Genomic DNA, 72089 nt, shown 5'->3' on the forward strand with positions numbered 1-72089 from the left:
ATTAAACCGGGTGTGGTAGTACACGCTTGTAATCCTCACGCTTGGGAGGCTGAGACAGGAGGATGCAGGTTTGAAGCCAGCCTCAGCTACTTAGTGAGGCTCTCAGCAACTTGGTGAGACCTTATTTCCAAATAAAATATAATATAGGTCTGGGAGTATAGCCCTGAGGTAGAAAGCCCTGGGTTCCAACCCCAGTACCATCAATTTAAAAAAAAAAAAAAAATATATATATATATATATATATATATATATATATATAATAAAGTACATATTTTGAAGAGGGTATTGGGTATTATTTGTTAGCTTGAAAATTACCATTATCCTACTGACTATAGAAGCATTATGTTATTTGGGGATACTTTTGTCTTATCACTATTTTATTAATAAAACCACATGCTTCACATAATGCCATATTTATTAAAAATAAATGTCATTATTATATACATCTACTAATTGATGAGTCCAACTTTTAATTTAATATAAATATTATTACAGAACAGCACTTAGAAAATTAGTGCATGAAGTTTTATCTGACAGTGATATAGTTGGTAGTAAACATATATTGAAAAACTACATTTTTGGCACTGGGAATTGTTAAATGTCTTATGTGATTACAAGTAATTCATATATCAGAGTCACATTGTGGATTGATACAAAATTCTGCTTTTTATGGCAGAGGAATATAAATGAAGTATCCTTCCTTCAAACATATGACTATAAACACTCAAAAAGATGCATTACGTTCATTGGCAAATAAAATAGGTGTCCTTGAAATCCTACATCCTTCACTGAAGTTGGACTCGCTTGTCGCATTGCTAACATATTAGATAATTAAATGGACACATAAATGCTAGCTATTTAAAGAATAACATTGCATAATAGATTCATCACATATATACAAATCTCCAGGTTCATGAAGTAAAAAACAAACACGTAGTTCAAGGAGAGGAAGGAGAATATGTGAAACATAAGTTGTTATCTGCCAAGTAGTCTTCATTTTGTAGTCAGTTGTCAAATTTGATTAATTGTGAGTTCAGGGGACAGTCAGTACACAGCGGCCTTCATTAGATCCAGAAATTTTCTATGCCCTTCACCAGTTGCCAGGATGGACCTCCTTGCATATTTGACTTCTGCACTGCATGTAGATTAGAATCCTCATGCACAGAGGTACAGTGAAGTAGTTCTTGTTCTCATGAGAAAGAAAAATTGTGATCCTAGGAACAGGAACTTGGAAACAACCATTCACATCTCCAGTGATTTCAAAATTCTTTCATTAGGAGAGGCAGTTCCAAATTGATTTAATAGTTCAAAAAATACACGTTATAAAGCATTTTTTTTGGAAAAAAAAACTGGTGAAGTGAGCTACAATAATATGGAACACAAGTGATAAAATAATTTAAAAACTTGCATTGGAGGGAATTTTCATTGTCACCAAAGTATAAAGCATAGGACATGCCTATTGCAAGAATATTTCTCGCTTTTATACTAGGACAGTGTGTGTTCCTGGCATTCTTTCATATTTATCCTCATTTTGCGTGAGCATTTGCTTTTACATTCACTTCTATATTTGAAATTTTACTAAAATATATTTACTAGTAAGCATATTTTGAAAAACTATATTTTAGCATTGAAAATTGCTAAATATTTTACTTGATATAACAATTAGTTAATATTAAGAGTGAGATGCATTTTGAAATGGTATAAAGCATTCCTTCCTAAATAACTACTTAAATAAAGATTCTGAAGTTGGTGGGTGAAAATTATGGTTAAAACAGTATTTTATTGTTTCATATTTTTCATATAAGACTAAATATTATGTTCTCCAGTATTCCTATATTAAAACTCTCTAGCCAGGCTTGGTGGTGTACGCTTTTAATCCCCGCACTTGGGAGGGAGAGACAGGAGGATCCCGCAGGTTCGAAGCCAGCCGCACTGGCTTAAGAGACCCTGTTTCCAAATAAAAAGTATAAAATAGGTCTGGGAGTGTATCCCGGAGGTAAAAGGGCTTCCAGGAACCCCAGTACTACCAATAATAATAATAATAATAATAATAATAATAATAATAATAATAATAAAGTAAAGCTCTCTAATCTTGAATGTGATGGTCTTTGGAACTGGGGAGCTTGGACGTTAACTGGATAGGGAGGGTTCCATCCTCAAAATTGGTCTAATATCTTTATATAGAAAGATATTGGACACAACCTATAATCCCAGTACTTGGGAGGCTGAGACAGGAGGATCACAGGTTCGAAGCTAGCTTCAGCAACTTAGGCTCTCAGAAATTCTATTTCAAAATTTAAAAAATCAATAAAATTGGGCTGGAGTATGTAGCTTGCAGATAGAATGACCCTGAGCTCAATCACACACACACACACACACACACACACACATACACACAGAGTAGAAAGTTTGCTTTCTCTATCCCCTTCCATCTCTTTCTCTGCTTTTGAAGATGGTGCAAGAAAGCATTTTTTATTTCCAGACGAGGAAGAGCACTTTCATCAGGAACCTAGTCTCCCAGCAACTTATTCTTGAACTTTTCAGCCTTCAAAATTTTGAGCAATAGCATTCTGCTGTAAAATACACCCAGTTTGTAATTTTTGTTTTATTTTCCTTTTGAAGCCCAAACTCACTAAGGTATACAATGATTTTCCAATACAAACATTAAACTGAGTTTTTTTTTGTGTGTGTTTTCTAAAACATCCTCTAAAGTTCATCAGAAAAGTCTTCAAGGTGGTGACTCTTAATCTTAAACATAGTTTAACATAACAAAAATACAGTGTTTTGGGAAGGATGTAGTGTTGAATCAGCCAGGTTCAAGTGTTTATTCTCACATTTTCACTTGAGCCAAAGCTCTATGGTTTAACACCTATACACATCAATGCATTCTTTATTATTTATATACATAGTTTTAAAAATTTTAGTATGCACAAATATGTTCAGGAAACATTGTGTATAAAATATCTATTTCAAAAATTACTAAAATTGTCTTTAAAATTATTATTAAAGCCAACTGGGTATGGTGGTGCAAGTCTGTAATCCCAGTACTTGGGGAGCTGAGACAGAAGGATAAGGCCCTAACAACTTCGTGATACCCTGTTTCAGAATTAAAAATGATATAGGGCAGTAATGTAGCTCAGAGGAAAAAAGTCCCTTAATTAAATCCTACTATCACAAACAAGCAAACAAAATAAGCAAAAGACATAGCCAGGCATGATGGTTCATGTTTGTAATCCCAGTACTTGGAAGGCTGAGACCAGAGATTATTGCAGGTTTGAGGATAGTATAAGCAATGTAATATGACTCTCAGGAACCTAGGGGAATCCTGTTTCAAAATATCAAAAAGCTAACAAGGGCTGGGAGTATAGCTTGGAGATAGAATGCCCCTAGGTTCAATCTTCCTTAACACACACACACACACATACACACACACACACACACTTAAAACATGGAATGATTATGTCAAAATGTGACTCTCAGGAGTATTTACATACCCTTGTAACTCCTCCCAGGAAACTAGCATTAAGAAACACCCTGAAGATGTACTTATGAGACATGATATGTTGCTGATGGTGATGTCGATGATGTTGTTTTGTGTCTAAACAAAGAGCTGAAGTAAGTTTTGCCTGCTAGGAATTAACAAGCAAAATCACATGGTCATATTAAGGAACGTTTTTCTCAGAGGAACCCATTATTACATATTTTAAGGACTGAATTACCATGTACTTCATTCACCATCCATAGCTCCTAAATTAGTCTCAGGACCATTACCTGCCCCATCCCTCTCCTCATGAGTCTCTGAGATTATTTTTAATGTAGTTGTGCTGAGATAGTGGGGAATTTTCCAGCAATAATAATTTACTTATGCTCAAATCTTGCCATTCTGAGGACATGCTCAATATATCTACTGTGTATTTCCCACAGGTATCACTGCAGGTAAGATGAGATAAATCTTGATAAAATAAGGTATCATCTGAAGTAAAAGAGAATAAATAAAATTTTAATTATTTTTAAAGAATAACTGGTTTTTCATAGTAAATAACATCAGTAGTGAGCAAAATAATTCTACTTTCTCATTGTATACAACTTCTTATGGTAAATATGTTTTCTAAAATTTCTTATTAGAAAAATATCTTTGTTTTGTCTTGAATTTTTGTGGTACTGGAGATAGAACCAAAGGGCATTATACCTACAAGCTATACCCCCCAGCCTTCCAACTCAGTTTATTATTATTTTATTTCTTTATTCCTTATTAATTTTTTTTCTTTTATTTCTTTTATTTTTTATTGGTGCATTGTAGTCATACATCTTAATGGAGTACAAGATGGTAGAGGCATACATGCACACATCACCCAATTAGCCTCTACCTAATTTCCACCCCATTCCCTTCCCCCTCTCTCCTTCTCATGTTTGGCCTGGTGATTAACTTTGATATGTTTGCTAATGTACATCATGAGCCTTAGAGATTTCCCTATTTTCCCCTCCCATCTCTTCAATTAGGTTGCCTTATTTGCTCATCTGTTGTATCTCTAACTTTATCTAGAGTTCCTCCTATGACCCATTTTCTCCCCTAGCTTCCACATATTAGGGAAGGCATCCAATTTCTTATTTTTTGTTACTGACTAGTCTCGCTTAGCATAATGTCCTCCAGTTCCATCCATTTCTCTTTAAATGATATAATTGTGTTTTTCTTTACAGCTGAGTAAAATTCCATATCCCATAGTTTTGTAATTCATTCATCAGTTGATAGACATCTTGGCTCATTTCATAGTTTGGCAATTCTGAACTATGCACCTATGAACATAAATATACATGCATTAGTTTGGTAGTTTTGTTTCCATTCTTTTGGGTTGATAGCTAGAAGTGGTATTGCTGGATCATATGGTAAGTTCATTCCTATTCTTTTGAGGATCCTCCATACTGTTTTCCAAAGTGGTTGTCTTGCTAAGTTTTTGAGAGCCTCATTAAGTTTCTGAAGCTGTTATCAACCTGCATTCCCCCTGTCTCAGCCTCCCAAATACTGGGATTAGAGGCATACACCATATTTCTTTTATATACATTTTTGTAGCAATCAAGTTCTCTTTTGTTTATTCAGAATCATTGTTATCTCATGTAGAGTTTGCCAATGGATATATTAAAATTTGCATAATATAAAATACAATGAATTATCATGGCTTCTGTTACAATGAAATGTAACAGAAAGTTCATTATAACTTGTAAATATTCATTCCAACTTGACTTCTTCCTGAAGTAGTCAGCGCATTGACAAAATCATGTGTGTGAAAGGAAGCTTAGCCTTTAGACCTGAGCCAAAATAAAAAGAAACAAGTATTTAACAAGAAAAAGAATTAAAGTTTTAACAGCAGTGTTTTGTCTGAGGGGAATTCTAGTTCTGCGGGTAAAGGAAATTCCAAGAGACAGCTATAAAAACACAACAAGTTTAATGAAGTTTGTGAGTTAATTTAGCAATTGCTATGACAAAGCTATAGGCATAGAGGTAGCTAATAAAAAATGTCAATCATGTTGCCTTTAAATAAGGTTCAAGAGAGCAGTTGCTATTAACTTTAATGATGCTGCAATATTTAATCTTTTCTTCCAGACATGACCCTGTATAATAAAATCCTAGATTGTTTTCTGGGAAAGGAGAACTTATTATAACTACACAACTGTCTTATTTTTAGTACTTTGTTTTCTCTTGTACCCATATGTTTGATGTTTTCTAAATGTTTAAATTCAGTTAACATGTTAATAAAACCAATAAGGTTTATATAAAAGTGGAAACACATCTCTTGGCAAAAGATGAAAATAAGTCTTAAATTTTCTACAAACTGTATCAATTATGGTTTCATTTGAATAATCATAAATTAAAATATATCAAATTCCCCAGTATATTGATGTATATTAATGAACCAAATATAAATATTTTTCACAACAATAAAAGTCTAGAGACATGAGAATTAAATTATAGCCTAATTTTTTATCTAAATAATGATTGTATATTTTCATAATAAGTATTAAAATTACATTACAGAACATAAATGTGCCTATGACCTGCAAGTCATTATATTTTAAAATAGAATCCTATGGAACAAAAATAAAAAATTAGAAGAGTTTTAAATATGCTAAATGTGCTGTAATATATAAAGAGTGATATATTTATATAATAATACACACATATATATGTAAGAAATACCTACTTTATCAGTAAATTAACAACCTTATAGAGATTTAATTTTGTTTAACAAAAGTTAATTCATTAAAATATGTATTCAAGTATGAATATCAAATTTTTAGTGTACTTAATACTAAAAACTTTTAAAATATGTATATATTACAAAACAGTTAAATGGAACTAATTAGTATATAAATTATTTCAGAGACTTAAGAATTCTTTAAGGGTAAATAACCCTTCAATTCTTCTAGTTCCCACAATGTACAATAGGTTTCTTTTTATTTCTTTTTCTTGTACACTATATTTCTTTTCTTTCTTTTTTGTTTTTTAAACAGCCTCACTAGGTTGCTGATAGTCTCATTCTGTTGTTTATTTAGGCTGGTCTTGAATCTGAGATCTTCCTTTCTCAGCCTCTCAAGTGCTGGAATTAATAGACATGTACCACCATGCCTAGCTGCTTATACTATATTTCTTGAATTTATTCTTCCAAACAAAATTTTTTATCCTTGACCAACATCTCTCCAACCCTCCCAGCCCTTTTAACCATTCCACAATTTACATATATTTCAAAACAACTTAGTGCACATAACAAATGTTCACAATTGTCATTTGTCAATTTAAAATGATCTGTACTTTATAGAAGCTTCAGTGGATTAAGTTGAAGTTTGTAATAAGAGCTCTCAATTTTACCTAGTGTTATCTTGTATTCATGGAAAGAATCATATATTGCATGTTTTAACTTTGCAAAAGACAAACAAAAATCCATCTGCATATTTAGGCTTCAACTTTGAGTTTTCTCTGTCATATTTATCAGAGATAAACCACCTGCTTTTCCCAGTTCAGTGTATTCCAAGGCCACATGCTCATTTTTTTTATAACTGAAGGTTGAATAATTTTCCCTTGAAGTATAACACCCTGTCCATGTCCATCACATTGACTAGGCCCTCATCTAGTTGGAGTTGAATATCTGTTCTCATTGTGGACATTCATCTGAAATTATTTAATTTATATCCTGAGTTAGAAAGCTGGTGAGCAAGAATACTTTTTACTTTGTCCTGATTCACCACAAATTTGCTGCTTTAGTAGCTGATTGAGAAGTGTTGTGGGCTTATAACACTCTGCTTACTTAGATTGTAGTGTGTGTGTGTGTGTGTGTGTGTGTGTGTGTGTGTGTGTGTCTTTTCCTTGAAGTATAGAATATGTAGATGATAATTATCAAAGGAAGAAGCTTTCATTGCCAAATAGCTGCGTTTCTGAAAATTCACATGAACACTTCTAGTTTTCGCTGTATGTTTCTAATTGATACTATTATAAGTTCTGACAGGCAAACATTGCCTCTGCTAATTTCCCCAGTGAAGAGCAGTGTAGTGCTGAGGTTAAAGTCTTGCCCTGCAAAATCAGACTACCTGGGAGCAAGTAAACTTATTCTTAAACTCACTATGCCCCAGCATCCTCGACTGTGTAAGAAAGAGATGATACTGGACTGCAGATATAGCCCAGTGTTACATTGCTTGCCTAGCATGGTAGAGACTCTTGGGTTCCTTCCCAATGCAAAGAGAAACAGAGAGAGAGAGAGAGAGAGAGAGAGAGAGAGAGAGAGAGAGAGAGAGAGAGAGAGAGAGAGAAGAAAGAGAGAAAGAAAGAAGGAAGAGAGGGAGGGAGGGACGGAGGGAGGGAGGAAGGAAGGAAGGAAGGAAGGAAAAAGGAAGGGAAACTACCCTCCAAAAGAGTTCATGAGGAGAGCACCACATGCTACTATATGAAAAACAGCATCCAGAGTAATACCTGGCATATGATAATCTCTCCATAAATGTTAAGTTTTATCCTTCTGCAGTTCATCTTATATTGATACTGTAATTTGTGGTTTTCAACACATTTCCTTAATAAACACAATCACTTGTGATAAAGGCAAACTGGAGTCATCACCCCCCACTTAAAACATGGTGAAACATTATTCTATTAAAAAGGAAGTGTGCTTTCTCTTTCCCCTTCATAAACAAGAACCTAAATCTCTGGAGATAAAGGTGGAGAGCCATAGACGTTTGCATCACGGAAAGCATTTACATTTCATAGCCAAAGAAAAACAATGATGTGCCAGATCAGAAGAGAGAAAAAGGGTCAGATTCCAAGAAGAATTAACACATCAAAAAAAGTCTCCTAAAACCCTATTTCTAGTAAAGTCTGTATATTCAATATGTAAAATTTAATACAATAAAATAGAATAATAATAATTGAGACTCTGAATTCACCTTGCAAGAATTACATACAGCTTATAATGGTTCCTCTTTAGGCAGATCACTTTTTTTTCTACTTTAATTTTTTCATCTATGTAGTGAAGAAATAAGGGTTCTACACGAATTAGAACGTATAAAGTGCCATGAAGAGTCACTGGCACATGGCGATTGCTACTTAATTTGTTGTTAATAAAATAACATAAAGAAGAAACTAGGAGAACAAAAAGTATTGAAATATGTTCCCAATTTACGGTTTGGGTCAAAAATTTGGAGTTGTAGGTCAGTGAGAGATTTCAAGCCAAAATATTCATTGATTTGTGTAAAAAACGGTGAGTTGTAGAATGCATGAAATGAATTCCAAAGAGAAATAGACTAATTAATGAATCTGTAAATTAGTAAGACCTAGATATTCCTGATCTGGGAAAGAGATGGAAGGCATTAGAAGAAAATCTACTATGACACTGGGAACCAAGTCATGCAGCTCAAGTCACTGTTTTTATTTCTATCATCTCCTCTTCTTCACAACAACTGGGGTTTATTTTTCCAACAGAGAAGAAGAAAATTGAAACATTCTGACAGTCACAGAAAACATCTCCCTCTTGTTTCCCTTACTCTGATCAAGTAGCTTTCAGCTCTGTGGATTTTTGCCAACTGTGTTTAACAGAGGGGAAATCTGACCGTGAATAAAAAGAGAAATACTTAGGGATGGCAGAATTCCTTTTCCACTCAAAGTGAAAAATATAATTGTGATCTTTTCCAAATTCCAGTTAAAGTGTAAAGTGGATTTATGGTTTCACAACTGATAAAGAAAAGAAGGAATTACAACTAAATATGATGCCACAGAGATCAGAAACCCCCAGGCATAAGATTCACAGGTATCTTCATGCTAGGTGGAGCCACACACAGCAGGTATTTCTCTGAAAAATAACTGTTGACTCTGAGGACAAGAATTCTGCTTCTCTGTTCCTAGCACCTTAAGCCAAACTTCTTTTTTTTTTTTGGAAATCTCATGAGAAATGTAGTTGCTTCTTAAGCAACACTTTTAGAATTTTTTGAAACATAGGAAAAGCTGTTGTCACATTAAGTTATTTTAAGAGATTTGTTAATCACTAATATGATAAAAATACACTCAATATTATATTTTAACACACAGTCACAGCCATTGAAAACTTATGTTCTCAAAATACAATCACCTCCTTCTTACGCTGACACTGGAATTAAGTATTTTGAAAGGCTTGGTTCTCATATATTTGTTGTTACAAGATCTCTGTTAAATGAAATGCATTCATTTTTCTCTGCTCCAGGAAGCTATCATTCCCTGTAATAGCCAGTTTGATAACAATTCTCAGTTTATAGCCAACAATGTTTGTCATATGCAAATTTTGTAAAGTCTCTGCGTGTTTAGATACATCCAGTGCTCGACCTCAACAGTTCTTTGCATTTTAAAGACAAAATTAACCCATTTTTTTGTTCTAGATCCCTCTTCTTACTCCAACTTTATTCCTTTTCTTCAGAAGCACTTATTAATTGTAATGGACAGGAGGACATGATTGCCACATGCCAAGCACTGATTTAAAGAGCAGAGTTGTAATAAGTTTACCTTCCAGAGTCATTATCTTCCCATGTTAATTAAATCAGTAGTTGATGATTTTGCTTCTCAGGACTCTAGACCTTTCCCGTGTCACTTCCCTGTCTCCATGGGGATAGTGGAGCATCACATCCAAACCTAGCTCCTGCTCATTTCTTCCTTTCAAAATTCTATCAATCCTTATGTGCTATCTCATATTATTACCCTTTAACACTTGGATTTCAAGCCAGTTGTGTTCTTTCTCACTTGAGTATAACAAAGCAACTTTACCGTTTCTCATCCTGTGCAGAAAGTAATTATTTCCCCTTTTTACAATTCTATATTAAAATATTTCTTTTACTTAGATTTATTACTACAGCTTTGTATTCCTAGATTTGTCTATGTACACACATAAGCAGCAAATACTTGTTTTGGTCTAAAATGAAAAGACATACTTGAAAATCAATTACAAATACATATAGAAATATAAAATAACTGCGTGAAAAATTATATAAGAATAAATATATCTTATTATTAATAGACATCCAATCATGCTGTACCTTTATCTTAAAAATGTTACTTTTGTGGCTAATTAGAAAAGGTCACTCATCTTAGGTTAGAATCAGTTCTTCATGAAACAATGACATGCTTTGCCCTTTTAGTGGTGATGTGTGAATTGTGAAATAAAACTATTTCCAATGAATGCAGTTTCCAATGTTATAGCTAGTAATGGTACTTACACTGAAATTCCCATTTGCAACAAAATAATGTATAACTTTGGTCAAGTTGTTTAACTTCTTTGTGCCTAACTGTCCTCCTTAGCAAAAGGAGGATAAAATAGCATCTAGGTCATTAAGGCAATTTGTGCATTAAGCATTAAAACTCTTAAAATGAAGTATGGTATACTCAGAAGCTGAGAGATGTTAGCTATCAGCTTTCAGTGAGAGCTTATTATATACCCATCATTTTTCTGAATAAAAACATGAATGTGTCAGGAGTCCTTAAAAAGAATTATTAGTTATTCAAGAAATGCCTAAATGTGCAACCCTTTTCTCAATTACTTATTCAACATAGATGTCTTGAGAAGCTACAATTCCCCTGGTGGTATCATGGTGTGATGTTGACAAGTGAATTCCCATTGTACAATCTACATTACAGAAGTGGGGAGAGATATATAACTATATTAACAGGCAAATGTCCTAACATTAGAAAGGGATAAAAATGTGGGCACAGATGTCCTCTATACTAGAGTGGGGTATCAAAAAATCCACAGCCAGTTCCTAGTACCAGAACAAAAACAAGATACATGACAATTTTTATACAAAGTATGAAAAAGTAAATTATGAGTAATTATAATCATTATAATTATTATATCATAATTACATATTAAGTTATAATTATCAATTACATGTCCAAGTGTAATGTCATTTTTACATATTGATTTAAATAAAAATATCCTATTACATTAAAAAGGAAGTTATATAAAAAATAGAAACAACAGGAGAAAATTTAAGATTGAGTTTTTTCATCAGGAGGAAACCCTAACCAATGCAAAGTCAACAAAGAGAGAATAAGAATTGGGTGCTTGCAGATCAGCACCAAACCACTAAAGCTGGTTGTGATTTAGTGTGTGAAGTGAAGACATAGGAGGGGAAGAGAAAGAATATGGCAGGGGCTCTTCTAGTACTTCCTAGTAGAAGTACTTCTAGTAGAAAAGGCCTAAAATTTATTTCAAGGCAATAGAATGCCATGGGAAGGTTTTTAAGAAATAAAATAACATAATCTGATTTGCGTGGTAGAATTTCACACCAAGTAGGGTGTGGAGAATGGATTGGAAGGGTGGAAATGAGATGGCAAAGGCAAGCATGAAGAAGTGGTTCCAGCCATCCGCGTGCAAGGGTGCTGCAGCTCTTCAGAGTCTGCAAATACATCTGGAAACATTGATTTCCTGAGGATGGAGAATAGACAGTCACTCCAGAAGCAAATTCTATCCTCAGTAATTCAATTAGTGCATTATGCTAATTAATGAATTATAACACTGTCTCACTGCATGGAGCTAGAGGTTAGAAAGATGAACAGGCCTGAAGATAGCATTTGACAAGTGGTATTAGTTTGTCAGATTACAGCTGCATGACACCATGTCTAATAGCTGATACTGAAGGGCATAATGTATAGTATTTTTGTAGGGCACAAACTGCACTGGAGATGACCATACAGCAAGGAGATTTATTCAGGCAGCAGCGTCAAAAGAAGCAGCAGGCAAAGAGAGAGTGGGCCGGGTGAGTGGGATTATATACAATCTTGGGCTGAGTTGGTGGGTTGTCATAGGTCAGCCTGACCAGAGGTAGTGTCCCACTGGGGCTAAGTAGACCTTTAAAATTATTGGCTAGCAGAAATGGTGTGCGTGGGAACAGGGGTGGTGCACAGTGGCCCACACGGTTTCTGGGAAACTGAAACTAAGTGTGGGGTCAGGGCCAGGGCTATGTCCTATGACAGGAGTCCTTCCTAGAAACCAGCCTGACCTGTCCATCATTTCCCCCTTTTTAAATTGTCATTTCTGGCTACTTTCTGTTGTCATAGGGGGCGACGATGTAAGAGGAAGAGGAAAGATGGGCACCTCCAGTTTTAGAGAGAGAATTCCCAGGAATCCTGAACCGAATGTGTAGATTTCAGCTGTCATGAAGTCCATCAAGGTGCCTTGTAACCACAGGACCACCAGCATGGCTGTCTAATCTGTAGCCACAGTGACAAGTAGAATAAGCCAGCTGTCCCAACTCAGCACATCTAGAAATAAGAACCATCGTCTATGCAGCATTTTGCTGATGGGAATCATTACTATCGACAAATCAAAAGAGCAGTTATTACATCCAGCAAGAGACAACAAGAAAAAGGGAGGAAATAGGGAAGTAGCAAACTGCCAATAGAAAGCTATTTTTGTCCAATCTTATGGGCTGGTGGCGCTTAAGCCAACAGAGAAAAGAATGATCAGAATGACATAGAGGCCCATAATCCAGAGTCTACAGCACAGCACCTAAGCAGAGTTCATGGATGTTGTTTTTTAGGAGAAGGAAGAGAGCAATGGGATGGGAGGCAACCTAGATGTTTTACCGACAGGTGAGTAGTAATGTCCTTAACCGATTGTCAGGTGGACATGTTCTGGGCCGAACAGGTGACGATTTTTGGTAGCAGCTTGTGCTCCCTGAGAAGAAGCTGGTTGAACAGCTGATTAGACATATGTTGGGGTGTGTGCATACAATGCCTAAAGAGATGCAGCCTCCCTCGGCCTGAGCGGCCTGCAGGCTAAGGCAAAGCTTTAGGTAAAGTTTAAGAACTTCTGCAGTAAAATGATTCAGCAGAAAAGGGGCTAAGATGGCACCTGAAGGAAGCTATGAAGGCGTGGTTTCCCCATTCTTTATGGGTGGGGAGACTGAGCAGTTTTTCCCTTTTTACCTTTAAAGGAGCTTCCGCACACATGAATGGCTCATGTACTGGCCTGGGATTGGCTGTGAAATACGTGCTAGTGATTTTTATGACGATAGGCTAGGCTATTTCCCATTGGAAATTCCCCTCGTGGTTTTGTGCTATATATATGTTCCTTGAAGAGGAATAAATGAGATCTTGCTTAACTTGAATCCAGACTCGTGTGTGTGTGTGTGTGTGTGTGTGTGTGTGTGTGTGTTTGAGCTGTCGTCACTCGACCTTCCTGATCAGCCCCGCCACTGATGGGCAGGACCCCCCATCAGACATACTATTTATTTTAGTTTGTATCAGCTTTAGGAGGCAGGAGAGAAAACAAGAAGCATTCTGACTAGAGGACCCATGGTTAAGAGTTTCCCATATGCCAAAACCATACACCAAGGTGGCCTCAAGGGAGTCTCTTTTTTATTTTCTTATTGTCTGAAGATTTTTAATATTAGTTTCTACTGTTTGTGATTCATTGATATAATAACAACACTGCTCCTGGAAAAAGATTCAGGTTCCTCCCTTTTCAGCTGTCAGTAGCACAAGGGCCCTCTGGTTTTGGAGGGTGACCCCAGCTAGGGATATTATTTGCCGCTAAAAATCCAGGGAGTGAGCAGTTTTTTCAATAGCACTTTGCATCTCAGCCTGAAAGATGTGAACCTGTAAGATACAGTTTACATAGCTAACCCCTCCAATCCTTTCTGGGACCAGTTGCCTACTGGAGGCATTTACTGGACTCATAGTGGTGCTTCAAAGGAAAGTGAGCAATACCCCAGTTCAACCATCACCATCTCTGGACAGATAAGATCCAGGGCCCAGGAGAGATGTTGCTAGTGACACTTCGGCTATTACAGGGAGGAAAACAGCCCTCTTTTGTTGGAAGAAGGTGTTGAGAAAAGGGGTTTGTTGAACCGAGTATGTTTGCCTATCCTTGGAGGATAGCAGAGTTAGCTGTGAGCCAAGGTTATAGGGACACAAGGTGTATGGGGAGGGTTGTTATTTGTGTTTATAGAGGGTACCATTGCACCAGTAGAAGGTGCCGTTTGGTAGATGTGGGTATGGTGGTAGACATGTCTGACCGCAGATATGAGAGTGGGTAAGTGAATGCACATATCAGAGAGAAAACTTCAGAAGAGAGCAATGGAAACTTGGGAATTGAAAATGTGCTATGTGACCCTGACACTGATGATCTTTTTCCCAACTCTGCCAGCAGGGAAGGAAGGGGAACCATGACTAGGGGGAGTTGTTCTATATTGGCTCAGAGAAAGCAATTGGTAGAAGAGATTTGAGAGGTGTTAAGCAGATAAATGGCCTGGTTAAGGAAGGAAAACCAAGCGAGGAGGGTAGGAGCTAGGTTTAGTTGTGAATGGAGGCCCTGCTATTCTTGTGTAATTTGGGTAACAATTTGATTAAAGGATTATTGGGAGCTTATCTGTCTAGAGATGGTGATGGTTGAACTGGAGTATTGCTCACTTTCTTTTAAAGTGCCACTACGAGTTTAGTAAGTGCTTCCGGTAGGCAACTGGCCCCAGACAGGATGGGGGGGGGGGGTTAGTTATGTAAAACACAGAATATGCTCCGAATTCTCTATCAGAATAGGTAAACATAAAAGGGAGTTTGGGGGGGGGGATTTTGCCCACTTACAAGCATCATTTTGAAATTCATAACACAGTAAGCCCAGTGTGGTGGCTCACTACTATAATCCCCGTGCTTGGGAGGGGGAGACAGGAGGATCGCGCAGGTTCGGAGCCAGTCTCACTGGCTTAAGAGACCCCGTTTCCAAATAAAAATATAAAATAGGTCTGGGAGTGTAGCCCGGAGGTAGAAGGGCTTCCAGGAACCCCAGTACCACCAAAAATAAATAAATAAATAAATAAATAAATAAATAAATAAATAAATAACACAGAATCTCCATGGACAGCCATAATTTGGGGGCCACTCATTTTTGCATTTTGGATTGGTTTGTTGGTGTTTAAAGCATATGAGAAACAGAAGAAAAGAGGAGGAAGTAAGGACAAAGGAACTTGGACCGATGTGGCATTTAAAAAGCAAGTTGCTCTTCCTATAACCTTAGTGTCGCCCTTATATGTATGTCGAACAGTAAATGAGTAATACAGGGACATAGGTGAAGGGTGGATAGGGTATGGGAAGGTATAGAAAAAAAGGTTAGAGAAAGGGAATCATATCTCTTTTGTAGGAGGGGAGACTTGGCGGCAACAAAACCAGAGTTTAAGAGGGTTAGTTGACAAGATGGAAGTGAAGTAGGGTTTTGGGGAGGACTTTGTCATCAAGTGAGTGGCTGGTTTAAATCTGGAGATATGGATCCAAGGAGTTAATTTTCCAGAGGGCTTTCAGAGTTTGGCTGTGGAGGGTGTGCACAGAACAACCTGGAGGGGGCCTATCCCCTGGGGTGTGAGGGGGCATGTTCCTAAATCCTGAGAGGGAGAGAAATAAACCCAAGAACCGGGTGTTAATAGAAATGAAAGAGGAGATCGATCTGTGTCTGGAAGGAGATAGTCCTGACTAATGAAAGAAAGGACTGGAGGCAGTAAGAGCTTTGACAAGGGCCCTGTATCAGGAGAGAGACCAGGTGGAAGTGCTGGGTGTCCAAACATGACCTCAAAAGGGGAGAGAAGAGGTGGTTTCTTTGGAAGAATTCTGAGCCTAAACAGGGCTAAAGAAATAAGGCCTTTCTTGGCAAAGTGACAGTGTGAACCAAAGAAGGATGACCTGAAAAATATGATGTGTAAAAGGAAATGCCAAGTCTTTGCATAATTATAACAGTACCATGAGAAGCTGGGGCATGATGCCATAGATATATAAGAAAAAAACATAGGCATTGACTTATTTCTGGTCATGAGAGGAGTCATATCTATGATTTTAGCAGCAAAATTCACAATATTCTCTGAGAAAGGAAGATCCAGGTTCACAGACAGATTCGGCTACTTAGTGAGGCCCACTGCAAATCAGTGAGACCCTGTCTTAAAATAAAGAATAAAAAATAAGACTGGGGGTGTAGCTCAGAGGTAGGATGCCCCTGGGTTCCATCCCCATTATCAAACACACACACACACACACACACACACACACACACACACACAATCACAATATTCACATTGTGGAACCAATATAATTCAACTGTCAACAAATAAATGAATAAAGAAAATGTTGTATATACACATGATGGAATTTTATTCAGCCATAAAGAACAAAATTATGTTTCGCAGAAACATGGATGGAACTAGAATGAGATCATCCAGTCTCAAAAAGTCAAAGATGGTATGTGTTCTCTCATTTGTAGAAGCTAAAAAGAATATAGAAAACACAAGGAATTTAAAGTAATGCAGAGAGACACAAGTAAAGTAATTAAATGTGGTTAGGAGTGAGATTTAGGGAGGGAAAGAGGAAAGACTAGAGAAAGAAAACAGCTCAAATAATACCATGGCAATTTTGTGAATGTTTAATAACCAATCTCACTAACTAGAGTGGGGAGGGAGGGGGAAAGCGTTGGGTGGGATGTGGAGGAGATATGCACAGAACCGTGTACATGTATGTTTCTATCATATTGAACTTCACTATTATGTAGTTCCCAATAAAGTAAACACCACAAAGAAAAGTCCTGGAAGCCATTAGGTCAGTTGAGTTGATTAGGTCCTTGGTGCTGAATAGTTTTGGTGTTATGTTTGACAGTTTGGGTACATTTAATCTTTAGGTTTCTATGGTTCAGGAGTTGGGGGAGTGAGAAAATCTATGTTTACATTTCAAAGGGAGGCTTCTTGGGTCTTTGCAAAAGAAATCCTGAGCCCTAAACCTGGTAAGAGGAAAAGATTTACATCTCAAAAGCCCAGAGGAAGTTACAAGTTTCCTAAAGTAAATGCTGCAATAAAAGGGAGTTCAGGAGTCTAAAGTCAAGAAAAAAGCTTTCTGAAGTTTGTTCAAGCTGAGAGGAACATTAGGCATCTCTTAGCTGAAAACACAGAAGTCTACTGTCTCACATATCTACTGTCTCAAAGTGTAAGATCAAAGTGTCAGTAGACTGGGCTCCTGAGAGCTGTGAGGAAGGATCTGTCCCAGGCCTCTTTCTTAGATCCTGGTCTTTGCTGCCAATCTTTGGCATTTCCTGGCTTCTCCTAGATCCTTTCGTCTTTCATTTTCACATGGATTTCTTCCTATGTGTTTGTCTATGTCCACATTTCCCCTTTTTATAAGGATGCCAGGTCTATGGGATGAAATCTTATATCCTACATTAATCTGATCTCATCTTAATGCTATAAATTTTATCTGTAATGACGCTATCATCAAATAAGGTCACATTTTAAGATACTAGGCATAAAGATGTCAATGGATTTTTCTTTTCTTTTTATAGACTTTATACTTTAGAAAAATTTTAAGTTCATAACAAAACAGAGCAAAAGGTATATAATTCCCAAGTACTCTCTAAAATCTTGCATGCCTAATATACAACATCAATGCAGCATTACCAATAAAAGTACATAATTTACACTAAGTTTTACACTTGATGTTCAACATCCTACGGTTCTGGACAAATGTACAATGAAATGTATTCACTATTATAATGTCACACATGGTATTTTTAACTGCCCTTAATTTCCTCTGTGCTTTCCCTCTTCATCCTTTCTTGCCCCTGTAACCCTGGAAACCACTGATCTTTATACTGTACCCAGAGTTTCACCTACTTTTTAGTGTCATTTAGTTTAAATTCCATAGCATGTAGCCTTTTTACCATGCATTCTTTCATTCAGTAATACGATTACACATGTCTCCAAGGTGCCGGTATTGGAAAATTGTTCTGGTATTAATTTCCAAAATGTAAAAGGCAGTCAGAGTCTGGATGCTGTGCAGACACTCAGGCAGGGAAGGGCAGTGGGTGTCATGCTGCAGAGTTTCCCTCTCTCTCTTACTTATTAATAAGATGAAAAGAAAATTAAGGTCTTTAGCCTTAAAAGCCCTACAGACAATTGAAGACTTTATCCCTGAAAATATGTAGAGATAATCAGTGCCTCTGTTTACCTCCTCTCCTTTGTGACCCAGCCTGGGTATAGGAAAGGTATATATCACTCCATGTGATGCTTCAAAGCATCCATAGTGGATGGGCAACGGAAACAGCCCAATAAAATAGAAGGGGAAATCGGATTATTTACACCTGCACTTTGTTAAAATGCCCCTGGGTTCAATCTCCAGTACCACACATACTAAAAATTAAAATAAAAAGGTAATTTTAACATTGCAGATGGCTCACCATGTTGATTCTAAAGTTTAAAGAGATCCTTATTTCAATGTAAAACTAGGAGTAGCATAGTAAAATATAATATTTATGAAAACTAATATTTTAATTAAAAATGCAAATAAAAATTGCTACAGTTTGGGGAAAATGTTCCAGAAAACTTGTTGGACTCCTGGAAACTATTCCAGTTATGATGAGAGAAAGATGTAACCACAGGTTCTTGTTCTGAACTAGTTATAGATAAAACACTAGTCTGAACACTTGCTGAAAGCTTAAATGAGTTTATTATTACAAACATGGAAATATAGAATATAGTTTACAGCTTGTATACTCTCCCTACCAAGGATGTATGGGGGGGGGGTCGCTTGAAAAGAAGTCATCAGAGTTCAAAATACAAAACATCTTTTATAAATACATAGTCCCTCTTCATGTTCTACTACTGAATCCTTTGACCTAGGTATAAATCCACCCCTTAACTCTGTGCAGGCCCCTTTTGTTATAATTATGGGGATTTCTGGCCTGGCAAAAGACCTTCCTGCCTTACTGCAGGTATAAGCCTAGCTTTCTTTGTTAAGACCAGAATGTTCCAGAAGGTCAGGGGCCACATGGTGTCTGCTCCCATTTTACAAAGGTCAGTACCCTCCTCCCATACTCTTGGGGAATTCTTAGCTTCTTGCTAGATGTCATTTATTATGCGAACCAGTTTTTAGAATGTGAAGGTCCAGCAGGGCATGGTGGCGCAAGCTTATAATCCCCGCACTTGGAAGGCTGAGACAGGAGGATCACATAAGGTTCGAAGCCAGCCTCAACTACTTAGTGAGGCAACTTAGTGAGACCCTGTTTCCAAATAAAATAAAAAATAGGTCTGGGAGTATAGCCCGGTGGTAGAAAGTCTCTGGTTTCCACCCTGAACCCTGAGTACTCCCTCTCCGACCCCCCCAAAAAAAAGAATGTGAAGGTCCTAGATCCCAACTCCTCTATCCACTTGCTAATTACTTTGAGGGAGGGCACTTTGCATTATAACAGCTACCTGAGTGCCTGTCAATAATCAGGCCTGAACTGCTTTTCTTTTTAGATTTTTGAACTCCACTTTTGATAAACCAACTTTTTATATATATTATTACCAAAACTTCTTTGTCGAATATGTAGGCTATTGCTTAATAATGGTACAAAAATGAAAGTTTACTTTTGAGAAACTGTTTATTTTTTTATTTTTATTTATTTTTATTTATTTTTAATTGTTTTTTTCTATTATTTTTTATTGGTGCACTGTATTCATACATCATAGTGGGATACAAATTTTGTAGACATACATGCACACATCGCCCAGTTAGCCACTACCAGATCCCTACCCCATTCCCTCCCCATCCCTCCTTCCCATGCTTGGCTTAGTGGTTGACATCTAGTATTTAGCAATTTATCTAAAATTAAAAATGATAATCTCACATAACAGTTTCATTTGTCTGATACCAAGCTTTTGATGACTTAAAGATAACATTTCAATATTTCTTTTTGCTTTCTTTCTTACCAGAGAATATTTTTTTCTATTTTTTTTTAGGTGAAACTATCATATATTTATATATTTATTTTTCAGAAAAAACTCTATCCTAATATGGAATATGGATTCTAGATACCCAAAACGATCTTGAAAAAGCATAAAGCTAGAAGATAAATATTTTTTGATTTCAAACCATATAAAGCTACAATAATTGAATCAGTGTAGTACTGTTCTAAAGGCAGATATATAAACCATTGGAGTTAAATACAAGCCTAGAGCTAAATTCTTCTCTATATTGTCAAGTTATTTTTGACAAGGTTTCCACAAACATTTGGTGGTGGAAATAATAATCTTTTAACTAAATATTGTTGAAAAATAATAATTACATGGAAAAGAATAAAATTGAACCCTTACCTAATCCCATATACAAGTATTAATTCAAAATAGATAAAAGACCTAAATATAAATCTTAAGACTATAAACTTTTAGGAGAAAATCTGGGTCATAAAACCTCACAACATTGAAATTGGCAGTGATTTCTTGGATATGATTTCAATGGCACAGGCAACAGAAGAGTGTACAAACTCCCTAAAAAATAAAAAAAAAAATTGTATATCCAAAGACAATGTAAACAGAGTTAACAGTTACTAATAGAATGGGATAAAATATTTCCAAATGCTATATCTGAAGGTATATTAATATTCCAACTAGAAATCCTAAAAATTAACAACAATAAAGGCAAACAATAACATTTAGAGATAGGTAAAAGACTAACATAAGTAATGAATCTCCACAGATAACCCATCTTAGTTGTCTGTTGGATGGAAAATCTTGTTTCTCTGGTTTGGGTGTGTGTTACCTATTTCTTCTATGTAGTTAATCTCTTTGAGTATTTTCTCTAGCGCTGGTTTTAAAGACATAAATTCCTTCAGTTTCTGTTTGTCATGGAAGCTTCTTATTTTTCCATCTAATTTGATAGAAAGTTTTGCTGGGTAGGAAATTTTTGGCTGGAAGTTGTTTTCTTTCAGAGTTTGGAATATGTTACTCCAAGCCCTTCTGGCTCTCATGACTTGGTTTGGGAAGTCTGGAGTGATTCTAATCGGTTTGCCTCTGAATGTCACTTGGCCCTTTGTTTTTGTTGCCTTTAAGATTCTCTGCTTGGCTTCCACATTGGTCATTCTGACAATTATATGGCATGGGGATCCTCTTCTCCGATCCTGTCTAAAGGGAGTTCTATAAGTTTCCTGGATCTGTGTATCAACCTCTTGCTCTATGTTTGGAAAATTTTCTGCTATTACTTCCTTGAAGAGATTGTTGATCCCTTTGGTTTCACTTTCTTTTCCCTCCTCTATTCCAATTATTCTTAGGTTAGCTCTCTTAAAATGGGCCCATATTTCTTCAATGTCAGATTCCTGCTGTTGGATATTTTTTTCTAGATTAGAAACTATGCGTTCATTTTTGGAATGTTCGTCTTCTAAGAGCGAGATTCTGTTCTCCATGTGGTCTAATCGGTTGTTTGTGCTTTGAATTGAGGCCTTTACTTCATTAATTGCATCCTTTATCTCTTTTTGGCTCTCTCTGAGTTCTTTTCGAAGCTCCTCTATTATTTCTACAGTTATTTTCCTGATTTGATCTTCTAGAAATCTCTGATTTTCTGTTTTATCGGGTTCTGATGTTGTGGGGTTGTGGGCATTCATTGCTCCAGTGTTATTCCTCTTTCCCATGATTTCGGATGTTTGTGCCTTCTCTGGGTTCTTCCCTTGGGTCACTATGACTTCGCTTAAGGTGCTCTGGATCTCGAGTCTGTAGTATCTCAGACCCCACTACTCCTTTACTGGGTTGTATCACAGAGTCTCCGACCCAGGGAGTCGATAGTGGCTGCTTTAAACTATCGGGGGTGGGTGCCAGGGTGCACGTTCTCCTATGGTGTGATATCTCTGCCACCACCACTCCCCCACTGGGTCAAGTCCCAGGGAGTATAGTACTTGGATTTCTCCTCTCTGGCCCGCAATTTGACTCACTTTTTTTGACTTCGCAGATGTAGCTGTACTGGATTTGGTGAATTCGTTGCTACTGCCGCCGGTGGCAATATGGCGCCGCTGCTACACCCTTGGCCCTAAGGCTGGCTTATTTCTTCTTGGTTTTGGTTCCACTCTGAGTGCCTGCAGCGTGTGCTGAGCTCAGGCACTGGGAGCTTTAGATGTTCCCTGCGCTGAAAAATCCCGCCTTGCTGTTCTGCAGCGGCTCACCTCGGCTTTTTGTGGCCATCCGGCGAATTTGCCGCTGCCGCTGGCAGTATGACACTGCTGCCACGTTCTCGGACGTGAGGCTGGTGTATCTCCTATGTGGCTCTGAGCTCTGTTCTCAGTCTGCTTTCTCTCTGGAGCCTGGTGATTTTTTTGTTTCTCTGGTGATGGTGTTTTCTGGCTATGAAAGGTGCTGATTTTGTGGTAATGGAGATTGGTTGTTAGCAGGGTTCTTAAGCCCCGCTTTTCTCGGTCGCCATCTTCCCGGAAGTTGAGAAACTGTTTATTTGTAGATATTCAATATTCAACATTGTAGTAAAATTATCTCTAGTTATCTTCATAGAGACTACATTTTTTCTTTTCTGCCACATATTCATTATTTATATATTTTAAATGTTATTATTAGTTGGCTTTAAAGCACAAATTATTTTGCTTTATCCAATTACATCCCAATTAACACTTATAAGATATGTTTTCAATTAAAATGTAAAGTAAGAAAAAGCAGCATATGCAATTTTTCTAAATACATGTTTCTTAGTCTAATTTAAATAGTACCAATTAGGAGCAGTATGCCAATAGTATATTAGTGTAAATAATTATATCTTTATGTGAAGATTTTCATGTTATTCTTTTTGAGTTTCTATAGATTTTGAGAAAATAAAGCGTGAGTTGTTTTATCATCTAAGTACAACAGAAATTGTTCCTATTTTATTTTTCTCTTGTATGTCTAAGATGAGAGAAGCACAGGGATATGGTAGAGCAAAGGGATGTGGAACAAGAGGGTGTGATTGATTATATCAACAACAAAGAAGAGCTGGAAGAGGAACAAAACTGAGTCAAGTAGTTAAAATGTTTCAGTACAACACAGGAGGTGAACAGTGTTTTATAGAAGGTCAAACTGAATGGGAAGAAAGAAAGTTTTTGATAACATAGAAAAGGAGTTTTCTCAAGTTTTCTCGAAATAAAAAAATATCAATATCAATTTCAAAAGCAATTTGTAAAGTGAGAGTAGTTGGATAGATATTCATAAAAATAGAAAGCAATGCGGTAAGCATTTTTACATGTAGAGATATATTTGTACAGAAAGTTTCCTATAAACCAATTTAAAATGAATGAAATAAAGTCTTGATTAAAACACAATTAATATTAAAAGGTGAACAACTGTGCCAGACATAGAGCCATAGTCCTGTTATCCAGTTCTTAGGAGGCTGAGACAGGAGATAGGAGGTTCCATGGCAGCTTGAGCATCTTACTGAGACACTATTTCAAAATAAAAATAAAAAATAAAAAAGGTTAAAGGAGGGAGTAACCTGTAGGTAGAAAGACCCTACATTAAATCCTCAGTACCATATTATAATTATATACTACTACTTATACTACTACTACTACTACTACTACTACTACTAATAATAATAATAATAATATTTTAAAGGTAAAAAAGTTCAATTCTGAATCTTTGCAAATCTTAGTAAAAACTGAACAAAAGAATCATCTAGAAGGAAAAAAAAATGCTGACTCCAAATAGAAGACCAGTGGATTTTTGTACAGAGTACATTTTTTTAAAAGGATTCCATTAAAGTAAAAAAGAAACTTAACTCCCAGTGCACACTTGCATGTGACTCTAGCATGATGTGTTTAACTCTAGCAGCAGACACTGGCATGGCACATCACAGCACAGCAGAGTCTCTGGGCAACATACAAGCATCAGACACACACTGCAATGCCGAAACATGAAAAAAAAAAAAAAATGTGTGTGAGCAATACTTGCTGACCAGGAGCCACCTTGATGACCAGATGGAGTTCCTAGCAACCTGAGGACTATAATTGTTAGCACCTGAGACTTAAATCTCAGAGCTTCTTCTGCCAAGAAGCCTTGCCATCTTGCCATTCTAACCATATAATGAGGCTGAATATGACTCAGCCATGATGCTGTAGCCATGGGGTATTATTTACCTTTGGTTCTGTTTAAGTACTGCTGAAAGTGTAAAAACCTGGAACAGATGTACAACTGACCTGGACCTGAGACCCCAACAGAGCCAAGTGACCTCTGTGGTAAATGGACTGTACAACCTACTTTCCAGGTTGAACTAATTCTCTCTCCCTCTCCCCTCTTCTCTTCCCTTCCCTTCCCCTTCCTTTCTCTTCTCTTCTCTTCTCTTCTCTTCTCTTCTCTTCTCTTCTCTTCTCTTCTCTCTCTCTCTCCTCCCTCTGCCTGAAAATAGCATAAATTGTATAAAGTTTGCATAGAGTGTTAATGAAAAAAGAACCTGTCTTGGTCACAATTGAAATAAAATTTTTGAAATGACTGAGACCTTGTTTTGGTTATTTTTCATGATCTAAGTTTTCTCAGGACAATTTTGTTTGCTCTTGTATTGAAATATTAAAGTTTTTCAGTATTTAAAAACTGAAATACTTTGCCACAATGAGATTAAAATGTAGGAAAATAAAATAAAATAAAAATTAAATTTTAAATAATGAACTAAAATTTAAATTTTTAGCACTATAGATTTTTTAGACTTAACCTATACACATTAACCTTATTGTGACTATTTGATGATGCTGACACAATTTCATCATTTGTAAAAAGATACTTGGGTTATTTTACATTGGATTAGATTCTGTGTCATTTCTCTAATGTGTTAAGTTCATTGAAAAAATGTTAAAATTTTTATTCAACAGTTTTTGTGGATGAAGAATTGGGCTCACTTTCTATTTTTGTTCACATTACATAGTCTGCATATGTTGGATATGGCATGTACTTTGGAGAATGAGATAAGAGGAAAACAGTTTTGCGGCCAGCCTCAGCTATTTAGTGAGGGCCTCCAAAAATTAATGAGATCTTGTATCAAAAATAAACAATGAAAGCCGGGCGTGGTGGCACACACTTGTAATCCCAGCATTCGGGAGGCTGAGACCTGGAGGATCATGGTTCGTGGACAGCCTCAGCTACTTAGTGAGGCCCTCAGCAACTCAATAAGACCTGGTTTCAAAAATAAAGAATAAAAAATAGGGCAGGGGTTATAGCTTGGAGGTCAAATGTCCCTGGGTTCCATCCCCAGACCCGCAAAAAAAAAAAATAATAATAATAATAATAATAAATAAATAAACAATGAAAAATAGTGCTTGGGGTGTAGCTCAGAGGTAGAATGCCTCTGGGTTTAATCCCTAGTAAGCAAAAAAATAATATAAAAATAGTTTGTATATATATGTGAAGATTACTTAGCTAACCAAACACATATAGATTAAAAAAGTACATACAAACATTAAATAAACAATGACACAAAACATATGATACCAAGAAAATAGAAAAAAGCATCAAATAAAATTACTTTGTAGTTATATGATTAATAGGTAAATAAACCATATACAATGATTAATGAAAACTAAAGAACTTCAGAAGGTATTTTCCAAAATAATGTTTGTCATCATCTGAGCTTATTATAAAGAAATATTTTAATAGCAATTGTTAGGTATAGAAGTGAGTATTTTCTTTTATAGAATACTCTATGTATACCAGGACAAGTACAATCCATATGCCATAAAAAGAGAATTATAACAATGCCAAATATTCAATTAATATCTAGTACTTTGGATTTAAAATGGACAGGCTAACACACAAAAATATATGCAACAATTATATTCAAAATTTAGATTTATAACATTATCAGTATTGTCTCTTTGAACTATGTATATTATTTTACTCCATTAAACTACAATGATTTGGCCTGTCTTCACAGTAGTCAGAAAGTAATATACCTGCAACATGGTAACCATTCAGAGGCTTAAAAAATTAATATGAGCATAATGAGCCTAATCAAGTAGTGGTTTGGGGTCATATTTAGAGACTCATCTATGTCACCTTCTTCTAGTCACTTCAGAAAAATCCAAGAAAATGAAAAGATGTGTACCTAGTACAAAGAAGGCCACTCTTTTTTCTTTTTTAATTTTTTATTGTTGTATTGTAGTCATACATCTTGATGGAGTCCAAGATGGTAGAGGTATCAATGCACACATCACTCCTTTAGCCCTTACACAATTTCTATTCCATTCCCTCACCTCTCCCTCTTTCTCATGTTTGGTTTAGTGAATGACTTTAATATGTTTGCTATGTACCTCACATACATTAGCAAATTTCCTTATGCCTTCCTCAAATCACCCCCTCAGTTAGGTCGCCTTACTTGCTCATCTATAGTATTTCCTTCTTTGTCTAGAGTTTTTCCTATGAGCCATTTTCTCCCTAGCTTACACATATTAGGGAGAGCATCCAATTTTTTGTGACTGACTAATCTGAATTAGCATAATGTTCTCCAGTTCCATCCATTTCCCTGTAAATGACATAATTTTGTTTTTCTTTATGGCTGAGTAAAATTTAATTGTATATGTAGTCCATAATTTTGTAATCCATTCACCTGTTGATAGACATCTTGACTAGTTCCATAGTTTGACAATGGTAAATTGTGCAGCTATCAATTGATACCCATGCATGAGTTTGGTAGATTGATTTCCATTCTTTTGAGTAGATACCCAGAAGTGGTATTGCTGGATAAAATAGTTAGTTTGTTCCCATTCTTCTGAGGATCCTCCATACTGTTTTCCAAAGTGGTTGCACTAATTTGCAATCCCGCCAAAAATGTTTTAGAGTTCCTACTTCTCCACATCCTCCCTAGCATTTGTTGTTGTTTGTGTTTTGAACTATTGCCATTAAACTTGGTGTTAGGTGAAATATCAGGATAGTTTTGATTTGGATATCTCTATTTGCTAAAGATGTTGAGCATTTTTTCATACATTTATTGGCCATTTGAATTTTTTCTTTTGTAAAGTGTTTATTTAGTTCACTTGCCCATTTTTATTGGATTATTTGTTTTCTTAGTGGTGAGCTTCTTGAATTTTCTGTATATTATAGATATTAGTCCTCTTGGAGGAATAGGTGCCAAAAATGTTCCCCCATTCTGTAGGCTCTCTGTTGAAGTTCCTGATAGTTTCCTTTGCTGTACAGAAGCTCTTCAGTTTCATGCAATACCATATATTGGTTTGCCCTTTAATTTCTTTTACCTTTGGGGTCTTGCTGACAAAGATTTTGCCTGTTCCTATGTGTTGCACTATTGGACCTATCCCCTCTTCAAGGAGTTTCAAGGTCTCTGTTCTGATTTTCAAGGTTTTAGTTCTTTTTGAATTGACCCTTGTGCAGGAGAAAGTGGAATTTATTTCCACTTTTCTGCATATAGTTAACCAGTTTTCACAAAACCATTTGTTGAACAGGCTATCTTTTTCCCAGTGTATATTTTTGGCCTTTGTCAAAAATTAATTGGCTGTTAGTGTACAAATTTGTTTCTGAGTCTTCTATTCTGATTCAATGTTTTTTTTTTAATTTTTTTTATTGGTGCACTGTATTCATACATCATAGTGGGATACAAACTTTTGTAGACATACATGCACACATCGCCCAGTCAGCCCCCACCCGATCCCCACCCCATTCTCTCCCCATCTCTCCCTACCATGCTTGGCTTAGTGGTTGACATCTAGTATTATAGCAATTTATCTAAAATTAAAAATGATAATCTCACATAACAGTTTCATTTGTCTGATACCAAGCTTTTGATGACTTAAAGATAACATTTCAATATTTCTTTTTACTTTCTTTCTTACCGGAGAATATTTTTTTCTATTTTTTTTTTAGGTGAAACTATCATATATTTATATATTTATTTTTCAGAAAAAAACTCTATCCTAATATGGAATATGAACTCTAGATACCCAAAATGATCTTGAAAAAGCACAAAGCTAGAAGATATATATTTTCTGATTTCAAACCATATAAAGCTACAATAATTGAAACAGTGTAGTACTATTCTAAAGGCAGATATATAAACCATTGGAGTTAAATAAAAGCCTAGAGCTAAATTCTTCCCTATATTGTCAAGTTATTTTTGACAAGGTTTCCACGAACATTTGGTGGTGGAAATAATAATCTTTTAACTAAATATTGTTGAAACATAATAATTACATGGAAAAGAATAAAGTTGGACCCTTACCTAATCCCAAATACAAATATTAACTCAAAATAGATAAAAGACCTAAATATAAATCTTAAGACTATAAACTTTTAGGAGAAAATCTGGGTCATAAAACCTCACAACATTGAAATTGGCAGTGATTTATCGGATATGATTTCAATGGCACAGGCAACAGAAGAGTATACAAACTCCCTAAAAAAAAAAAAAATTGTATATCCAAAGACAATGTAAACAGAGTTAACAGTTACTAATAGAATGGGATAAAATATTTCCAAATGCTATATCTGAAGGTATATTAATATTCCAACTAGAAATCCTAAAAATTAACAACAATAAAGGCAAACAATAACATTTAGAGATAGGTAAAAGACTAACATAAGTAATGAATCTCCACAGATAACCAATCTTAGTTGTCTGTTGGATGGAAACTCTTGTTTCTCTGGTTCTGGTGTGTGTTACCTATTTCTTCTTTGTAGTTAATCTCTTTGAGTATTTTCTCTAGTGCTGGTTTTGAAGACATAAATTCCTTCAGTTTCTGTTTGTCATGGAAGCTTCTTATTTTTCCATCTAATTTGATAGAAAGTTTTGCTGGGTAGGAAATTTTTGGCTGGAAGTTGTTTTCTTTCAGAGTTTGGAATATGTTACTCCAAGCCCTTCTGACTCATGACTTGGTTTGGGAAGTCTGGAGTGATTCTAATCAGTTTGCCTCTGAATGTCACTTGGCCCTTTGTTTTTGTTGCCTTTAAGATTCTCTGCTTGGCTTCCACATTGGTCATTTTGACAATTATGTGGCGTGGGGATCCTCTTCTCCGATCCTGTCTAAAGGGAGTTCTATAAGTTTCCTGGACCTGTGTATCAACCTCTTGCTCTATGTTTGGAAAATTTTCTGCTATTACTTCCTTGAAGAGATTGTTGATCCCTTTGGTTTCACTTTCTTTTCCCTCCTCTAATCCAATTATTCTTAGGTTAGCTCTCTTAAAATGGGCCCATATTTCTTCAATGTCAGATTCCTGCTGTTGGATATTTTTTCCTAGATTAGAAACTGTGCGTTCATTTTTGGAATGATCGTCTTCTAAGAGCGAGATTCTGTTCTCCATGTGGTCTAATCGGTTGTTTGTGCTTTGAATTGAGGCCTTTATTTCATTAATTGCATCCTTTAACTCTTTTTGGCTCTCTCTGAGTTCTTTTCGAAGCACCTCTATTATTTCTACAGTTATTTTCCTGATTTGATCTTCTAGAAATCTTTGATTTTCTGTTTTATTGGGTTCTGATGTTGTGGGGTTGTGGGCATTCATTGCTCCAGTATTATTCCTCTTTCCCATGATTTCGGGAGTTTGTGCCTTCTCTGGGTTCTTCCCTTGGGTCACTATGACTTCACTTAAGGTGTTCTTGATTTCGAGTCTGTAGTATCTCAGACCCCACTACTCCTTTACTGGGTTGTATCACAGAGTCTCCGACCCAGAGAGTCAATAGAGGCTGTTTTAGACTGTGGGGGGTGCCAGGTTGCAAGTTCTCCTATGGTGTGGTATCTCTGCCACCGCCCCTCTCTCACTGGGTCAAGTCCCAGGGAGTACAGTACTGGGATTTCTACTCTGTGGTCGGCAATTTGACTCATTGATTTTGAGTTCGCAGATGTAGCTGTACTGGATTCGGTGAATTCTCTGCTGCTGCCGCCAGTGGCAATATGGCGCCGCTGCTACACCCTTGGCCGTGAGGCTGGCTTATTTCTTCTTGGTTTTGATTTCCACTCTGAATCTTTGCAGCGTGTGCTGAGCTCAGCCACTGGGAGCTTTCAATTTTACCTGCGGCGAGAAATCCCGCCTGGCTGTTCCGCAGCGGCTCACCTCGGCTTGCTGTAGCCATCCGGTGAAGTCACCGCCACCGGCAGTATGGAGCTGCTGCTGCGTCCTCGGGCGTGAGGCCGGTGTATCTACTCTGTGGCTCTGAGCTCTGTTCTCAGTCCGCTTTCTCTCTGGAGCCTGGTGATTTTTTTGTTTCTCTGGTGATGGTGTTTTCTGGCTATGAAAGGCGCTGATTTTGTGGTAATGGAGATTAGTTGTTAGCGGGGCTCTTAAGCCCTGCTTTTCTCGGTCGCCATCTTCCCGGAAGTCCCAGATTCAATGTTATATGTATCTGTTTTTGAGCTAGTATGCTGTTGAATTACTATGGCTTTGTAGTATAAAGTCAGGTATTGTGATTCCTTCTGCATGGAGATTGTTGCTGAGAATGACTTTGGCTATTCTGTTTGTTTTTTTCTTGTTCTAAATTAATTTAAGGATTGATTTTTCTGTTACCTTCCTAATTTAATGGGTACTGAATTGAATCTGTAGATTGCTTTTGGAAGTATGGCTATTTTGATATTTATTCTATCCATGAACATGGGAGATTTTTACAGATTTAGTAGAAAAAAACAGAAAAGAGTCACAATCATCGAAGGTAGGTAAACATAATGTTAGTGTTTTTAAACAAAAGCATTTTTATAAAAATATACTTTATCTTAGTTTAAATATAACTGTTTATAATTTGGTACTTTTAGGAGAAATGATTAAAATAGAATACAACTTGCCAGGCATGGTGGTGAATACTTGTAATCTCAGTACTTGGGAGGGTGATAAAGAAGGATTACTGGTTTGTGGCCAGCCTCAACAACTTGATGAGGCCTGCTGCAACTTAGTAAGACCTTGTTTCAAAATAAAAATTAGATAGGGCCAGAGGTGTAACTCATAGGTATAATGTCTTTGGGCTTAGCCAAAAAAAAAAAAAAAAGACTAAGGATATTGAGGACCAGTTTCACAGTCGCATGTCAGGTTTATTTCTAATCATGGACATATGAGAATATAATTAAATCTTCTCTATCAAATAAATAGATTGACTTGCACTTCATTTTGTTAAACTACCATTGTGTAATCTTAATTGTGCTTATATTTTTAAAGATAGCATTTCCTGGGAATTGTGAGTGCCAATCCCCCTGCATCCCTTTCAGCCAGTAACAAAAAGATTGTGAGAATATGTTTTCACCAATTGGAGCACAGCTCAGATGCCCCCACTGAAAATAGAATGCCCAGTGGTTTTCTGTCATGCTGTTTCTGCATGCTGACTCTCTGGCAGTAGGGCCAGTTTTTGTATAAAGTAGAATTTTCCATTCCTAGCTGCTTTCAAATATGTGTCTTTTTTAAAATCACATTTTAGAAATTTACTTCTGACAGACACCACACCTGGAGTTTTGCTTTTTTATTTCATTTTACAATTTGCCACTCTTTAGGTTAGCTTTATAGTGAACTCATAGGTTCAATTGCAGATAATAATTTTAAGGAAAACATTTAAAAAATATTAATGACTGCAAAATCAAACTGAGGAAATGCAAAAATTTTAAGATTTTTCTTTTGCGAGAAAGTAAAACAAAAGAGTTTTTAGGTATATTTCAGTGTTCACCATAATAAAATAATTTTAATTTTGAGAAACCACAAAGTATAGTATAGCATCATTCAATAGTTATAACTCTAGATATCATAACTGAATATGTTCAATTTTACACATATAAAATGAGGAAGTACAGCAGGATCTTTTAAAACTAAGTCTATTGATTTGATTCAAAAACACTCAATGGCCAGGTGTGGTGACACACCCTTGTAATCCCCCTGCTTGGGAGAAAGAGACAGGAGGATCAGGAATCCTGCTGGTTCAAAGCCAGCCTTGCTGGCTTAAGAGACCTTGTTTAAAAAATAAAATAAAATAAAAATATATATACACATATATGGTGTCTGGAGTGTAGCCCGGAGGTAGACAGGTTTCTAGGAACCCCAGTACCACAAAAAAATAAAAATAAAAAATAAAACAGTCAATGAACTGACATAGCATTGTTGGGAATGTAGTAAGGGTTATGGTACTTTAAAAATATCTTTAAATTTGGGCGATATGATTATTCTTAGACAATCTACAAAGAATCCAAAATTTCTTCCCTGAAATACTGAAGATCTAATAATGATATTTACTAAAGATAAAACATAAAGAAAAATAAGGGATTTTTTTTTTAAAGAAAAAAAACCATTTTTTTCAGAGACAAAGAGTTTTAGGAAAGTATGTGTGGGGGATACACATTCAAGAGAAAATACAGACCATTTTAAGAGCAACAGTGGTTTGGGATCTTTATAGTTTTATTTAGTAGAAAACCTTGTGAGAGAGTGGGTAGGGGCACACAGCAGGAGTCGAGATCTGGACTTCTTCAGAATTGTTAAATTCTCAGCATTGGTGAGTGGTGGCTGAATGGGCTCTGAGCTTGATTTTTCTTATGAATTCTTTGTTTATTAAGCATTTCTTAAATCTTAGATGAGGAAAATATTATGATTAAAGGTGTGGGCCTATGAATTATTTTTTTCTAAGAAAGAAGCAGTCCCTGTAGAGGGAAGAGAAGAATCATAAACTTTGTAGATTTTAAAAGTGTTTTTCGGTTTGTCTTGTTTTTATTTATTTTTATATTTCCATATACTATTTCATCTCCCTCAACTTGAATTCCTCAATCTTAAGGGTTGATGAGGAATTAGAATTTGTCTTCAGTAACTTCATCACCACTTATAAAGGATGAATACCCTGCTTAGCTAGAGATCAGATTTCTCCTTCTACTGGATCTAAAAGAGACAGAAAGTTTATTTAGTTATTGGACTGAGTTTTTTATAGTCAGATCTGAAGCTAACATCACTGAAAGATACCAGAACATGAGGATCAGTAGGTGGTTTTTTCTGTTCTTGACATTTTGTTGTTGTCATTGTTTTTTGTTTGTTTTGTGCTCATCATGCCAAGTCTGTTTCCAGAGTTGGTCCAGAATACCAAGTAAAATAATAGAAAAAAATTCTTATTCTTTTAAGGTCCTGAAGGTCTCTAAGTCCTATTCTTAACTTTAAAGCTAAAACCTGTTTAAGTTTTCCTATATACTATAAACAAGAAATCTTGTTTATTTTTTTCTATACTTACAGGAAATTTTCTTTTTGATTATGAAAATTTTTTGTTAAACCAGAAACTTAAAGTTTAAAAGTAACTTTTAAAGATAACTTTTAAAGAGTTAATGAAGTCCCCCATAAAGTGGGAAAAAAGATACAATGACTTTAAACCTAAAAAAAAATTTTTTTCTTTACAGGTGACTCTGTAAAATTTTCAAAGAAATGTTATTTTTTTACTTATAATTTTTATAGTAAGCAAATTATTGGTACTAATGAACAGGGTCATAGCAATTAATATGCTAATTGTATGATGTGTTTTAGGCTTTTTCCTTGATGACTTTTCACAATGTCATTTATAACCAAATCAGTTGGCTATCTGACTTCTGGTTTGAAATACTAATCAGTGGATAGTACACTAATATGTCAATCTTTCATATAGATGCTCACTGAAATTTCAGTACCATGGAAAGCAGATGAATGACTTTGTTAACCAAATAACCAGGCAAATGAATGTTTAATCAGCAGCTCTAACTGAAACATTTGTGGAAATAATTATTTAAAATTGTATAGTTTGCTATGTTAATTGTATGACGCTGTAGAAATCCAAGTGTATTTTTGGCCATTTCTAACAATTTTTTATAGATTTGATCAGAATTAAATTATTAATCCAGCCTATATTACCAATTTTTAGGGGACCGGTAGAAAAAGTATAAAACTACAACATTCTTGCTTAAATGTACATGTGATTATTTTTGTTGTAGAATTGACATTTTATTAATTTCTCATTAAGGATTATTATTTCATCTCATCACTGAACTATGTGTGAGGCCAAGTTTGAAAAAAAAAAGTATAGATGTTCATTCACAAACATATACAAATCAATCACTAAGCCAAACATGAGAAGGAGGGCAGGGGGAGGGAATGGGGTGGGACTTGGGGATGGGCTAAATGAATGATGTGTGAATATATGCCTCTACCATCCTGTTGTCCACTACAGTGAACCAATAAAAATTGAAAAAGAGATAAACCTAATGATTTCTAATCATATTATGGGAAATAATAACAGAATGGAAATAAATGTTTTAGAGCTTGAATTAGGTCTGTAAATCTAGGAATAGAAATTTCAAGAATAGAGAGCATAAGGAATAAAAAAGTTGAAAGACCATTTACAAAGATTATTTTATTTGTATTATATTGGTCGACAAGTATGAGATGAGAAATCACTCCTAATAAAATATTTTCTTGTGGAAATACTTGCTAAACACTAAAAAATATTTGAAGCACCTTAGCCATTGAAATAATTACACACTATGTAAACTTTATACATATATATGTGGAATAGAAAAAATTGTAAAGCAGTGTCAGTTTTATTTTAATGTGAACAGTGATAAATGCACAAATACTTTTCTTTTTAAAATCTTTAATCTATATTATTTTGCATTCAGAATGAAATCTTTGATACTGATATTTTGGAATCAGATATTAAGGAACAAAATAATATAAATCTGACAAATGACATAACATTCTCAGCTGCAGCTGTTTGATATTATAATTATCATTAGAAAATATTGTACCAAAATGGCAACTCAATTATGCCTATAAAATTGTCATAGGAATGAAAACTGTCTTTTCTTAGGATGTATTTTTATGCAATAATACAAAAAATTAAGAAAGTATCCCCCTCAAAGCTTTCTGGTGTGACCTCACAATTCACTTTATACTTTCCTTTTTTTTGAACTTCAAATTGAATGTCATCTACAAGAAAACTTTTATTTATTTTTTAAATTTTTTTATTGCTGTATTATATTCATACATCTTATTGGGGTAAAATACTTGTGTGTACAAACATGCACACATCACTGATTTAACCCCCACCCAATTCCCAACCCATTCCCTCCCCATCCCTCCTTCCCTTGCTTGGCTTAGTGGTTGATTTCAATATGTTTAAGTACATTTTGTGTTTTAGAGAATTTCCTTCTTCCCCTCTCCCATCTCCTCATTTAGGTTGTCTTGTTTGCTCTCCTATAGGATTTCCTTTTTCATCTAGAGTTCCTCCTATGACCCATTTCTCCTTAGCTTTTACATATTAGGAAAAGCATCTTTTTTCTTATTTTCTGTGACTGACTAATATCACTTAGCATAATGTCCTCCAGTTCCATCCATTTCTCTGAAAATGATGTGATTACAGTTTTTTTAATGGCTGAGTAAAATTCCATTGTGTAAATATCCCACAGTTTTGTAATTAATTCATCTGTTGATGGACATGATGTGATTCAATTATTTTGAGAACCTTTCTAACAATTTACCCAGTTGTCATGTTGATTACCATGTGATATGCCATATATATTTTGGCGGTACTGGGGTTCCTGGAACCCCTTCTACCTCCAGACTATACTCCTAGACCTATTTTTATACTTTTTTTTAAATTTGGAAACAGGGTCTCTTAAGCCAGCGTGGCTGGCTTTGAACCTGCATGATCCTCCTGTCTCCGCCTCCCAAGCGCGGGGATTACAAGCGTGCGCCACCACCCCCAGCAATATGCCATATTTTTTATCAGTTGCAGTGTGTGTGTGTGTGTGTGTGTGTGTGTGTGTGTGTGTGTACATGCACGCGTGTGTGTGTGTGTGTGTGTATGTGTGTGTTTGTTTTACTAAAGGCTGAACCTAGAAGCCTTCTACCTCTGAGATATACCCAAAACCTTTTTAATTTGTGGTTTAAAAATAGTTTCACTAAGAGACTTTGCTGAGTCTGTGCTTGTACCTGTGATCCTCTTGTCTCAGCCTTCAAAGAAATTACATGTGTGTACCACCATACCTGGCAGTTTTATTGTTGTAATTAATCTAGGAAACATGTATTTGAGGAAAAGCATGCCAAGTACATCTCTACATCCAAATTCCTGCCACTCTTGGGGCATACATATGCTTACTTATTCGTTTTTTTTGTTTGATGGGAAGATGTGTTTGTGCTTGTGCATGTATGTGTAGATAGAAGTATATACATACTTCTATATATAATACTTTTATATACATACTTCTATATATAATATAGGTGTATGTCAATATTAAGGCAGAGACCATATCACAAAATGTGTATAAGTCAATTGTGCTCATCTAATAAAATGTTTTTCATTTCCACTTACTCATGGAATGGAACCTAAAGTTGCCTGTATGAGAAAGTGTCTAATTATGCTAATTATCTATATAAAGAAGAAGCTTAAGGTTTTATGATTTTTATTGCAAGCTTAAATTTGAAGACATTATTTTTATATTGCAATTCACAGTTGAAATCTCTTTGTTTTGGACTCACTCTAAGGTGCCCTTAAGTTAATGATAGTGATGTCTGACTATCCCATTAGATGCCTTCCTAAGGACCTCACAAGGACCTTCTAAACTAATACATGGGATGGCAGATTATCTACATGTTAAAGCATACCATGTGACATCTGTTGAAAATAAAAATAGTCTAGCTATAATAGATTGTATTAAAGAGAATATAAGTGTACATGTTTGAAGTAAGGCATATAATGCACATGGTCAAAGGTTGATAGTCAAGAGATAGCAAACGAGTCTGATCAGTTTGCCATAGTATAAGGCCAGACTTAGTGACTTATAAACATAAACTTGTCTTCTCATTGTCCTGGAAGTTGTATTTCCAGGATAGAAATGATAATAGGGTTGTTTTCTAAGTGAGGAGGCTTCCCTCCCTGGCTTGCAGATACCCACATTTTAATTGTGTCTTCATATTAGCTATTTCCTGTGAATGAGCAGAGAGAAAATTCAAATGTCTTTCTCTTCTTATGAGATAAATTTTACTTGATTTACACATTACCTTTATGGACTCACTTAACCCTAATTACCTGTTTAGAGACTACATATCAAAACATAGTCATATTGGGGGTTAGAATTTTAATATAAGAGTTTTGGGATGACAAAAGTCAGTCCCTAACAGATAGCATGATTTCCATGGTTCACTTAAGATTAATTTCTTCCTTCGCCAGCATCTTTAGGTTTTATTTTTTACCTTATGGTTCTGTATCTCCTCATAACTTCCATTATTAACAGCATACAGTAAAATAGGGAAGATGAAGCATATCCCTCTTTTTAAGAATATGTTATTAAAATTTTCCATTTCAACTGAAAATCTATAAAACCATTTGCATAGTTTAGATGTCTGTCCTCACCCACCTGCAAGGGGGTGGAAAATAATATTTGTGCCGGGCGTGGTGGCGCACGCTTGTAATCCCCGTGCTTGGGAGGCAGAGACAGGAGGATCGCGCAGGTTCGAAGCCAGCCGCGCACGCTGGCTTAGGAGACCCTGTTTCCAAACAAAACTGTAAAAGTAGGTCTGGGAGTGTAGCCCGGAGGTAGAAGGGCTTCCAGGAACCCCAGTACCACCAAATAATAATAATAATAATAATAATAATAATAATAATAATATTTGTTATATATTATGTAATGTGGTAGCTCAAAAACAGGGGTGTTTCTCTAGTAAAGATAGAAAGCACAAGCAACAATCTATATCTTTTAAACAAAATGATATAAAGAACATTTTATTTATAGTATGTAACAGCAAATCATAAAATGAAAAGATGACAAAAGTTGGAGTTTGGATTCAACTTTTTAAATAATTTTTAGATGCATAGATCTTTAAAAATTGTCAAAAATAAATTTTATCAGAACACTTTTTATTATATTTTGCAAACATAAAGATGATACTGTTTGAAAAAGTAATTTTTAAACTCTAAAGAAAACTGCAAATTTATGTTATATTTACTTCACTTAATAGATATACATACATATATACCAGTCTTTATCATGTCCTCAAACTTTTCTCAATGGCTTTTATACATACTTGATATGATGAATTTTCCCTTTAATCTAATGTAATTTACTTTATAATTTCCAAAATTTTCAAATTTTAAATTATTATATTTTTCTAATATAATTCCTGAGTAGAGAATAAAATATAAGTCAGAAAAGTGCATGGGTGTAACACTTTGGAGAAAATAATTTGGACTTATCTAACAAATTTGGATATTCATTAAAACTGGGGCAAGGAAGTCTAAGCAAATTCTGTGTCATATTCAAAACTATCAAAGGGATTGATTTCTATCAGATCTGGTTAGGCATAGCGGTCATATCTAGTTTGGCTTGATTTTTCTAGGTGGCTAAATGAAATATATGTTCTTTTAGTTATTAATGTGGTAATAGAATCAAAGAGAAAAGAAAATATTACCTGCTAATTATGAATATATTTGTTTTAAAATTATAAAAGCCATGATAATATAGAATCTATACATGATGTTTCATGATGTTTTCTTACCCCATGCTAAAAGCAAATTTTAACATAATATAGACATCTTAATATCTTACTAAATATTAGAGAAGGAATTTGTCACAGAATATTTGTCAATGAGCATATTGGATAGAACACTGACCTGTATGCTCCAGGCAAATTATGTAGGCACAGCATTTATTCCCAGACATTGCCTGTATTATCTTGAGGGATGATGCAGGACACTTTATCAAAACAAACAAACAAACAAACAGACAGTAACATATACCTCTCACTGAGCATATTGGTTCCTTTTAGGTAAAAGGGGGAGCAACTTTCTTGAATTAGAAGAGATGGAGGGAATTGTGATAAAAATAAATCAAGTGGTAATTTAAGCAGATTTTTCCTTTACAACTGATAAAAATAATATGAATATCCTCATGGAATATTTTACTTCTGGCATGATTTTGTATTTTAACCTTCATTACATTTTTTTCCTTTATCATCTGTGAAGTTTTTGTGCAATAGCGATACTACTTCATCTTTCTTGAAGTATGTGATTAAACCAGATAACAATATCTTGAGATATATTTCTAAAGATATTTTCTTGAAGTTGTTATGTATTTTAAAGATTTTTAGCTCATTACAATCTTTGCTGCCCTGTACATTTTTGATGATTACATCTGGGAGCAAAAAAACTGATCATCCTATTAACATAGTAAAAGACACTCTTTTGGCTTCTTGTACCTCTCTATTGGTTCAATTATTCTTCTCCAGTAGTAATAGGATTGTAATTCTCATCAACCTTACTTTAGTAGGTGGAAATCTTTAGCCCATTAATAGTCTTCTTTAAAGAGAACATTTTTTCTTTAATAAAAATAAAAACAATTTTTCATCTTTCTAATAAAATTAATAATGTATATAAATATTGTAACTCATAAATTAATATTTTAATTCAAAATTGTTCTTATTTTGTGGGAAACAGATCATCTTCACTTTTTACTACATTTCTTATTATTCCCTGCTTTAGTATGCATTTAAAGATCTCTCAAATCCCACTTTATTTTACAAGTCAGAAAATTATCATTTTACTTGAGTTTTCTAATTATTAAATTAAAGTATATAGCTGGGTGTGGTGATACATGCTTATAATCTTAGCATTTGGGAGGCTGAGACAGGAGGATCATGGTTTGCAGACAGCCTCGGCTACTTGGGCCCTTTGCAACTCAGTGAGACCCTGCTTTAAAATAAATAATAATTAATAGGGCTGGGGGGTTTAGCTTGGGGGTAGAATGCCCCAGGATTTCATCCCCAGTACCACACACAAAAAAATTAAGTATATAATAATCCTCTTTGGATTATATAACACATCATATCAGTAAGTATGTAATATAGCATTTGCAGTTTTTTCTAAAAAAGTGAGAGGTTATATATTGCTTTTTAGAGCTAAATTTATGCAAACTCCTATAGATTTATAAATATCATATTTTTATTTTCATGTAACAGCTATCAAGAGTAATACCTAAATTAGCCTTTTATTACTTTCAAAGATTTTCATATGTATATAGCAGTTGAGATGATATATTTTAGTAGCATTTCTAAATTTGTAAAATATTTCACACCTTAAAACCAAACACTTTACATTTGTATTGTTGGAGTCTGATTACAACTGGATGTGTTTATATTTTTGTTATTTTCAACAAAATAAACAGTAATAACTAAAAATGGTATTGTACTGAATATAAATTCAGATGTACATGTTTCATCCTTCTTCTAGAGTTATGACTATCACTCTATTCTGTGATACAGTGTACCCAAGTCTTGCAAGTAAATTTAATTATCTGCAACGCATTTCATATTGATGCATTACATTTTCTATGCCTTTGGCACTGCTTTTATTTTATAACATTTTTACTTATGCCAATCTGTTTCTTAAAAACAAATTTTACCTGTTTTTATAGCACAATATAATTTATTTCACTTTAGATTATTTTATACTTCCTAGAAAATTCAATTAGAAGCTTGCTGTTTATATTATCACAATGTTGTCAAAATCTTTATTACATTTATATATACAACTCTTCAATGATACAGATATGTTGTTTTAGGTTGGATACAATGGGCTGATTTTCTGGAAGATGGGTGATAGAAACTTCATTATTCTTTCTGTCATATTTAAAGTTGATATTATTTTGGCACTTTATAAATTGTATTAAAATCAAATAATATGACGGATACATTTTACAGAGGTTGGCCTACAGTTGAATTGTATCTTCCATGTTTCTGTTCTACATAGTCACTTTAAATTACCATGACATTTAAATATGTGTAACCCATCTAAATAAAATATTTCTACCTGGACTTGGCACTTGCTATATATATTTTATCCAGTTTCTTTCTGGTTACATAAGTTGGTTTAAAAAAAGTGTACTTTTCAATGACTGCCTTATTCAACTTTGTACCTTCAACAAAATTAGCTCAGTTCTTACCATATAATAATATTCCACAGAAGCAAGTTATATTAAATTTGCTGAATGAGCTCAAAATCAAATAAATCCAAGTTATAACTGTGCAAAACATATATATCATGTTCAAAGCACTATGTAAAAAGCAAGGCATCAGAATATATTATAAATGATTTAGGATCTAAGCATAAAAGGAAGCAAGGAAATGTGTGACAGAATCAGTCCAATGAAAAGCATCAAAGAAGAGGAATTGTTAACAACTCAAGTTCTAGAGATATATAGAAATAATTATTTCTTGAACACAAAAATGAAAAAAAGAATGAAAGATGTTATAACTTGAGTGTATCTATCAATAAAATAATTATATAATAACCTCCTGAAGATTTGGAGGATATTCAGTCTTAACGACAACTCATTCCCCAACAGACCCATATTCAACTAAAGGTGTTAAATATCTTAAACACGGGAGAAAATGGACAGAAAGACAAGAAGATTATTTGTGTACAATATATTTTATGTTTTGAGTTTCCCAGTCAAAAGTAACTTTTCAATTGAAAATTCAATATATAATAAAATTCATAATTTTGAAAATGTTTTACCTCTATATATTATGGTAGAAACTAATAAAAATACAAAATCATGTACAAAAGCTAACTACCTTGGATATTAAAATCTTATCCATTTCATGGATTTTATTCTATTTACATTAATATTCATGATGTATATCCTTTTACACTAATGACTAGAAAACTATGTTCTTTTAGTGTACTCTAGAGATTTCATTGCTCCAAGTAGAATTTAGAATTTGTTATTCTTAAGTTAATCTTCCTTTTTCTATAAACTCTCTGTAGTGTGTAATTCATAGTACCTTGAAAGGTAACTTTGTACTACTGGATGAAAGAATGATCCAGTGGGGAATTTTGTACATAAATACCATAATATACATAGTCAATACATGATTAATCATGGGTAGATAATGTAGGCTGTAACTTTTCTCAGCCATTAAATTGTCTCATTTGTGTCATTAATAATGTTGTTTCTTACTAGTGAGCCACAAAAACCTAAGATGCCTAAAAAGGCTCTCTCTGAAACATAAAAATTACACACACACACACATATATATATATATATATATATATATATATATATATATATATGCATTATTTATTTTCAAATACAACATATATGTTATATTTCATTATAAATTGTATAATAAATAACTTTCAAATTTGATTATCCAAATTAGTAAGGTATATGAAAAGGGATGCTTAAATGATATCAAATATATAAAAAGGATCTCATATTTTCTAATGATAAGAAAAACACAAACTCAATTTTAGAAACCACTGCATACCCACAAAATGGCTTATTTTATAGAATAGCAAAATAAGATTAAAAGTAATAAAAGACTGACTATCCTATAATGAGAATCAAATGCATCTCCAAAATGCTGCTATGCTAAATTAATTGCATAAATATTTTGGATAACTTTTTGATATGAATGATTAATTTGATTTAAGCAAATTTAATGCTGTTATTTTCTCCCTAAAGAGGTATATATCAGAAGTCTTTACATAGATTTTCCAAAATATATGTAGCATAAGGGAGAAGAAATTTATAGCATTTTTGATTATAAGTTATGTACAAATGTATATGTTATAAAATTAAATTTATTAATATATTATAGTGCTCATGGGTACATAAATATTTAAAATAGCAAATTTACTTAATGATAACAAAATAACAATATTCAGTATATCATATAATGGATAATAATGACAAGAAAATAGTAAAATATAAATTAGAACTGAGAGCAAAACATGCACATTAACCTATGGAACAAACGGAGCTGAGGAATCATAACATTAAATGTGGGAAATTGTTATGCAGTAAATTTCCCCACAGTACAATGAGAACAAAATGGTAATGTCAAATTTTAAACAAAAAAAAGTTACTAGCTGGAATGAACAATAGATTAATAATCAATAAGAATAAAAATATATTATAGAAATGGGCACAGGTAATGACTAGGAATAGGTGAAAAAAGTAAAATAAGTGATGTTGAGGAGTCTCACAATAGATCATGCATTAACTTATCGTCCTGGAGTGTTAGAAGCTTGGGTTTTTTCAATTCCAAAGACCTAGAAATTCAGGGTGATGCTAGTCCAAAGACTGGAAAATATGAACTTCTGATGCCTAAGGAGAAGGATAGAAAAAATATCTATATCTATCTATATCTATATCTCTATATATAGAGAGATATAGATATCTCTATATATCCTTGTTTAAGAGCGAGACAGAGACAGAGAAAGAGAGAACTTTTTACTCTACTTTTATTGTCTGCCCCATATGATGGACATATCTTACCTACCTAGTCCATGAGACTCACATGGACAAGGTGGGTAAGCTTGCTCTTTGGGAATACCCTCACAGATACATGCCCCCCCAAAACTCGTTACCAGTTCTCTAGGTACTCCATAATACAATATGTGTGTAACCCAAATGTTAGCATCACAATGATCCAAAACAATATTTTTATAGTAGTATTGGTAGAAAACACTTGGATACAGTCTTAATGCTCATTACTATGTAAATAGATAAAGAGCTAATTATTTAAAAAGAGAAGAGTAGGGGCTGTGAGAACATTTTGTATTTTACTCTATGTATGTATTTTTATGTGATCCCATATTTATAATATTGTTTCATATATTATCAGAATGCAAATTTTTACTTGCATTTATTATATTTTTCTGTATCATAGCTATACATATAAGTGTACAGATCCAGGTTCAAAAAAAATTATAATTTTGAAGTGTTGTCTGCTATATTTATTGCTCTTTAATTTATATGCATCAGTTAAACATATATTTGTTTTTCTATACTGTTATTATAGGTTTTATAATTTTATAATTTTGTATTTTTGTTGTATTTTTGAGTAAATTGTATGCATTGTTATGTTAAGAACTATTTTAAGAGCTTTAGGATTATTTTTACCTAAATTTCTTAAAATAATTTATTAGCTTTTAATTTAATTTTTAGCTTTACCAAAGATTTTCTTCATATTTTATACTATACTTTAAGGCATCATTAAAGTATGAAATATAAAGATTCTTAAACATAAAGTACTTTAATTTATCTGTTCCTAATTTTCAACTGATATTGTGTTATGAATTGTCATCCATTTTTACTTTTTTACACAGCCCCTACTCTGGGCATGTATCTGTGAGGGTATTCCCAGAGAGCAAGCTTACCCACATTGTCCGTGTGAGTTTTATGGACTAGGTAGGTAAGATATGTCCATCATATGGGGCAGACAATAAAAGTAGAGTAAAAAGTTCTCTCTGTCTCTGTCTCTGTCTCGCTCTTAAACAAGGAGATTGTATATATATACACACACACATATATATATATATATATATATATATATATATATATATATATATGTGTGTGTGTGTGTGTGTGTATAATCTACATATATATAATCTACATATAGATATAGATATATAGATATATAGATAGATATAAATATTTTTCTATCCTTTCCCTTAGAAGAGTTGAATAAATAGGAGCAAAATATTTCAATACCCTTCCATCAAAATTTATCAGTGATGTTTTCTTTATTATTCTCTGTATGTAAGTATACAACTCAAAGACACACACACACACCACAGATTTTTTTCTGCATTCTACAGAAGCTTTTTGTATTTATCATGCCTCATATTACTGAAAGCAAAAATTCTCTTACATCACATTTATAGAAATTTGCAGTCATGTGATTCTCTATCACTTCAATACAATTTTTAAATAAAATTTTATCAGTTTGTGTAATGGTTTGAATTTACAATGTCTCCCTAGCTCTCTTGGGGACAAAGTAGCAATGTTGTTAGCAAGGTTTTTAGTGAGGTTTGGTGGAATAACAATGTAGAGTGTAGCATTGGGGATTGTACATGAGTCCGCATCCTCCTTCTTGTGTTCAGCCTTTCTTGTTTCCAGCCCCTGTGATGTGAGAACAAAACTCCTCTTCTCTCTCTCCTCTCTCCCTCTCTCCCTCTCTCCCTCTCTCCCTCTCTCCCTCTCTCTCTCTCTCTCTCTCTCTCTCTTCCTCTCCCTCTCCCTCTCCCTCTCTCTTTCTCTCTCTCTCCTTCACTCCACCAGGTCCTGAGCCTCTGACCCCAGCCTCACATGGACTGAACCTTGAATTTCCAAAGCACTGTGAATAAATATATCTTTCTTCCTCTAGGCTGTGTGTTCAGATATTTTGGATTATAACAGTGAGAATGCTGATTGAGACACTTTGCTTAGTAACCAGTATTGGTCTTTATAGCATTTTTTCTGTCTCTACTGCCAACTCCAGTTCTGAGATAACATACTCCATTTGGTTGTCACAGCTCTTTTTTTTTTTTTTTTTTTTTCTTCCTTTGTGGTACTGGGGAATGGAACCTAGGGGCATTCTACCTTGGACTTACACAGCCAGCCCTACTGTTTTCATTCTTTTTTTTGAAACAGGGTCTCACTGAGTTGCAAAGGGCCTCACTATGTAGCTGAGGCTCTCTGCAAACCCGGATCCTCCTGCTTCAGCCTCCCAAATGTTGAGATTACAAGCAAATTCACTTTTTTTTTTACATTTATTTTTTATTTTAATTTTTAATTGGTGCACTGTATTCATACATCATAGTGGGATACAAACTTTTGTAGACATACACATGCACACATCACCCAGTCAGCCCCCACCCGATCCCCACCCCATTCTCTCCCCATCCCTCCTTCCCATTCTTGGCTTAGTGGTTGACATCTAGTATTATAGCAATTTATCCAAAATTAAAAATGATAATCTCACATAACAGTTTCATTTGTCTGATACCAAGCTTTTGATGACTTAAAGATAACATTTCGATATTTCTTTTTTTTATATTTTATTTTTTTATTTTTATTAATTAATTTATTTTTTAAATTGGTGCATTATAGTCATATATCAATCACATTGGAGTACAAGACTTGAGAGGATATAGAAGCACACATCATCCAATTAGCCCTCCTCCAGCCCCCATCCCATTCCCTCCCCCTCCCTCCATCCCACACTTCTTTGGTGATTTACTTTGATACATTTGTTTATGTACCTCCTGCGTTTTAAAGAGGCTCCGTCCTCCAGTATTACATACCCTCTGATTGGTCACATTAGTTTCTTCACTATAGGGCCCTTTCTATAGCTCAACCTCTTCCTGTTGCCCTTTTCCTCCTAGTTATTGCTGATTAAGAGAAGCGTCTGATTTATATTTTCTGCGATATTTCTCTGTGCATGCTGCGTTGCAAGTACCAATCCCACTCTTGATGGTCCCAGTAGTGGCCTGGCTACTCAGTGGACTGATCCAGACCTCGCTGGCTCAAGCAGCGGCCTTGCCTCATGGGAGGCCCCAGTTCTGGTCTCGCTGGCCCCTGCACCGGTCTAACCCCTCGGCAGGCTCCGATCCCGGCCTCAGAGGCCCCAACACTGGTAATGCCTCATGGCAGGCTCCGATGCCGGCCTCACTGGCCCAGCACCAGCCTAACCCCTCGGCAGGCTCCGATCCCGGCCTCGGAGGCCCCAACACTGGTAATGCCTCACAGCAGGCTCCGATGCCGGCCTCACTGGCCCCAGCACCGGCCTAACCCCTCGACAGGCTCCGATCCCGGCCTCGGAGGCCCCAGTACCGGCCTTGCCTCAAGGCAGGCTCCGATGCCGGCCTCACTGGCCCCAGCACCGGCCTAACCCCCGGAAGGCTCCGATCCCGGCCTCGGAGGCCCCAGCACTGGTCATGCCTCACGGCAGGCTCTGCTGCCGGCCTCGTTGGCCCCAGCACCGGCCTAACCCCTCGGCAGGCTCTTATCCTGGCCTTAGAGGCCCCAGTACCGGCCTTGCCTCAAGGCAGGCTCCGATGCCGGCCTCACTGGCCCCAGCACCGGCCTAACCCCTTGGCAGGCTCTGATCCCGGATTTGGAGGCCCCAGCACTGGTCATGCATCAAGGCAGGCTCCGATGCCGGCCTCGCTGGCCCCAGCACCGGCCTAACCCCTCAGCAGGCTCTTATCCTGGCCTCGGAGGCCCCAGTACCGGCCTTGCCTCAGGGCAGGCTCCGATGCCGGCCTCGCTGGCCCCAGCACCGGCCTAACCCCTCGGCAGGCTCTTGTCCTGGCCTCGGAGGCCCCAGTACCGGCCTTGCCTCATGGCAGGCTGCGATGCCGGCCTCGCTGGCCCAGCACTGGCCTAACCCCTCGGCAGGCTCCGATCCCGGCCTCGGAGGCCCCAGCACTGGTCATGCCTCAAGGCAGGCTCCGATGCCGGCCTCGCTGGCCCCAGCACCGGCCTAACCCCTCAGCAGGTTCTTGTCCTGGCCTCGGAGGCCCCAGTACCGGCCTTGCCTCAAGGCAGGCTCCGATGCCGGCCTCGCTGGCCCTAGCACCGGCCTAACCCCTCGGCAGGCTCCGATCCCGGCCTCGGAGGCCCCAGCACTGGTCATGCCTCAAGGCAGGCTCCGATGCCGGCCTCACTGGCCCAGCACCAGCCTAACCCCTCGGCAGGCTCCGATCCCGGCCTCGGAGGCCCCAACACTGGTAATGCCTCACAGCAGGCTCCGATGCCGGCCTCACTGGCCCCAGCACCAACCTAACCCCTCAGTAGGCTCTTATCCTGGCCTCGGAGGCCCCAGTACTGGCCTGGCCTCAAGGCAGGCTCCGATGCCGGCCTCACTGGCCCCAGCACCAGCCTAAGCCCTCGGCAGGCTCCGATCCCGGCCTCGGAGGCCCCAGCACTGGTCATGCCTCAAGGCAGGCTCCGATGCCGGCCTCGCTGGCCCCAGCACCGGCCTAACCCGTCGGCAGGCTCTTATCCTGGCCTCGGAGGCCCCAGTACCGGCCTGGCCTCAAGGCAGGCTCTGATGCCGGCCTCACTGGCCCCAGCACCAGCCTAACCCCTCGGCAGGCTCCAATCCCGGCCTCGGAGGCCCCAGCACTGGTAATGCCTCACGGCAGGCTCTGATGCCGGCCTCGCTGGCCCCAGCACCGGCCTAACAGCTCGACAGGCTCTTATCCTGGCCTCGGAGGCCCCAGCACTGGTCATGCCTCAAGGCAGGCTCCGATGCCGGCCTCACGGGCCCCAGCACCGGCCTAACCCCTCGGCAGGTTCTTGTCCTGGCCTCGGAGGCCCCAGTACCGGCCTTGCCTCAAGGCAGGCTCCGATGCCGGCCTCGCTGGCCCTAGCACCGGCCTAACCCCTCGGCAGGCTCCGATCCCGGCCTCGGAGGCCCCAGCACTGGTCATGCCTCAAGGCAGGCTCCGATGCCGGCCTCACTGGCCCAGCACCAGCCTAACCCCTCGGCAGGCTCCGATCCCGGCCTCGGAGGCCCCAACACTGGTAATGCCTCACAGCAGGCTCCGATGCCGGCCTCACTGGCCCCAGCACCAACCTAACCCCTCAGTAGGCTCTTATCCTGGCCTCGGAGGCCCCAGTACCGGCCTGGCCTCAAGGCAGGCTCCGATGCCGGCCTCACTGGCCCCAGCACCAGCCTAAGCCCTCGGCAGGCTCCGATCCCGGCCTCGGAGGCCCCAGCACTGGTCATGCCTCAAGGCAGGCTCCGATGCCGGCCTCGCTGGCCCCAGCACCGGCCTAACCCGTCGGCAGGCTCTTATCCTGGCCTCGGAGGCCCCAGTACCGGCCTGGCCTCAAGGCAGGCTCTGATGCCGGCCTCACTGGCCCCAGCACCAGCCTAACCCCTCGGCAGGCTCCAATCCCGGCCTCGGAGGCCCCAGCACTGGTAATGCCTCACGGCAGGCTCTGATGCCGGCCTCGCTGGCCCCAGCACCGGCCTAACAGCTCGACAGGCTCTTATCCTGGCCTCGGAGGCCCCAGCACTGGTCATGCCTCAAGGCAGGCTCCGATGCCGGCCTCACGGGCCCCAGCACCGGCCTAACCCCTCGGCAGGCTCTTATCCTGGCCTCGGAGGCCCAAGTACCGGACTTGCCTCATGGCAGGCTCTGATGCCAGCCTCGCTGGCCCCAGCACCGGCCTAACCCCTCAGCAGGCTCCGGTCCCGTCCTCGGGGGCCCCAACACTGGCCTTGCCTCACGGCAGGCTCCGATGCCGGCCTCGCTGACCCCAGCACCGGCCTAACCCCTCAGCAAGTTCCAGACCCTACCTCGGAGGCCCTAGCACAGGCCTTGCATCATGGCAGGCTCCAATGCCGGCCTCGCTGGCCCCAGCATCGGTCTAACCCCTCTGCAGGTTCCAATCCCGGCCGAGGAGGCCTCAGTAGTGGTCTTGCCTCACAGCAAGCTCCGATGTCGGCCACTGGCCCCGGCGCCCGCCTAACCCCTCAGCAGGTTCCGATCACTGTCTCTGTGGTTATTATTTCAAAGGTTCCAGTTGTAATGTATCAGATCTCTGCCTCCCCCGAATATTGGCCACTGGCATTGCCACTGCCTCCACCGTTTCAAATCCTTCCCAGGCTCTTTTTCCACTCTGAATGTTGTCCAGTGATCCTAAGCATGCGTGATGGTAGCATTCGACATTTGGTGTAATTTCTCCAAAAAAATAAAGTTGGTAAGATCCGGTTTCTGCTTCTCCTGAATACAAGTCTCCACCACCATCACGGAGAACTCTTTCAACACCGCCTTTCTCCTTGGTCTCTGCTAAACTCTCTCCTTATATGTGATGTCTGAGATTCTTAACAATATAGAGAAATAGCAGTCCTCTTTCACGGCGAATTTTTCCATAAGTTCCAGTGCATTTAGATAAGTTTTGTCTGCATCTCCAGTGTCCTGGCATCCATAACGGCTTTCTTACCTCCTCTCCGATATTTTTCTTTATCTTTTTCTGTTCTGGGCCCGGTTTCTCCAGGGGTCTGGCGTGCTACTCGCAGTTCGGCCTGGGGCCCAGAGTCCCACGACCCGGGCCCCATCTGGCGTGCCCAGCCCGCGACCCCCGCCCAGAACCCAGCGTCTTACTGGGTCCGGTTTCTCCAGGGATCTGGTGTGCTACGCGCAGTTTGGCCGGGGCCCAGAGTCCCGCGACCCGGGCCCCATCTGTCGTGCCCCGCCCGCGACCCCCGCCCAGAACCCAGCGTCTTACTGGGCCTGGTTTCTCCAGGGGTCTGGCGTGCTACTCGCAGTTCGGCCTGGGGCCCAGAGTCCCGCGACCCGGGCCCCATCTGCAAATTCACTTTTAACATGTAGTAATTCTCCTGATTAGAGCCAAATTCTATATTTCAGAACATAATATTACATTAGTGGTTTCTGTCCTTTTCATATCTGATTTTCATTTGTGAGCTAAGTTTGTTCATCTGGTCAGCAATTCTATAGAATAATATATTCTTCTCTAATATATTGTTGCTATATATTATTTTCAAATGAAAAGCATACTGTTGGATGACTTTTAAAACAATGAAAATATACTATTTCTTTTACCTTTATATTACTCCCCAATCCAATTATTTTGTGTGTGATATATTGAACTCAGGCATATTTAACCTCTGAGCTACATCTCCAGCACTATTTTATTTTACTTTATTTTATTTTATTTTTTACAACCAGAGATTTACTAAATTGCTAAAGCAGAGGCTCATTAAGTTGCTGAAAGCCTCACTAAGTTTCTGAGATTGGTCAGAAAACTGTGATCTTCCTATCTCATTTTCCCAAGCAGAGATTACAAACATGCACCACCACACCTGCCTCTCTACTCCATACTTAACATTGATTGGTTTTTGTTTCCTGGAGCAATAGTATAGCTATAAAAATTATAAAATGATTTTTTTCTAGCTTCAGAATTTGTGCACACTTTTCAATCACCATTTTCTAACTTTTAAAATTTAAAGTTTCTAACTTTCAAAATTAGAGTTATATCTCTTATTTATAAGTAGGATTGTTTTAACTGTTTCACTAGTTTATAATTTAATATTGTTTTTAACTAGTGTAAAGTTTAAATTCTTCAAGAATTTGCTAGTGGAGGATATTCTGCTTGGCTTCAATATCTTTTTTATATACCCCCCTCTTTTTTTTTTTTTTTTTTTTTGCTTGAGGGGAACATTTTTATTCTAATGCAGTCTTATCTTAGATCTTCCAAACCCTAGCTCTTAAATCAACTAGTTCTCCAAGGAACCTTAGACCCTTTCATTGATAATAAAATTACAAACACACTGTGGATGCTATATTTATTCATTGCTTTCATGGTAGCTTTGTTTCTAGGCTATCTAGTTCCACTGTATATACAAAATATTTGTGCATATTTATACATCAAATTTTATTCTATGCCTTCAGAATTCTTTGCTTTCAAATAATTCTAACTAGTATCTTCCTCCTTCCACAGTGATAAAACAGGGTCCCAACAGCAAAACAACATTTATTTATTTCACATTATTTTTTTTAGTATTTTTACGTAGTAGTAGTAATTACTAAAACAGTAAATTCAGTTTCAGAAAATATTTTATAGATATGAATAGACAGAATAAAGAACTTGAAAATCAGTGAACATAAATATTGAAAAATCAAAATTATGTAATCCAAAGAGCAAGAAAAAAAATATTGGAGAAAAATAAACATTCAATGATTAATCCCAAGAATACAAAATTTGTTTTACATCTGAAAATCAATGACTCTATTACACTATATAAACAGAAAAAGTGATGTATATCACCTGTTTATCACAATAAATAAAAAGCATTTGACAATGCCTGGTCCAATTCCATAACATTTTCTCAACCTAAGAAGAGCACTCATGAAGTACACATATTTAGCATCACACTTAATAGTAAATGACTGCATACTATCAACCTATGACCAGAAACAAAGCTGGAATGTTCATGCTCATCACTTTTATTAAACATCATAATGGAACTTATAGGCAGGGAAATTACATAATTACAATAAATGGCTTCATTCACGGGTTGAAAAATAAGAATGAAAAAAATCTCTATTCACAGATTAGATAGAACAATCATGTACTTAGGAATGAATCCACTGATAGATGACTAATATTAATAAATTATTTTAAAAAGATTGATAACTGCATAATAAGCTTACAACCTAACTGTATCTCTATACACGTGCATGAACAACCCAAAAATTAAGTCTATTATAGTTTAACTAAGAACATCATTAAGGAGAATTAAAGATGGCAGAATAGAGTGCCACAGAGTGCTTCAGTTGCTCTGAGACTTGGAGCTCAACCAGTGGGAAGAATGCTTCTTGGCATAAGTAGAAAAACAGTCAGAACTCAACAGAAGAAAAACAGTTGAAACATAATGGAAGTGGAGGCAGCACAGAGAGGAGAGAAGTAAACTGAGCTCCATGCATCCCACCTGATGAGTGGGGAGCAGAGCTTCTTGGTGAGCCCATGCTGGAGTTGGGGGCTGCCAGGACCAGCAGGTTTCAGAGACAAACTCCAGGAAAGAAGAAGCAAAATCTTATCAAGCCAGTGATTACAGGAAATGATCAACAAGAGCAACTACATTCTCTCTACACTTGAATATCAAGATGGTGACTCTCCAGACTGCCCAGCCAAACTGCTCAGTGAAAATGCTGCAGCTGAGCAAGGAAGAAATGAGAAAATATAAACCCTTCCTGCAGAGACCCAAGTGGCTACAACCTGCCTCATCCAGACCATTGTGAATCTACAGAACATCTAGCCAAATCAAAGAGTGTGAACCAACTCAAACCCTTGAGGCTCCAATTAAAGTTGTGTGGGCAGAGAAATGGCAATATATTTCCTGCAGGGACTATTCTGATACAACACACAACATCAAGATCACTGTTTAAAAAAAAAAAAAAGAAAGAAAGAAAATATAATTGCTGTGAATTTTCAAACCAAAAGCCAAATCACCCAATAAATAAATTCCTGTGGCAGCAGTTAAACTTGTCAGTTCAAAGAAACTACAGACCCTTCCTACAGGAACCAAAGTGGCTATGAGGGAGTTTGTCAAGATTCTGAGTTTATAGACAATCCCGTGAGCCTGCCTGCATGGGTGCAGTAACTTGCATGGCAACCAAAAAACACATAGATCCAAGACAGTCAAAATAGGTGCTTAAATAAAAGCTTGTATACAAATGGTCATTATTTCAATAGTCCAAAATTTAAAACAGCTCCAAAAGGAAGAAATAGATCAAATAATGTTATGCTCACATATGAAATTATTGCTACCAATCAATAATATGTAAACGGATGGCATACAGATGGAAACACACCAAGTATTATATGTATATATTAACTTTGACTCTCACTATGTTGTATAACTACAGTGTACCAATAAAGCTATTAAAAATTTAAAAATGCCTAAATGTTCATACTTGAAGAACGGAGAAAACAGATATGAGCTACAACCTAGATAATAATTGAAAGCATTATGTTATGTTTAAGATGCCAGAAAAAAATCCAGATATTATATGATACATTTATATTAAATATGTACAATAGGCAAATATAAAGAAAGAAACTAGGCTAGTTGTCACTAGAGGCTGAAGGTGGGAGTTGGGATAAAGGATTGGTTAAATAGCCTGTGTTTGTTTTGTGATGAATAACTCAAACTAGAAAATGATAAAAGTATTGGATGTATAAAATTCCACTAAAGTTTTTATTTTAATATGTTTAAAATATTGACTTTAATTTTATGTGCATTTAGCATAAAGAAAATATGATAAATATAAAATGGTTATTAATATAGAATGATGTAAATCTTTAGTATTTTTTATGTGGTAAAGCATACTTTATTTTTTATAATTATTTATTTAAAGATACAGTAAAAAATCACAATAGGCATTCAAGATAAAAGTCTCTCATAATTTTTGAAAATTTTTCTTGTAATTTCAATTCTTACCTTTACATAGATATAGCTTTCACATATTGGCAATACCAGAAACAAATTTTTATTGTATTTTGCTTAATGAAAAAACAAGAATACTTGTTTTCTTTTCTTTCTTTCTTTTACAATGACCTCCTATAATTTTTTTTATTGAAAATGGTATACATTTAAACTGTGCTTGGTGACCTCTCCCCCCACCCCATTTTTACTTCCCCTCCTCCCAACAGTGTGTGAGTGTTCAGGTTAACCATGCTATATTCATATTTTTACACATATTCAAATGTAGCTCCTCCGTTAATCAACCTCAGCCTCCTTCCTCTCCTTTCCTTCCATTCTACCTTTGCTGAGAGTTCCCCTTTATTATTTGGAGTCCCTCTGGTATCCCCAATGCTCTCTAGTTTGGACATATTAGAGAAAACATATGTCACTTCTCTTTCTGTGCTTGGCTGATCTCACTTCACATAATGTTCTTCAGATCTTTCCATTTTCTTGAAAATGCCATGATTTTTTTTCTTTATAACTGAATAGAATTCCATTGTGTGTATTTCCTATAATTTTGCAATCCATTCATTTGTTGATAGAAACCTGGGTTGGTTCCATATTTTGGCTATTATAAATTGTGCTGCTATGAACATAGGTATGCATATGCTACTGTAGTTCTTTGATTTCAACCCTTTTGGAAAAATACCCAGAAGTGATCATATATTTCTATAGGTTCTTGATGGATTTCTTTGATGAGAAGATACTTTTTAGTTTGATTCCATCCCACTAGTTAATTCTTGCTTTAATTTCCCAGTCTATTCCCGGTTTTTTTAAGAAATCTCCACACTGATATCCATAGTGGCTAAACTATTTTGCACTCCCACCAACAGTGGAAAATGGTTTCTCTTTCCCCACATCCTCACAAGCATTTGTTGTTATTTGATTTCCTTATGCTTGCCACTCTGATTGGGGTTAGATGGAATCTCAACCTAGTTTTGATTTGCATCTTCCTGATGGCTAATGATGTGAAATATCTTTTCATTTATCTATTGGACATTTGTATCTCTTTTTATGTGAAGCATCTATTCTGTTCAGTTGCCCATTCCTTGATTGGGTTGTTTGTTTTGCTAGTGTAGAATCTTTTGAGGTTGAGGAAGAATTAAGTATAATAAGACAGTATCTGGTTGAGAACGGGAGAAGGTTAGATAGTAGGACTCTTGTACTCAGTAGAATATTTAAGTATGGAGATATGAAATACCTTGAGTATTAAAAAACGAAATACAGTAAAGGGAAAAAGAGAAATTTTTAAGGGAAGAGAGTAGATAGGCTAGAGTGAAGAAGTTTGTAAACGGAATGGAGGGAAGGAGCAAACAAACATGAATAAAGTAATAAAACCAGAAACAACAGCTAACTATTATACATCAAAGACAAAGAAACAAAAAACAACCAAAAGTGAAAAAAAGAATTAAAAGAAAAAAATAGGACAAAAATAAAATTAAAAAAAGAACTAGCAACTATGTGAGACAACAAAGTGAAACAGCCAAACAAGAAATCCAAAATAAAAATAAAAAAGAAAAAATAAACCCAAAAAGAAACAAAAGAAAGCCAAAACACAAACAAACAAACAAACAAACAAACAAGCAAAAAACAGTCCTACTAATTTATAAATATGGGGAGTGCTGGTATAATATCTGACTGTCTGATTGCTGTGGTAGCTTCTGGAGTATATTTCAATATCTCTTATTTGCTCTGTACCCTATTGTCAGCTTCTGAACCCACTCTCTAAGTGTTTGGGCCCTTTTATCTCCTCTGATAACTCTGCATATTTGTGTCAGGGCATCAGAAGTCACTGTTAGTGAGTTTTATGCAAGTCCTGGGTTCTGTTTAATTCCAGCCTGTAGTCTGCACCTCTGCACCCAGTGATTCCCTGCCCAGCAGCAGAGAGCATCCAATATAGTATTGGAGCAACCCCTTGTAGCCCTGTGCAGGCATTGGACCTTAAGTACCTTTCCTGTGTCTCTGAAGGTTTTAATTGGACTAGCCAGTGTGGACCCATGGCGCACAATGGACACACACAGTTATCGCTGTCTCCAGTGGCACACACAGGCTGCACACCAGGTAACATGGCTCATCTGGGAGCTGGCTGCCCAGTCTTAGGCTCTGGAGAGCAGGCTGCTCCTCTGGAAACCGTGGCTTCTCTGTGTACACACAGTTACCAAGTCCCGTTCCAGGTCCCTGGTACCACCTCTGATTAGCAAACAGTGCTGCTCAGGTGCTGGGGTACAGCTTGCTGCATAAGAAGTTGGAGGTCTATGGCCATTTTCAAAGTCTTTTTTTTTTTTTTTCCTGAGTTTCGTGGGGCTGCCATGCTGGGACTCATGGTTTGGACCAGTGGCCCATGATGGCGCTGGCGGCCATTGGCATCTGCAGCAGGACCTTTACATGATCAGGCATTTTTGCAGTGGATCTCACAGTTCAGAGTTACTGGATTTCTCCTGCCATGGTTCCTGGATCTATTTTGGTTTGTTAGCTATATTTATTTTGTTTATTTAGATGTTGCCTTCTTAGTAGTTGAACTTATTTGTTTCAGCTACTAAGATATGCTGCATCCCTCTGTCACCATTTTGAATCTTTCTAAAATGTGTTTTTCTAAAGAAAAAATAAATTTAAACGGAAGGGTTTAATTCATTATTTCAAATGCATTCACTACACTCCCATACCCAAACAGATAACATTGAAGGAACTTCAGTATTTCAGTTCACTCATTCATTGGTTCAAATCTGTTCATATTTTCAAAAATAAAAAAAAGATTCTACTCATTTGTTTTTGGCTAAATTATTGCCAGGCTTATTTAACATGAAGAATACTATTTAAATGTGCATCCTTTTCATGTTTGCCAAGAAGGGTATAGCAGAGTGTTTCATCTTTTCCAAAGGAATTTATTGAAATAAATGCATAGGATGATTTTTCCACTTCCAGGATGCTAAGTAATCTTTGTATGCTTTTGATTTATATTCAAGGTGAATGTCAGTTGTTGGTAATGTTTTTTAGTATGTATGTCATTTACCCTTCAAATGTTAAATTAAAACAGAAGGATAGTATTTCTGGGTTGTGAAGCAGAACCGTTTAAACTATTCCCATTAGGATAGAGATCTGTAAAGATGGAATAGTGTCTGTGGTGTGAATAATATTAAATCATGACAACAACAAAAAAAAATCTCAAGGCATGTAAAACTTTAACTTTAAAGAGTGATGTAATCAAGATGGTAAACTAGGAAGCTTCTGGCACCTGTTCTCTCATAAAGACAGTGAGTTAGAAATAATATGTTGATCAGGACATATTTGTAGTAATTCTAGAACTTGTTTTAGGGGCTATAAAACCTAGAGAGGCTAGAGAAAGGCGTAGAAGTATGCATGGCATGTGTGTGTCCTTCTGTGCCACTTTTACTAAATGTAATGTTGTTCAACAGGGGAAACCTTCCAAATCTGGAATTCTTCCTTGCAGAAGAAAGCAAAGAATAGACTTTACATTTGATATTCCAGTTAGTCTGGGGGATACATGAAGAACAGTTATCTGTCTCATGTAACTAAGAGCCTTTTCAGAAGATGTTGTTCAGAAGACACTGAAAACACATGACTAATAGGGCATGTTAGAATTCCAGTTTCACTATATACATGGGTATTCATATAGTACTGTAGTTCCCTGATTTCAACTCCTTTAGAAAGATACCCAGGAGTGATATAGCCAGATCATATGTTGGATCCATTCTCAGTTTTCTGAGAAATCTCCACACAGATCTCCATAGTGGCTGAACCAGTTTGCACTTCCACCAAACCCCACTTGTTAATTCTTGCTTTAATTACTGCGCTTTGAAGGTCTTGTTGAGAAAGTTACTGCCTGTGCCTATATGTTGGGGTGTTTAGCCTATGCCCTCATCTAATAACTGCAGTCTCTGGTTTAATTTCTAAGTCTTTAAACTATCTTGAATTGATTCCTGTGTACAGTGAGAGGTGAAGATTCAGTTTCATCTTTCTACAAATGGATATCCAGCTCACCCAGCAACATTTGTTGAAAAGGCTGTCTTTTCTTCAGGGTATGAGTTTGACTCCTTTGTCAAAGATCAATTGATTATAAGTGTGTGGGTTTCTTTCTGTATCTTATATTCTGTTCCATTGGTCTATACGCCTGTTATGCCAATACCATGTTGTGTTTACTACTATTGGTCTGCAGTATAATTTGAAGTCAGGGATTCTGATGCCTCCTGCATGGTTCTTATTGCTGAGAATTGCTTTGGCTATTCTGAGTCTTTTCTTTATCCATATAAAATCATAACTGATTTTTCTAGGTCTATGAAGAGTGTTGCTGGTATTTTGATAGTAACATATGCATACCCATGTTCATAGCGGCACAATTTGTATTAGCAAAAATATGAAACCAACCTAGGTCTTCATCAATAGATGAATGGATTGCAAAATTATGGGAAGTACATAAAATGGAATTCTACTCAGCAATAAAGGAGAACAAAATCATGTCATTCACAAGAAGATGAAAAGACCTGGAGAATATTATGTTAAGTGAGATCAGCCAAGTACAGAAAGAGAAGGAACATATGTTTTCTCTAATATGCCCAAACTATGGAGTATTGGCAATACTATGGAGTATTGGCAATACCAGAAGTACTCCAGATAATAGGGAGAACCTTGGCAAATCTAGAATGGAAGGGCAGGAAAGAAAGAAGGCTAAGGTTGATTAATGGAGGAGCTACATGTAAGTATGTGTAAAAGTATGCAGGTAGCATGGTTAACCTGAACACTCATTGTTGGGAGGGGAAGAAAGAGAAAGGATGGAGGGGGAGAGCATCTAGCACTGTTTGAATGTATGCCATTTTCAATATTATCCACATGAAAATAAAAAAAAATAGAATTGCAATTTCACAGGCAAAAACTAGGGGAATCAATAGGTTCTGATAATTAATGAAAAGCTACTTAAATAATTTGAAATAAAATCAAAGCACCAGCAGAAATACAGAGAGGATACATTTCCAGACAAGGCTTGAGAGTTCTTAGGCCTATAGCTAAGCTGATCAGTGAAGTTCTTCTCCTACAAGAATACAATCCATAAAACCAGGAGAGATGGGTGTTTTCAACATGCCTCCATCTTCCTGAGAATAGAGTAAAACTCAAGGCATAAAATGAAGCAGGAAACCATGGGCCAACAAACGAAACAACAGAAACTAAATAAAAAATGCAAATCTACAAGCTTTTTGAAGAATTAAAAAAAAATGTTTTAAAAACATTTAACAACCTAATATATAACAAGAAAAGTGAACAAATCTGGGATAAAAAGGAAGGAAAAAAATAAGAATCTTGTTTTAGTCTCTTTGGACTGTTGTACTCAACAGCCATAAACTGGTGTAATATAAACAATATAAACTTATTTTCTATGCTTCTGGAGGCTAGAATATTCATCTCGATATTCTAGATGAAGACACCAGCAGGTTAGATGTCTCATGAAATCCTGTTCCATAGAGGATACATTCATGCTAAATTATCACATAGAAGAGGTTAGCTAGTACTCTGGGTCTCTGTCATAAGAACACTCAGCCTATTTGTGAGGTGTCCACTCTCAAGGACTACTCATGCTCAAATGGCCATACCTTTTAATCCATCACATTCAATATTAGAGACATAGTTAGACCAAAATTTTTCACCTTTGGGTGCCCCAAACCCATATTATTCTCAAATGAAAAGTAAATTAATCCCATTTTAGTAACTCCAAAAGAGGTTTTGTAAACAACTAATGTTATGCTGTTAGTTTAGAATGTCATCGTTTAACTGTTTCTTATGTCATTTCAATGCTAGTCATAAATAAAATGTAGAGTATACATAAATAAAATGAGAATGAAATCAAAATATGCTAACACACACACACACACACACTCAGTGTAACACCAAAGAAAGTAATAAGAGAGAAAGAACCAAAAGAAAAAAAAGAAACAAGACACAGAGAAACAATGCACAAAAAGGAAATAGTAAGTCATTCAAGTGGAGTAAATACTTTAAGTTTAAAAGAATTAAATTCCTCAAATAAAATTATTTGACTGAATATATAAATAAAATGCATCCAATTGTATATTGTCTGGAAGAAACTCAATCTATATCTAATAATTTATATAGGTTAAAAGTGAAAGGCTAGGACGGGCATGGTGGCACACGCTTGTAATCCCCGCACTTGGGAGGCGGAGACAGGAGGGTCACGCAGGTTCGAAGCCAGCCGCACTGGGTTAAGAGAACCTGTTTCCAAATAAAAATATAAAATAGGTCTGGGAGTGTAGCCCGGAGGTAGAAGGGCTTCCAGGAACCCCTTCTATCAAAAATCTTCCAAGTGAAAACTAAACAAAAGAGAGTAATCCTAGATGGTTAAATATATGACAAAACAAATTAAATGAAAAATGTTATAATAAATGAAAACTGTATAAAGGTAAAATATCAATTCACTAGGAAGATGTAATAATTACAAATATTATTATTAATTAGTACTATTATCATCATTATTATTTTGGTACTGGGGATTTTACTCACGGAATCTGACTACAGGGCTATACACCTGATTTTGTTTTAAATTTTATTTTAAAAGCGGGTCTTACTAAGCCACTCAGTTTTGTTATGTTGCTAAGGGTAACCTCAACCCTGTGATCCTCTTTTCTCAAACCCCCAAGTACAGAAATTGTTGGTGTGAGCCACCGTACCATGCTAATAAATATTTATACACTAAACACGAGAACTTCTAAATGTGAAGCACAATTTAACAGAATTGAAGGGAGAAATAGGGAGTAAACCCAATATCAGGAACAGATTAGTTAACTTTCTTTCAGCTAATCATAGATTTATCAAAGCAGGACCACTAGTGGGTCATGCACAATAAACTCTGCTGTTTACAAAGAAGATAGAAGACTTTGTTCAGAAACTGTGGATCACAGTGTAACTTTGTTCACTCAAGGTTAAGACTGAATTGTGATAAAAATGTGGACCTAGGGTAGAAAATGCAGATTCATTACATGCACATAGAGGTAAAATTGAAATGTAGGAAAGCTGGGAGCTAGAGGAGACGGCTTACAGTAGAGATTTACACACTGAACACCAAGAATTAAGGAAAATGATCCTGGGATCTGAAATGAGATTAGTCAGAAAAGAAAACCTCTCAATCTTATGTGGTAAGAAATAAACCTTAAAAGAGAATATTGATGCCATAGCTAAGATTACTTCTAGGATCCTGTCCAGTCTAATAAAAGCTTATTTCTTCAGAGCAAAAGAGTAATAAAAATAAAATAGATCTTGGCAATTTCCCTATTCAAAGGACAGAACTAGATTTGAGAGCCAGAATGTATCTAAAAGGTTATTTATTAATATTAACAAACAAATGTTGACAATATTTCTTATAAATCTCAGCTAAAATATCATTTTTTACCTTTATTCAATTAGAAAATTTGAATTACAATGAATTTGATAGTCAGTTATTCAAAACAGCTTATACTTTCATTATCTTTTATTGGGGAGGGTACTGAGGATTGAACCTATGGGCACTCTACCTCTTATCTATACCCCCTACCCTTTCTGTTTATTTTGAAACAGTCTTGCTAAGTTGCTAAGGATCTTGCTAGTTGCTAAGGCTACTACCTGTAACTAGTTTCATACCTCAGACGTATTATTATATTTCATTCTCAGATTTCCAATCACCTGGATTAGTGTACCACCACATCCAGCACTATTTACTTATATTTACTTATCTTTGAAATGCTGAAAAAGTACTTATCTCACTCAATATTGATGTATTAGTTACAAATATAGCTCAATAAACTTTTGTATTTCCCTAATATAGATTCCATTAACTCTAAATCTCCTCATTATGTATAACATTAATTAAAAGAAAAAAGTACAAATAATGACAGGATAAAATTTTGAACATGTTATTTTTTTCTCCATTTTTTTTTTTATGGTGCTGGAGGTCAAACTCAGGGCCTCACACATATTAGGCCAAATACTCTACCACTAAGGTCTATCCCAGCCCCCATATTATATTTGTACTTTCTTCTTATGGAGAGAACTTTTCCAAGTTTACTTAAACATGGATATTTCTTATGTGCCATTCTTGTGCTAATGTAAGGAAGTAAAATATAAATTAAATAAATAAAATAAGAAATGTCTGCAATATGTTGCATTCATAGTCAATAATATTTATATTTCTCAAAAAAAAACCATATAGTCATCTTTTGGGAAATCCAGAAAAGTAGAAATTTATTGTTATCATGAAATTTTCTCTCCAGCTACTATCCCCCATCCTGAAAATTTAATGCTCCTGTGAACACCATGACAACAGTTCAACCTGCTGGCTTGTCTTCTAGATTGTAAGATGAGCTTGTTTTTTTTTTTTTTTTTTTACAGGAATGAGGGTAAATATGGAAATAATGCACAAGTAATTCCTGGCTCAACATTTTTTTTATTTTACTTAGCTGTCTGCCTGCAGATAATATAGATTCCCCTCTGTTTTCTAAGACAACACTTCATAGGCAATCCATAACGTAGAAGCCCTGAGGGGAGATAATGTATTACTGAGCCCACATATATACAGATGTATACATATTTTCAAATTTATTTTTATCTTCTTTCTTTCTTTAATATTTTATTTTTACTGGGGATTGAAGACAGGGATGCTCTATGACTGAACCATACCCCTAGCCCTTTTTATTTTTTATTTTTTAACAGAATCTTTATAACCTGCTCAGGTTGGCCTCAAACCTTCAATTTTCCTTCCTCAGCCTCTAAAATACCTGGATTAAGCCGGGCCTGGTGGCTCATGCTTGTAATCCCCGTGCTTGGGAGGCGGAGACAGGAGGATCTCGCAGGTTCGTAGCCAGCCACGCTGGTTTAAGAGACCCTGTTTCAAAAAATATAAAATAGGTCTGGGAGTGTGGCCCGGAGGTAGAAGAGCTTCCAGGAACCACAGTACCAACAAAACAAAAACAAACAAACAAAAAAAACCTGGATTATAGGCATGTATCATTTCATGGAATGACTCATTTCAAATTGAAATTAATATGCTTGCTTCTTTCATAAAATAATTTAAATATGATCAGAAAAAATCCTTCAACATTGATGAGATTAAATAACTAACTTATAAAACATTGAATGTTTTATAAGACTGTGATCAGCAGAGTAGGGGGTTACAGTTTTAAAAAAAGGAAGTTGGGTTCCCTAGTGTGTAGTGATTATCAGGTAGCAGAAATAAAACTGAATTAGATGTGTTTTGGTTAGATATAAAATATCCCTTGAAGAGCTCACATATTAATATTCAGAGTTGATATACCAAGTCATGAGAGTTGTAGTCTTATTGGTGTGTAAGTCCATTGTGATGGGCTTACTGGGCAGTAATCTATGCAGTCAGGATGTGGCTAGAGAAGGAAGGCCCCTGGGGGCGAGGCCTTGGGGACTGTGCTTATCTCTTTGAATCCCCTTGCTTACTGTCTTTCTTCCAGCAGCCACGTTGTGAAAGCAGAGCCCTTCTCTCCTTCTCTTTGCCCCCTGCCACCCATGCCTTGAGATCCATAGACTTGGACCTCACATGAACTGAGTCCAAGTTTTCTCAAAAAAAAGCTGTAACCAAATGAATGTTCTTTCCTCTAAGCTGTGAGGTTAGTCTGTTGAATTATAGCATGAACATGTTGACAAGATCCTTGTAAAATGTGTAGGAACAATAATGTTGTCTGACCAAAAACCATTCTAAGTTTTCAAATTTTTAATTTCCTATCTTCTATCCTTTTCTTTAACATATGATATTTAATTGCCTACAGTGATTTGAATGTTATTATTGTCCCTGTCAAAAATTGTGGTGAAATTTAATTGAGAATATAACAATACTGAGAAGTAGTAAGGCCATTTAGAGGTGTTTAGATCCCAGGAACTCCACCCTCATCGAGGGATGCCTGCAATTTTTATGAACATGTGTTATATCTGCACAGATGATTATAAAGCATCTGGTCCCCCTTGTTTTTTCTCGTTCTTGCATTTGTCTGCCTTCTTTCTACTTTCTTCAATGAGTTGAAGCAGAACGAGGCCCTCAGTAGAGACAGATGCCCAGTCTTAGTCTTCATAACCTCTACAAATCTGAGACAAATGAATCTGTCTTCTTTATAAGTTACTCGTGCTGTGGTACTCTGCTATCATAATAGAAAACCAAAAAAAAAAAAAAACCCTTGACATTTATTATTAGGCATTTGGGAATAAAATGTAAGCATAATGAACTTAGGAAGTGTTCCAAACAGTCCCCTTTCTAGCAGAAAACATGCCCAATTACCCAATAGACATAAAATGTTAGTTTTATTTTAATAGGAATAGAGTACTGTTGAATTGGAGACTATTATTAGCAGTATCACTTTGTCTGAAAATATATGTATTAAGAAATGTCAATTTATTTCTTGTAAATTAATTCAATTTTTCCTAAAACCCTTAAAGCCTCCAGGCTCCTAGGAGATGCTGCTTCATTAATTCTAAGGCTATTCTGCCCTAGATTTATACTCTGGTGCGGTCACTCAGTCAAAGTACAATTACTGAGCATCTATAATGAGCACTATTCCAGTTATTGCACACTCTGTAGTACAGATATTGCAGTGTACAAGCCATATGCAGTATTGATCTTACATAGACATAGCAAGAAACAAAGTTCACATCCTGAGATGTCTGGAAACAGTCCTACTCTTTTGTTTTTCCTTTGTAGAATAATGCTTTTTATATTATTACTCTCTGAACCTTCTAGTGATATGCCCCTTTCCAACTAAATACTTAATCTTCCTCAATATTATTTTCAACGATTTTAAGATATTAAAGACAAAGTCCCTGTTCTATTTATTTTTTTCTCCAATCAGATAACTCCCCTGAGGCAAAAAGCCAAGCTATGTGCTATGACAAAAATTATGGAAAAAGAGAAAGAAGAAAACATGGTAAGGCAGAAAAAAAAAAAAACCACTTTACAAATGATATCTCAATGTATTACCCAGCAATGCTAGTCTAGAGATTGTCCATAAAGATTATATTTCATCTGATAACCGAAGTATAAGTTCCCAGACTCAAAACTTTTTGAAGCAGATGAAAAATATTTGTCTGAGAATCCACATACAGAAGATCTTTTATGCTCGCAGCTGAGAGGTTTTTAACTTAAAGGCAAAAAAGGTAAAAGTTTGGAATGAAGAGAAGTTAGATAGGCACTATGAAGAGGGAATTACTCCTACCAGATCGTAAAAAGCAGACTGAGCTTTATTTTTAAGAGGAATATTGAATTTTGGAAATTTATACAGCAAGGAAAAGACAAGGATTATTTGCACATTAGAAGTCTCACTTTGATTTAGACCAAACACAAAATTCTCATACCTTTCACTTTTAATGCTTGTTTCCCCTAATAGCTTTTATTGAATTATTTTCATAAAATCATTTTACTTAGAATATATATTATACTCTAATGATAGAAATTAAGTATTTTAGAAGAAGTGTTTGAGTTTTCATGTCAAATTCAGTGACTGGTAACTGTGATGAGAGTTTATTCCACACATATAAACAGGTATTATATCCATTATTCATTTACTGTGAGAATTTGAAACATGAAAACAAAATTTAAAGTAATTAATTATACAAAATTAATAAATTTAAATTAAATACAACTTTATAAAATATTTTCTTGTTGTACTTATGAATTACCAAGTTACCCTTAAAGGAGACATTTACAAATGCCTTTTTCCCATTCTTATTAAAGTATTAAAGTAACCTTCTTTGTACAGAGGCATGCTTGTTTCAATATTCAAGATGTGAGATAAAATTCAAGGTTGCCTGCTCTCGTTTTACTTTGAGTAAAGTTTATGTGCGACCACTAAGGAACTACTACTGAGCATTAAGTTTCAAACATAGTTTTTAAGCATAAATAAAGTTCCATCAAAACTATATTTTAGGCATCATAATGGTATAGATTTAGAATGTCCGCCATCCTTCATGGAATCAAGATAGCAGTTTTGGAAGTGAGGTTTGGTTGATGGGAAGAGGTCCCTGGGGGCGTGGCATTGATGAATGTATAAAGCCTCTCCTCCTCCTGATCCCTTTCTGCTTCCACAATCCATGATGTGAAGAGCAGAGTCCATGCTCTTTTCCTCTCCACTTCCTTTCACTATGCCCTGAACTCTGCACACCTGGCCTCACATGAACTGAACCTTTAAAATCTCCAAAAACAGTTAGCAGCAAAATTGTGTGGTCAATTTTTGGGGATTACACAAATAAGAATATTGACTGAAATAGGTATTTATAATAGATATGTTTCTTCTTAAATTTTATATTTTGGGGGGCTGTTGAAATGCTCCCAGATTGTTTAAAGTTCCTGCAATGCCTTAAGTCTCTTTCTACATTATCAACTTTCCTTCCTCATCCATTTATTTTCAATCCTCTGTATTTTCCTTCCACTCACAATCTCCACCTCCACCCTGATGGAAGTCCCTGGTATTCCTAAAAACTGCCAGCTTAAAAACTCCTGGCTCCACGTTTCTGAACTTGCAGTTCATGACTTGTAGGCAATGCTTTCCTTTACAATTTGCTTCTTGACTTTCAAGTCACTCTCAAAAGCCACTTTCTTCAGGAGACACCTTTAAACCATCTACATAAAACTGCAGCAAAAACCTGCAGCACAAGACTTTCAATCTTCATTTCCTTCCATGTTAGTCCCTTTAGAACTGATGACTTTTAAGTATACTACATCATGTCCTGGTTATTTTATTTTTTATACTATCCTTTTGAAATGTTAATCCTGAATTCATAAAAAAATATTTCTCTGCTCATTGTTCTATCTTCAGGACTTAGTAAAATGTTTGGAAGCCATAAGGTGCTATTCCATGGTTCTTTGTATTTGTTTTTGGGGTGCTGTATCTTTCTCTATCTTTTCGTCTCAACTTTAAATTAAAAATGAGTTTTAATATTTATGCTATATATTTGATCCTTGACTTATTAGAATAAAATCAGAAAAATCTGTCTTAGAGTCATTTTCTTTGAATCATGTTTGGCTTATACCTACCACTTTTTTACTATTTTTACTTGTTCCACTTATTATTTATTTTTCTTTTTTTCTGTTATCCAACATTCTCTATTATTTTTAAATATTCTAATGTATATCCTATGCCTAGAGTAGTATGTAAAAATCCTCCTCATCATTTTTGTTATTTCGTTAAGGTCATTATTTTTAGCTATCATATCATATAAACAAAAAGTAAAGACATATACACAAACAGTTATCTTGCATTTAAAAGTACAAATTTTCTGCCAGTTGTTTGCTCTGTGATCACTTTTATCCAAGTGGATAAAACAGTTGTAAATTTATACTTATTCCAATTAACCTCAAGATTTGTTATTATAACTGGAGTGATGTTCTTTCCAATATTCAGGCTGGAACCTGGAAGGAAGACAAAAAATTTAAAGGCATAAATATCCTTAGATTGATTTCCAGGTAAAGAACAAACTAAATCTATGCTGTTATAAAATTCTCATTTCTCAATACTCTAAAATCTATACAACAGTAATTAGCATTATTTATATCAATAGAAGGAGCATCTGAACAAATGAAAAATTTTAGCCAATTTTTAGAAGTTGCAAAGTGGATGGTGGACTATTATTGATGAATCAGAACAGAGAAAGTGTTGGGATAGATAGATACCTGGAGGGTACTGAGAAGAATAAGCTGAAAGGAGCCTTTGGAACCAAAGGGACTCTGGTCTTGAAGACAGCTGGCTTATCAGACAGAAAACATAAGAGGCAGAAATCAGAAATACTAACTGAAAATTTGAATGTCATTTACATAACAGTATATTATACATTCATTCACACTTCCCACCATTGCCTTTATTTAGAGATTACAGGGCAGCCAGGAATTTTCCTACCATGAAAAAAAAATACTATGCTTTTATGAAGTATTATGTAATCTCAAAGAGTGAGCTGTTATTATGGAATATGCCAACATAAGAACATTTTTCCTTATTTTGCATTTGGGTAAGCCCAAATAGAGGGGTTAGTTCCTCTCATGCTCACTTTGAAAGAAAATATTTATTATATGATATATTTTTATTATTACAAAAAGTAATGATTTAAGAGAACTATGTGTTTTCTACTTTGTGCCAGTATTTTTCTAAAGAAGAATCTCATGAAAAAACAAAACATTCATGTGACATTAGAAAAAAAGCCAGAAACTAAAGGTAATACACCTGTATTAAAAAGTAACAAAAGTTGATATAAAATTAGAAAGTTAGATACAGGATAAACAGAAACAATATTTTAAATATAAAATGTAAATGCTTGAAAAATTTATAGAGATCTTGAATTTATTTTCATAAGAATTATATAAAATTGAAAAAGTTAAGAATCAAAGATTTTGGAAACAATAAAACATTTTCTGTGTTAAAATACAATTTAGTTATAGAAAGACTTATTTTGTAAAATACAGTAAAATATGTAAAATATTAATGACATAAAATATATGTATACAGAGGACATTTAGTTCAAAATAAAAGGGAGAGTAAAATAAAAACATATAATATTTTCAAAGTTCTTGTTTCCAATTGTGTGTTTCCCTTTGAAATATATCTTTCTTTCTATTAAGAGTGCTTTCACAATTTACACACACAAATACACATATGTATCTTGAGTAGCTATAGGCAAACACACACACACACACACACACACACACACACAGATTTCTTCTCTGTAGGTGTTGATTATTTAGCTAGAGAAAGTCTATGGTAAACAATGTGGGTTGATATACCCCTTAATTATTCCTAGGGGAAATGCCTGGTTGCAGAAGTTTATAACTCTTTATAGGATAATGAACTAGAAATTCCTGCATCTCATCTGGGTATGCTAGTAGCCTCGGGGTAATTCTACTGACTGACTATATTGATCTTTGACCTACCCATTTGGAAAATATTTCCCTATTACCAGGATATATGCCTCAGTCATATACTATTGTATAATCAGTCTATTGACAGTAGGTGCCTATGCGAAATTATCAATGCCAATCTTGATATCCTGTATGGGGAAGGGAAGGGAGTGGAGTGGGACCTGGGAGAAGCTCACCAAATGCTGTGCGCTTGTATGTCATTATCACTCTCAACTACATTATAAGGTATGCACCAATAAAAATATATTTTTAAAAGAGAATATATAGGTAGCACGTTTTTTAATTCATGTGCTCCAAACTCATTTTAGTGCTTCATATTCTATTATAATAAAATGCTTTAATACAAAGAATAAATTATTTAGAAACCTGACTTTATAAAAATTCAGAAAAATTTATTTCAAATGTGATTTCTCTAACAATGTGACCTAAAGAAAGTCATTAGGAAATTAGGCTTCATTTAGGATATGGGATATGATATCTGATGATTTTTAACTTAGAAATGTTTATTGTGCTTCAATATTGCTTCTATTTTAGTTATTCCATTTCTTTCTTTATGTGAAGAAACACAACTAATTTCCTCTCTAATTGAGTCTAGTAATAGAGCATTCTACCAGCAAGCTGCCAGAGTACATAGTTCTCTGTATCAGCTGCTGTCAGTGACAGGTTGTTAAACTGATAGCCATTTAACCTGGGAAGGTAAGGCCTAGGTAAAAGACCTGGCAGCCAAAGTAACTGGCATTTTCAATAAAAGTGTATTCCCTCCAGGGAACAGATTAATTGAGCTTAATCTTCCCTTTTTTACTCAATCTCTGAGAACCAGGAGTGAGAGTGCTGAAATAGCCTCTCTTTCAGATGAGGGATAGAAAACAGTCCTGAGTGGTAGGAATTTTTTTCTTTATTAAAAAAGTGTCAAATCCACTTTACATTAGCACATCCAAGTTTGTAATTTTCCTGTTGAAATTTTCTTAACATAGCTTAAACATAAAATGCCCCATACTTCTAGGACTTAATAAATATACAAAACCATCATCTTTGTTCAATCAACAAGGTAACAGATATCAACTTAAACAGGATACACTTGAGATGTTTTATAGGCCCAAGTAAGGATATTTAATAAACATCTGGATATAGACATTGGGAGTTCAGAAAACAGATCCAGGCTGAAGATGAAATGTGGTATTCAGCATATGGGTAGTATTGATTAAAATGTGAATCAATGTGGCTAACCATGAAAGATTGTGCAAAGAGGTAGGGCCTATATTAGAGCTCTAAGAAAATTTAACTTGAAGTTTTATTTTCATTTTTTAATATACTTTCATTGTTGCATCGTATTCTCAAATCATAATTAATTTCAGAATGACAAGATGACAAGAACATACATATACACAGTATTTGATGAGCTTTTCCTTATACTCTGCCCCAATCCATCCCCTTCCATGAGATCAGCATTCATGATTTCATAAATATACTATTCCCTTCATCGATTCTTCCCCCACCACTACCACCCTCCCTTATACATCATCCATTGCTCTATTGGGGTTTCTCCTTCTTTATCTGGAATCCCTCTTCTATACTGATTTTTCCCATGCTTCCTCATATAAAAGAAAACATATGACCCTTCTGTTATTTTTATGGTTGAGCATTGTATATATACCTCATAATTTTGTAATCCATTTGTTGATTGACACCTAAGCTGATTTTATAATTTGACTATTGTGAATTGTACTTTTATAAACAGATGCACATATATCACTATAATATTCACAAGTCTTCCTGGGCTACCATCAAAGTGTTTTCAGATCTGTCTTGCTTTGGGGAGCTCAAGAAGGCAATACATTTCTTTACCTTTCCTTCTTCTACAGTCTACCACATTTTACTCTCTGGCTCATGGTGCCTTCCTACTTCTTCAGAGCTGGCAAAGACAGGTGTACTCCTATTCATCCTGCTTTATTTCTAGTTCTGTTTTCAATTTAATATAGTCAAGAAAGTTTTTTAATTTAAATATTTCCACCCAGAATCGATCTCAAATCTGTAACCTAAATGTCATCTGCAATGCCTATCTTATTATATAGGAAACATATTTGCACATCTGGAGAATTAAGAGCAAGTGATTTTTTGAGAAGTCTTTATTCTTTTCACTAGAATGGCCAAGCAAAATTTTATTTAGAAAAGGGCTTTGACATGAATACTTCACAGACTTGGGAGAAAACCCTGGACAATTTGAGAGAGAAATGTTAGCACACATGCAGCCTCTGAAGCATCAGACCCTCGCACTTGGAGCACCGCATGGGGAACGGAGCAAGTGGAGTGAGGTAAGGGAGGGTGGTGATAGTAGGAGTTGTTCATAGAGAAACAAGAGGCCAGAAGATAAAGGGACTGGGAGGACATTGTGGAAGCATCAGTTGTGCTCAAATGAGATGAAGAGCCTTTGGGGGTTTTTGAGCAGAATGTTCTCATAATGTAAGCTTACATGGTAATAGGGACCTATTGGTTATGGCATATGGAATAAAATGAAAGAGGACCAGAATAGAAACTTGGAGAACACTCAAAAGGCCGTTGTGGTTTGGACAAGGTTAGTGGCATTACAAATTACAATAGATGTTCTCATTACAGAGACATGATAGAAAGATGGGTGGGTAGTGTGTGGGGTGAGAACAAAAGAGTTAGTTTTTGCCTTGAAACAATATAAAGTCAATTATAGATAGGGTGAAGCTGGCCTCTGGTGTTTTATTCTTTGTTGTATCTTAGTGTCTTAACAATTTCAACATAGTTCACTTTTATTTATTTATTTATTTATTTATTTATTTATTTATTTGTGGTGCTGGGGATGAAACTCAGGGACATTCTACCTCTGACCTCCAGCTGCAGCCCTATTTTTTATTCTTTATTTTGAAACAGTCTCACTGAGTTGCAAAGGGCCTCACTAAGTAGCTGAAGCTGTCTGCAAACTGCGATCCTCCAGTCCCAGTCTCCCAAATGCAGACATTCCAAGCATGTGTCACCACGCCCAGCTTATTCAACATGGTATATTGATACTGCACTTTCAAAATATGTTTTCTAGGCTTCCATGACAGCTTTCTCTTCTACTTTCTAAACTAACCAACTATCTGCAATTTTGACTACTTTCCTTCATTTAAATATTTGAACATACCAGCTCCGTCACCTTTATCAATCCCCAAATCTGATTAGTTTTTATTCACTCTGT

The sequence above is a fragment of the Muscardinus avellanarius genome (genome assembly GCF_963383645.1).
Source record: "Muscardinus avellanarius genome assembly, chromosome: 2".
In the NCBI taxonomy this organism is placed as follows: domain Eukaryota; kingdom Metazoa; phylum Chordata; class Mammalia; order Rodentia; family Gliridae; genus Muscardinus; species Muscardinus avellanarius.